At 39.6% G+C, this 64,478-nt stretch overlaps 1 protein-coding gene and 1 long non-coding RNA gene across 5 annotated transcripts; one reads left to right on the top strand and one right to left on the bottom strand.

The window, feature by feature from the left end:
• Positions 1 to 28,303: 28,303 nt before the first annotated feature.
• vegfab (vascular endothelial growth factor Ab) lies at positions 28,304 to 42,357 on the bottom strand. Of its 4 annotated transcripts, XM_068341721.1 has the most exons (8): positions 41,330 to 42,333; positions 39,230 to 39,272; positions 38,195 to 38,391; positions 37,662 to 37,738; positions 34,886 to 34,918; positions 32,290 to 32,364; positions 30,631 to 30,774; positions 28,304 to 29,980 (listed from the first exon to the last, which is right to left on the bottom strand). In XM_068341721.1, exons 1-8 carry the CDS (start codon positions 41,381 to 41,383, stop codon positions 29,959 to 29,961), a joined length of 645 nt encoding a protein of 214 aa, XP_068197822.1. In that variant the 5' UTR covers positions 41,384 to 42,333; the 3' UTR covers positions 28,304 to 29,958. The 4 variants fall into 4 exon arrangements, with proteins under 4 accessions (XP_068197822.1, XP_068197824.1, XP_068197823.1 ...); XM_068341723.1 differs by lacking the exon at positions 32,290 to 32,364 and having other exon boundaries at positions 41,330 to 42,322; XM_068341722.1 differs by lacking the exons at positions 28,304 to 29,980; positions 30,631 to 30,774 and adding an exon at positions 30,781 to 31,600 and having other exon boundaries at positions 41,330 to 42,357.
• Positions 42,358 to 42,665: 308 nt separating this feature from the next.
• LOC137612984 (uncharacterized) lies at positions 42,666 to 47,096 on the top strand. The gene is made up of 6 exons (XR_011038898.1): positions 42,666 to 42,896; positions 43,665 to 43,769; positions 45,206 to 45,295; positions 45,740 to 45,811; positions 46,279 to 46,319; positions 46,723 to 47,096. It is a non-coding gene; the product is annotated as an uncharacterized lncRNA (long non-coding RNA).
• Positions 47,097 to 64,478: the final 17,382 nt, after the last annotated feature.

Here is a 64,478-nt window from a genome sequence, read left to right as displayed (position 1 = left end):
ACACACACACACACACACTCACACACAAATTCCATCTAGGTCATTTCAGGCCAGATTTGGTGTGTGTGGGAAAAAACAAAAAACCTCGTCTCTTTGCCTTCCTTTCTTTCTACTTCGGTCATCTCAGATATCCACTGGCTAGCAGAATACATCTATCACTGCCAACGTTTCCGTCATTCGATAACATGACGTCGGAGAAAACTGTAGTATAATGGTGAAAAAGAGAAGCGTGAAAGATAATTTGAGAAAAGAAGGAAGGGTAATGTCAAAAATCTATTAGAGGCTGCAAATGAAAAGGCGGTGTGTGAGAGATGAGAGAGTGAGAATGACTGAGGGAGGGGGGGATGAGATGAGCAAGTGCGTTCCTGCCGATGCTCACGTACGCCCACAGCTGCAGAGAGGCACAGTTGCCACTCTTGTTTTTGTACCTCCGCCCCAAAACCAACAGTCGCACCCCTGATTCAAATCGAGTATTTACCCCCCTTTCATTCGGCCGGTGCCGTTGTTGTCACGCTTACTCCTCACACTTCTAAAATCCCACCCAAGCTGTGCATTAAACTGTCCTGGCAGCAGTAGGGTGGACAGGATATACACATAACTTCACGTATAGGTCAAGATATATGCAAGATCTAAAACGATGCCACAAACCCACTCAAAACCCCCCATGGTGCTGTCACAGTAAGCGTAACTGAGTCACTGTATCCGGGATTTTCATTCTTGTGTGTTAAATATCTGTAAGATTGTTAATGGAAAGAAATCCTGCATTCACAGACTCACAAGTACTGGGACTGTTCTCTATAAAAGTTCTGCCACTCTGACAATGCTGCCTGTCAACATGATTGGTTGCTGAGTGATGATGTCAGCATAGGGAGATCTCACATATTCTAATATGTGATCTAAAAGCACATTAGCCTATTGAGTGACATCCACTGGAGCCAGACGCTGCAGACACAGCAGTTACTGTTGTTAAGCTATCATTAGTTATTTATATTAGTAGGTTATTGGGTTAGTTACTCATACTCTGCTAAACTACTGTAAGCTAATTATGTGTTAACAGTTTACTAGGTTAGTTATTCATAATCTGCTGAACTACTGTAGACTAGGTACATATTAGCAGTTGACTAATTTGTCTGGTATTCCTGTTCTTTCTATACGCAGTGGCTGGTGTCACACTCACATGGGATTACAGGCATAATTACTAAGATTATACTGTTAAAAGAAATTTGAAAATTAAATTGGCTTTAGCTCAAAAAAATTTCTCCATCAAATTAAAATTTCCTCCTGCATAATAATTTCTATGTGATAAAAAAAAAAAAGGTTAGGGACTCTGTCACGTTCATGTGGCTACTGCCTCTTGGATTTGTAGGGCTGTTCTGATAACCACGCCACTTGTCATGTGACCCATAATGCCACATCACCCCTCCCTTGGCCACAATGGCTTACATTACACACTTTCCTCTTCTGTTGGACTCTGGAGTCACAAAGTTGCAGACTCACGGCGCACTCTCCCCTTTAATCCAAAAATACTGGGACAGTAAATTGATTTGGGTCAGGACACAGGATGCCTGTTAGAGGATGTTCTATCTTGTTCTGCCCTATAGGCTGTAACAGCAGAGGATGTCCTGCTGATGTATGTAGACACTGTTGTTTCAGCTGGGGTGAGGATGTGTGGCTGCATCTGTTGGTGCATCAGCAATGTGTGTAGCCAGGGCAGTATGGGTGGAAATATGTGTGCATGATGGCAAATAAAGTGTTATTTCTGAAAATGCAAAACTGTCTCATGAGTGATTAAAACTTGCGTGATGTCGGAAAAAATATTTTCATCATCTGGCAGTTTTAGACCTTCATTTCTATAACCACTAAAGATCATGTAAAAAACCTCTGTGGTTGTAATTTTTATGAATGAATGTCTGGATTTGTCCACCAGTCGCTGCTGTTGACTCAGTCTGGTTACTGTTTCCATGATGCCTCTGTGTACGAGGCAGGCTGCACGTTGCTGAGGCTTTGAGTTCACATGGCAAGACGCCAGGTTGTCAGCTGCCTACTTACTGGCAGCCTGTGTGGGTAAAAGTGAGAGACTGCAGCCAATAGTGCCTCTCTCTCTCTCTCTCTCTCTCTCTCTCTCTCTCTCTCTCTCTCTCTCTCTCTCTCTCTCTCTCTCTCTCTCCTTCACACGCATTGAGACAGACACTTAAACCATACTCTGTCATGGTCACATTGCTTCTCTCTAACTTTCTAATCACAATTCACCCACACTAAACTTGGTCTTACTTGCTCTTTGTGATTCCCAACCTTGGCTCCTGCACAGACAAAAACTACAGGGTACTTTGACCATGAACACCTCTCTGCCAGCATACAGTGCATCTGTGAGAGATAGACTGTGGTCACCCTATTTCCTAACTGTGTTCCTTTGTTCCAACATACAGTGTTCCCTGTCTGAGGTTTCTTTGCTAGATCCAGAAGCCATTCTGGGGCAGAAAGCAGAAACCTGTCTCCTCTCAGTGGCTGAAACAGACCACAGCCAACACAGCAGAAGCATCTGGCCCAAATTGGCTACCAAAGAAAGTTCTTTGGTGAGTGTGTTTTTCCAGTACATCTGTGTGTGTCAAGGGCCACACTGGTGGACTGGCTTGAGAAATTTCCAGCAGATATCTGATAAGCACCCACATGGTGAGTAACATAATCCCATTTGAGCAATGGCTGTTAATGCATCTATTTTTTTGTTAATCCCCCAAAAGTGACAGCCTGTCACGTCACAGTGTTGACTGACAACATTAATTGGCAAAAGCTTTCATGTTTGAGGGGTGACCAGTAAAAATAGAGTTGTGATCGGTCAACAATGCCTCTCACAACCTTCAGTCTTGTATGTGAATTCACATGTGCATAATTTTCTGTGCTATTTTTGTGTCTGTCACCATTTGGACTTTCTCTTTTTTCATCCTCTGTCTCTCAGCTTGTCTTTCACTGAGCTCATTCTCCTGCCTGTCTGTCAGTCTATCACTGGTTTGTATCTCTGTGTTAACCATGACCATGGCAGAGTGTTACATATAGTGCATTTTCCCAAGTACCACCTATATAGATATTATTTGGGAAAAGAAATAGAAAAAACAAAGCATAAATATCACAGTGAACGAGATAAATCTAGAACCGGTTACTGAATGTAAAGTACTAGGAGTAATCGTTGATGAGGTGCTGACCTGGAAGCCTCATGTAAGACAATTGCTAAATAAAATTGCCAAAAGTGTGTCCATACTATGGAAAACCCACAAACTTCTAAATCAGAAGGTGCTTTATAAAATTTATTGCGCATTATTCCTTTCGGAACTACATGCGCTGAGGTATGAGGAAACACATAAAATCAATTCTCCATAATGCCAATTAAAGAGTGCACACAAATCAATTATTCATTGAGATAAATGATTTCATAAGCTATTCGACTGTACAAATCCTGTATAAGGCAGCCATCAACTATTTACCACAAAATATTCCAGCATATTTCCAGTATAGTGAGTCCCGCTATTGATTGAGAGGAAACACAGCATTTTTACAGAAGAAAGCAAGAACTACATTAAAAACATTTGCTATTTCTTTTACTGCTGTCAAACTATGGAACAATTTGGACAAGGACATTAAGAGTCTGGGAACCCTATCTGCCTTTAAAAAAGCGTATGAAAAATCGACATTGCAAGGTTACAGAACAGATATTGTTGGTTAACACTTAAGATGGTTACTGTTTAATATGATCATATCATTGTTTACAGATAGACTGTCAGAACACTTGCTAGGTCAACTTCTTGTTTTGACCATCTTTAATATTGACAAGACTCGTATGTCTACTGAATAGACGGTTTGAAAAGGCAATGTGCCACAATGAATTGTTTGTCAAATTTAATGTATGAATGGGATGCAGAGTTATTGTAATGAGAGAGGTGTTTTCTTGATTCTGGGGACGGAAACTACACAAGCCAAATGGCTTCTACCCCTCAGCTCTTTTTTTTTTTCAGATGCTGTTGATATTGCAAATGTGATGAAGGTGGTGAATTCAATTGTAATAACATGTCTGAAAGAAATAGACGAAATAAATAAATGAATAAATAAATAAATACAAAAAGGTGAAATTACATCCATTTTGCTTACCACTTTGAATTTATTTATACTTATACATTATACAGTATTTATTTAAAAGCTCTACATATATTGTAGAGGCCGTGTCAGAACCAAAGCACAGCTCTAAATGAATTCATTTGATCAGAAATCTAATGGCAAAACCTGTTAAGGATACAATGTTGAATATCAGGTCTTACAGTGTAATCAGTCACCTTAATAGTACACAGCCTATAGGTGCATGTAAATGAATGTAACCCACCTTTGCTTGCAATTGTCATATATATGTACATTTATTGCCAATAAATTACTTTCATATCTTAAAACAATGACTATCAGATAAGCCAACTTTATTTTACTTTAATTAAATATTACGGGCAGCTCTCATTTTTATCTAAGTTATATTTAAGCGGCATATCTTTACTTGTTCTCAAGTGTGACTCCGGAGTGCTTTTTCTTCCATTGAGATTTAGAAGATGAAGCACAAACCCACTGATGCCAGAATGTTTCCCATTCCCTTGCAAGAATATTCATGTAATGACCCCTGAAAGCCACAACTTTGTGTCTATCATGTCAAATATGTCAAAAATGTAATTTTTTGACAAGGACTTGTTTGAGCATTGAAGTCCCCCAGCAGAAGAAGTCCCCCTGTAGGGGTATTTTCCAGCACCTGTCCCAAGGACTCCAGAAAGGGTGGATTCTCTGAGCTGTGCTTCGGTGCATACACGCAGACATTCAGAACCTATACCCCGACCTGAAGGTACAGGGAAGCAACCCTTTCTTCTGCCGGGGTAAATTCCAATACATAAACAGAGAGCCAGGAAGCTACGAGTAAGCTCACACCAGTCTTCTGCCACTCACCTGGTGCAACTCCATGTTCCAGGGCCCATACATATATGAACTTAAATAGACCGTGAGTGGAAAAAATATTAAAGTATGTTTCTTTTTCTTCTCTGTCAACTGCCCTATTTCAAATTTGAATCCAAACATGTCTGAAAACTGTCCATTCTGTTCCCGCAGAGAAACTGTTTTTCACTGCTTCCCAGACTGTCGGAGACTCGACAATCTGTTCCTGTTTTTGGAGAGTATCTTTCTCTCATTCGGTCATGTGTCTGACAGTCAGGTGTACATTATTGGTTTGAAATGTGGGAAGAATCAAAAAAAGGATTGGCAGATTATAAAACTTTTTTTCTGGGCCAAGCAAAGATGGCGATTTATCTCAGCAGGGGGAAATTGTCTGAAGGTTTGTCTGACTGCAGTGCAGAAGCCATTTAAAGAAGAATGTGTCAAGCAAGAATCAGAATTGATTTGAACTCTTTCAGAGCTATGAATGATTTAGACACTTCACGAACCTATGGTGTGTCAAAGCTGTCATTTGTTCCGTGTTGAGTGAGGAACTTGTGTTCACTCAGTGTTTGGTTTAATGTATGTATATTTTGCTTATGTTCCTACATTTCATATAATTTATTTTGAAATGTGAGTTCCTGTTTGCGTGAATCTCTTTTGGATTTTGGGTCAGCGTGACTATCTTGTATTTCGACTTTATGAATAAACGTTATTTTAAAAATCAATAAAATCTTCTTCATTCATATCATTTAAACATTGCTACAGTTTTAAATCAGACAACATAACCACTGGGTCAATATAAAATGGACTGCAGGCACTGAAGGCCTTTATCCATCTGGTTTATACACTGTCTTCATTACCCTCTATCATACATACTAGATTTTGTGCAAAAAATATCCTGATTATTCCTGTTTTGTTTTAATACATCCCAACTCAGTTTTCCAATTTACCAGAGTCCCTCTCTCTCTCTCTCTCTCTCTCTCTCTCTCTCTCTCTCTCTCTCTCTCTCTCTCTCACACACACACACACACACACACACACACACACACACACACACACACACACACACACACACACACACACACACACACACACACACACACACACACACACTCAAGGTCTTTCTTTCTCACTCTCTATCCACCTTTCTAATTGACCTACTTCCATCGAGGTAATTGTGTCTCCTTTATGTAAAAACTTTGTGGGCCAGTCATAGCTTTTGAAGGCTGTTTCATCAACCCACTTGGCCCCCTCCGGGTTTTTAAATCCATGTCATTTGGCTCGCTGTTGGCTCGAAAAGATCAAACAGCACATGTAGGGCCGACCTTCACCCTGGCGTCCTTGCCGCCTGTTGAGTATATCTCAGCAGGCATAGTGCGTCTAAACATTAACCCTTGAGACCAAGTTTTGTCTAATGGACCTGGTCGAGTGTGTATGTGTGCCGTGACTGTATGCATGGGATGTGTGCCTGTTACGTAAATCTGAATGAAGACATGAAGACATAGAAAGACAAAAACAGATGTGTGTTTAAGTTTTACAGTGAAGAGACATAACGACCTTACAACAAGAAACCCACAATCACTGCCATAATCTATCACTTGCAGCACCGATGGGAAGCAGAGTTCAGGGTGCAGAGTGCACCTGCTGTACTGGCACAGTCCGACCAGAGTCCTTCTGGGACCTTCGTGGGTGCGGGGTGCCTGCACCAGGAGGCCCACCTATGCTGTGGTGCTCAGATCCGCACTGGGAGCTCAGTGCCACCTGCAGCACAGGGTCTTTTTCACCAGACAGTGTGCTTCACAGTCTTGGAGACGACATGTGAGCAGCCGCCAAGTCAATTCACTGTGAGCACAGTTGATGCTTTGTGTGTGGCAAAGAAAAGATCTTCTTGTCAAAACTGTGACGCTGAAGTCCCTTGCTCTGTGACACAGTGCCAGGAGAGTTTTTTGGGTCATTTCATAGTTATGTGTGAACGTTGTCACGTACAGCATTGTAAATGAGTCATTGCTGCAGTACGTCAGACAGGTGCACACTCAGGCTCGCTTTATCTGCTGCCTCATTCTTAGTCAGTGAGTGGTATTTGCAAGAAAAAGTTAAAGTACACTATGGATAATGTGCCAGATTGTAATGATTTATGAATGCAGTTACACTCTGGTACAATGTTCAAATGCACTCTTCACTTGTGTGCTACCTCTGATCAAATCAATGATGTGTATGAGGCTGGGGGATGTGGGAATTTAGGCAGAAACATAAAAGTCCAATTACTCATTCACACTAATGCTTTATTAAATTATATATTTAGTTTTATCATTGATATACATTGCCATCCAAGGACATTTGCATTTGACCATGACCACTGGGGGGCAGTAAGGTATTGCCTGGCCTGATGGGGCATTTTGTGCCTAATAATGAGAACAGTAGTGCTATAGATTTGCTGACTCATGCTTTAGACCTTCATGAACTAATGGTGTTTGCAGTCACGTCACTTTTCGCTGACCTTGTCTCTGATTTTGAAATGCAGGAAACACTTTCCACATTAAAACCACTTACCCATAATTTAATTCTGCCTTTGGCCCCTTGCTGTATTGTTGCAAAACATGTAGTGATCAAACCTGCATGATCACATGTGAAATGATTGTTTTGTGGAATGTTAACCTTCTCCTGCAATCCGTCAGACTGTACATTAGGTCAAACATATGTAGGAAAAGGCCTCCAAAGACAGTGAAATTCCAAAGAAAAGTTGAAGACAACATGTGCATGCCATAGTCTTTATCCTGGGAGTCCATAACTCACCTGCTGTTGACCCTCTGGCCCGGTTGCATCACATGGATACCTTCCACTTTCACTGATTGTAGTGCAACCTAAACAGCTTTTCATGACGGAAATCTTTGATAAGCCCTAATCTCTCACCTTGATACGTTATGCCACTCAAGAGCCCATTATTTTCACCCCCTCTAGCACTTTGAAGTTCTGAAAGAGAGCCATTGTTTACTTCAGAGTGGGGTGGAGGGAAAAACATTGAACAATATGGAAATTTGTGACATGGGACTTTGGATTTTAGTATGCCAGAAAAAGGAATAATAGTTTGGAAATGTGTGACATGAATGGAAATATTGTTGTGGGTGGATTGATGATGGTTGTGTGTGTAGGAATTTTGAAATCGGGTCCTGAGAGAAAATGATGATGGATTTCATTTTTATCTGATGCTGAGTTTCCTGCTATTATTGTATGCTTGCTCTGTACTCATGAAAATATAGACACACATACATGTACACACACATTCTTACATAAGCATTCACATGTATAGTTTAACCCCAAATAGCCAAATACATCAAGAGCTTTGTTTTCAACACCTATGGAAAATATGACCACATTAGGCCCCAGGACTACCTTTGTAATTACCCAGTGTCAAATATTTGACTTTGCCATTACAACCATCTGTCTTTCACAGTCCACCTCACAAACACACACACACACACACACACACACATAGACATGCATGCACGCACGCACCTGTTTTTGTCGTGCAGGACAGCGGCAGATTTTGCAACATTTATAGATTTGAAAATGTAAGGAATAAAATTAAATCAATACATTGCTTGCACGGTTTACATACGTGTAATCTAATAAAGCCTTCACCCTGACATAATTGTGAAAGGTTTGGGAGCCCTCCCATGTGTAATTGCAGAGGCAATAATTCAGTTAATTTTGAGGAATACCGTGTACTCTACAGATGTATAAACACATACTGTACTACTCACTCAAAATAACTCATGTCCAATTGTACAGTGTTCATTGTAAACACACCCTAAATTCAGCATCTTGCAGCAAAACTGACCTGTAGTCATTGAGCAGAGGCAAGTGTGAGCCATGTGTGGACATGAGAGGACATGCCAAATTCAGTCTACAGAGACCTGAAGTGGAGAATCAGCATTTTAACTTATGCAGATGGCTTAAAAGAGAATAGGTTTTATTCCCTAACTTAATATTGATGACTAGCAGATGTATACTGTACATGTTCACATAAGGGTGGGGCGAAGAAGACATACAAACCGAATAGCAGACTATGACAAGACATTAGGCTATTTTGTTACTTATGTGCAGCTGTTCAAATAAACAGAAAATAAAAGGCTAAACAGATACTATAAAAAGTGTGATACAAAGCTTATAAGAAGTCAAAATGTCGGATGTCTGTTTAAAATACTGTCAGCTTTTATGCACAAAGTGTTTAGATAACAACAGTTCAAATGTTACTAGTGATCAAAGAACATTTTGAAACTTAGATTAAGAATTAATGAGTTAAAGCAGTGCTGTTTTCTTGCCATGTCCTCCAGTGTTTTCACTTTATATTCTGAATTCATCAGCTGTGCTGCTTTGATAGGTCCAGCCAGCAACACCATTTCATTTGGATTCGGCGTAAAATGCTTCCATGCTGATGGAGGATGAGGTTGTATAGAGGAGTCCTGTTTTAAACCATGGATGTGCTGTTTTGGATCAGTGGACTTGATCTTGAAGTGATGCCATAGTCACTACAGATGACTTCAGTTACAGGTTTCCACAGAGTTTCTTTTCCCCTGTTTATTGTAAATGCATTCATATTTAAAGTCTTACGTCTTAAATAACGATGTCACTTTTTGAACTCCAACAACTCATTTGCCAAGTTAAAGTAGATCAAATGAGCTGTTATCATGCTAGGTTACTTATAGAAGGACAACCAGACAGATATAATAAACTAAGATGACCAACAGACTCTGTGTCACAGCAAGAATGCACCGATAACAATGTTTGCCGAGTATTTATATTGAGTTTTATTCCTATTACTGATATAGGTAATCCAAACATTAACGATTTCAAATCACATGTCCGGTTTACGTGCCGTGTGGGCCAAAACTTTGAAGTGTGAACCTCTAATAGAGAGGTGCCAGTTCACCTCCTGAGCACTGCTGTGGTGCCCTTGAGCAAGTCCCCCTACAGTGTCTGAGATAAAGTGACGAGTTGCAGTCTCATGTTCAGCTGTCGTATGTTGAGAATACGTTGGAATCCTGACTTGGTTGTAGGCGTTTCGTGCTGTTAGCTTTCGTTAACTCCATGAACCCTCACTGAGTGGCTTCTTCAAGTGTTTAATCAGATTGATTACTGTGCTATTTTTCATAACATCTGTCAACAGTTTAGCAGAGAGTTTACTTTTGTCATCATGTCTTACATAAAAATATTTCTACAGTGCTAACATTACTGCTCCTCCTCTGCCCGCTCAACTAACAAAACTTAATGTTGCAATGCCATTATCTGTTATCAGAGGAATTTTAAGAGTACGCCTACATGCCCAACAATTGACTGATAGTCGCAGCTGGTATCAGCTTATCTCTAATTTATATCAATGACGATAAAAATCACTGCACATTTTTTGAGCAAACTTAGATTTTTCAATAAAAAAAAAAAAGCTCACACCACTTCAGAACAAAGATAAACACATACCTTCTATGTTCCCTTCCATAATCCTACAGTCAACAAACCTTCCCTGGCAACACTGCCCTGCCAATTTACAATTCCAAGTCACAATTACAGTACCTCTAATTACTGGGTTACCTCTGTGCACGCATGTGTGTCAGCATATGCGTGTGAGTGCGCATATCTGTCTCTGCCTGGCCATGCCAGTGTCTGCAGGACAGAGGATGTGGATGAGCGTAGGTGGAATATCTCTTCTCCCTAAGCTCTAAAATGCTGTTTAACCAGAATGTATCAAATTTGTGTATATGGTGCTTTATACAAACAAAGAGAGATGAACACACACTAGAGCGGAAGACAAAAACAATACAAGGTGAGGAAATGACAAATGAGGAAGGTTATAAGCTGTTATGTAGACTCTGTCACCCTCCCGCTAGGAAATAGTTTCTTGCTCTCACTCCATTTTCGCTCCCAGTGCTCAGAGTTATATTTGGCCGGCGTTGCCCTTTTCAGCCTTTCTTTATAACTGGCCTTTTTCTTCTGCCTTGCCAAGGGATGAGGAAAGAAACAAGAGCTGACTTATTGTTATATTCTGGTCCACAGCTTACAGTATGTGAAGCTGAATTTATAATGCAGAATTCAGCTAAATGCTAAATCCAACGTACTGATGTACTGTACTCACAGTGACAACACTGATATGCTGATGATTAGCATGTATTAGAATGTTAAATCAACAAGTTAGCATATTTTAATTGGCGGTAAAAGAAAGTAGAGCTAAAGCCATTCTGTATGTTATTTGTTCAACAATTGGAAATTTTGATGGTGCCACTAGGTGAAAATGTTATGTGACACGAACGGGTTCATCAAAATTAATGACAATACATTCACAACTGAAGACCATCACCCAAAGTCAGCCTCATGGTGGCGCAAGAGGAAAAGTCAGGGGATCGCTGAAGTCAATGGGTTTCATTAGCATCGGTTTCTGTTTCAAATATTATAGGAGTAGTTGATCGTAGTCCGTGCAAAAGCAGTTGAGATATTTCAAAGTGATGGGTCTGTCAACATTGTGAATTGATGATATTTCCAAGACCAGAGCCACATAGCGATTGTGGTGACATTTTTACAATCTAATTCAATGCACATTTTTATCATCAAAAATGCGGTAAACCCAAAATAAACTGTTGTGGACCCGTCATGGGGAGTCTGAAAATAGAGGGCAAAAGAAGGGCAGACAAATTCAGTTTTGGTCAATGAGTGCAAGTGGAGGGGGGTGGAGACATTACATAGTTAATCAATCGATAAAAAAAAGAACAGAATAGCAGACAATGACGCACTGAAGGGCAAAAAAAGAGTGAAGTTCTTGCAAGACTTGGGTTAAAGGATAAACAAATCTGATACGTCTCAGCCAAAAACGAATGCTTTTGTAATCTATTTGAGAATACCTTTGGCAAGGAAAAAATAAACACGAGTGCACCAGTATAATGGGGACAATTTCATGTCTTCGTCCTCTTACTATACTGCATATTCTTACTGTCGTCTCTCAGAGTTACTCTGAGTCATTCTTGGAGCCAAATCTATGAATTGTTTTCAAAGTGCCTTGTGAGCGACAAGAAAAATTTGAATGAAAATAAAGCATATGCAAGTGATAGAATTACTTGACAAACATGCTTTTAATTTGTCGCACATAAAGTCCCAGCAGCTATGCTGTACACACGCTTGTCACGTAAACATACTGTATATAATACACGCATATAAATTCCCAACAGCCTATGTGGCATGGATTAGACTCAGAGATGTGAAGCAATCATCGCTGCCAAGAAACGCCTGGCTTTCCCTGTGCTACTTTCCTCTGAAACCCGAGAAGCAACATTGACATTATCTATGTGCAGAAGTGTTGGAAAGGAGTGAAGGGGGTTGCTGAAAATCCAAAGCAGTAACAACTCTCCAACACAAGCCTAGGTGAACCTGTGTGCACCTGTTGGATTCCAGTTACTTGCTGCCTCAGGTCCTTCTCATGCTGTCAGAAATCCTGTGGAAACTGCCTCCTTGGGGGTCCGAGCTTCAACCTTTGCTTCATGGTGGGCTGATAAGCGACAAGCCACGACCTGTAGCTCACCCACCTTGGCCTCCAGAAAGCCCCTGGTTTGTAGTTGTGTGGTCAGTGTCCGCTAAGCGGCCAATTGGGAACACATGCCATTCCTGAGAACTCTGAAGGACTGGGGGATCTGGTGACAGCAGCTCTTGGCTTACAGATTGTCAGTGCTAAAATGAGATACATTTAGGAGCAGGCGGGTGGAGGAGGGGAAGGTGAAGCAGGAGAGTGGAGTTGAAGGGAGTCAATATGAGAAGAAAAGGAAAGACACTAGCATGCGATGTTGGTTTGTGATGACCATGTGCCAATGCATACATGTCAACCCCCCCCACCCCCCTTTCCTCATCCATGGGGGGGACGTCAGCAGGGTTCTTGCTTTATTCAGTACATTACACTGATAACTGTCCTGCTTTAGCTTTCTGGCACAGACAGAGTTAAGGTTAAGCCACTGGCTTCCATTTCCACTTGATTTAACATTGTTTATACAGTCTGTGTACACACTGCAGGAAGTGAAATCCCATAGGGCTCACCTGATCGTTGGCATGGTGGTTACATTCATGCTGCTGTACCTGTCATGCATTCTTGAATGCCTCATGAAAGTCATAGAGTTACACTTCACTCTATAAAACTAAAACAGAGCTTGTGTTTATTTTAAATAAATTGCTTTCTGTTGTATTGGAAAGAGAATATTCTCTTGAATGAATACTGCATGGAGTTTATACTAAAGGCATGGCTTTATAACTATTCCTCGAATTTGATAAATATTTAATTTAGTCTTGGAAACTTGCGTGAATGTGTGTATGCTCAGTGAGAGTGTGTGTGTTCCCTTATCTGACTGTCCTTGAGTTTGAGCCTACCAGACAAACCTGGGTAAGCCTGCAAATACACACTGGAGGAGCAGTCATGCGTTTCTAAAATAAGAGATCTGCAGTATTTTGCAGATTTGGCCTGTCTATGTCCAGGTAAAATCACATCCCTGAATAGATGCTTTACTGTGCAATCAGACTTTCACAATTAAGGGTTTGCAGACAGAAAGACAACCCTATGTTTTTAGATTTGGATATATTCAGGCACAAAAACAACTTGGATAAGGTCAGTGAAAGATCACGGTTTGAGCTAAAATGACCCAACAAACCTACAAGCGTCATCGCCATACTTATAATAGTAATTAAAGTTATCTTCAGCCAGAGGACAGATGTCAACAATGATGCAGAATGTTTTCCTGTACTCCACATCAAAATGTTGTGCTAGCAGCCTGAATCCTTAGATGTCTCATAGATTTGGTATTATGTGTTGTTGGTGATAAGAATATGTCATTGTGTGAATACCTGCCATTTTACAGGACAGATGCCCTCACATTAAAACTGGATACTAGTCTCTTGTAATTATGACTGTCAAGAGAATACAATCAGAGCAAAAACACCAGAACAAACAATGTGGTATGCAAAATTCTAACGGTACTCTATGTAGTCATTTAGATATTAAGTGATGGGATGTTTGACAGAATGACTTAGAAAAGTCTAGAATCAAAACAAATTCTGGATAAAAACTTTACTTGGTGAGTTTTCATGTGAGATTTCCTCTGATGATATTAAATATAGGTAGACCAGTGATTTTAAGAGCAGGGCAAGATAATTGTTTGGTGAGTGAGTGCACATGGTGGTGACATTACAAAATAATTGATAATGAACACAACAGAATAGTAGACCATGGTCCAAACAAGAGTAATAAAGGTTTGAGTGAAAATGTCGTGCTTAGAATAATGAGTTTCTTACGTTGAGGCGATACCCACATGATCGTTATAATGGTTAAATCACTCTGTTACTAGGCGAGACATGACCATTGGTCTGAAACATTTGGTGCTGACCATCCAGCTTCCCGAGTACGTGACTCTGGGGCAATGTGACATTACTTCTTTTTCTGCTCAGCAGTCATAATTACTAAGGCTCCTAGAAGGCTTTGTCACTTGAAGCGAAACATATGTTTTAGACATTTTCTGGAACAACTGACGCTTTCATTCTTCTTGAGAAGACAGTCTCAGCATTGTTCCTCATTTTTGTCATGCCACATAGACAGATACATTTAAAATCCCCAAACAGACTGTCACAGTGCTGCGACAACTGACAGTAAGAACATTGAGTTCAACATATAAAAGTTTTGAAATAAAATAGAGCCAAAGCTCTGCATATAGATAATGAGACGGAGAATTCCCTCCCTAAAACACAAATCAAGACTTTCATTGTAATAATAACTTTATAAATCAAGATCCTTCTAAAAAGTTATAATGTGCTTCCTATAACAAAACATAAAGTACTGTAACTTAAAAATCTGAATATAAAATTAATACAAGAAATACCCTTTGTTACAAAAGAGCCATATGATAAAAGTGAGGTTTGACAAGGAATTTAAAGGCAGATACCACTTTTGTCTAGATAAGATCTAGAGGCAGTTGTTCCACAGCTGAAAGGCTCGTATAGCAAAGGCTCAGTAACCTTTGGTCAAGAACTAGCAACCACTTTGAGGGACCTGCCAAAGGATCTCATACTGAGGTCAGCACATAAAGAGTAAGACGACTGGTGATATAAGAGGGGGTCAGACCCCTCTAGGCTTTAAAATCAAGTAGTAAAATCTTATCTAATCTAATCAGTAAAAATCATCAGCGATTAGAGAAATTTAACACTGAAGAATTTAAATCATCATACAATGAGTCGTAAAACTCAATTGAACTATGGAATATGTTTCCACAGACCTTTATCAATGTTCTCTTTGAAATATTGTAGTCAATAAAAGTACATTGAAACTGGAAATTCAAAAATATTTGCAAAGTATTTCTGTGGACGATAAAGGAAGAGTTAGAGAATAAATAAAAATGACAGCAGGCAGAAAACATGAGATCCATGGATGGGTGAAGGCACTGCAACTTTTTTTAAAATGATGAATAAATCCACACAATTCAATTAAATTTAATTAAAAAAAAATTTTTTTTCCCATGGTGCAATTAAAGGCACATAAAGCAGGATTGGTGCACAAAAATTAAATGCAGAGTGCAAAGAGCAAAAACCAGACTTAATACGCAGAAAGCCAACACCAACATATAAATAAACTAGAACCAAGGCAGTCACAGACTGCAGCATCGTGCGACAGCCCTGAATTCAAAATTTTACCCTGACCTACTTCATTAGGTCAAAGATCAAAGTTAGTGCTCTGACCTACTGTCATTGATCAAAGCAGTAGCTCTGATCTATGCTCTTACTCATACTGGTCTTCTCCCTCGTCTTTCTGTGACCTTGACCTAGTTTTCTCAAGGTCAAGGTCATCATCGCATTTTCATCCCCTTTGCCGCTCGAGTAATGTGTTTTTTGTGTCATCTTTCTATCTACAACGGTTGCAAAGATATTTGAGGGACTAACGGATGGACGAACGAACGAATACACAAACACTGACAAGTACAATACATCACCACTTTGAAGCGGAGTGTAACAACACTAACACTAAATAAATAGTGAATTGGAGATTCTAGATTGATCACAGGTGTAAGTGAAGGTGAGAATGGATCTACCGTCTTTCAATATGGGATACATTGTTAATGAGAATTGCTTCTCAGTTGACTTCCCTGGTTAAATAAATGAAATAAACATATGGTACTTGTTTCTCATCAGCTGACAGGTGTTGAACACAGATCCAGTTCACTACTTAAATTATGGGTTTTAAACATTTGACATGCGACGGGTTTCATGCTTCACATGCCAGTGACGTAACTTTGAGCAAGTTCCACTGTGATGCAACCTCCTGCATATGTTGACATGGTGATGCAGCACAGCAGCTTCACTTTCTCCATCAGGTTATCAAATGCAGTGGCATCATTTGGAGGCATCAGTTTAGCATTTAGCTTGACGAACTTGAACTGGTTGGACGTTAGTTTTCCTGAAGGGATTTTGCAGTAGCGCTCAACCCATTTATGTCAAAATGCTAAAATATGGCCCAGTAAGAAGATTACACCTAATCTTCTTAGATTATTACTCTATAGAGGAAGTATACCAAATGATCACAACATGGGAGCTAATGCGCCAATGTGTGAAACTGTAAATATAAATTGTACATTTTTTTTGTGATTTTCTGTATGGTTTAATTTGATTTCTATTTGAATCGGAAACAGAAATTGAAGCATAGAAAATTTTTTAAAAGAAAAACGAAGTCCACTTTTTATGGTATGCAATGTTATAAATCTCATAATGATTTGGATTGAATAAACAACAAATACCCCTTTAAATAGTAGATCAAAATGTGTAAATGTTACTTCAGAAAGAAGTTCCATTGTACTATGGGCACATACTGTAAATCGGAGACAAAACACCAGCATACATGTGATTATCTGAAGCTAATAAGAAGGTGCAGAGGATGTTGCTTCTTTTTTAATAATTTCAATCATATTCTAATTTGCTAACCCAGTGGACACAGAAGAGGAGGCATCCATGCCTTACTATGTTTATGTCACCGATGGACTTCTCTGTTGAGTTTTGAATGAATGAATGAATGAATGAATGAATGAATGAATGAATGAATGAATGAATGAATGAATGAATGAATGAATGAATGAATGAATGAATGACTTGGTCTCAGGACCAGGGAAGTATTTGGAGAATGACTTCATCCAATGACAAACTACTGAAGAATGAAGAAGACGTATTTAAGTAGTTTTAAGACCATGCACAAACCCAACGCTTCACCCTCCCATGAGGAGATTAATCTAAAAGGAGGACAGGAAACATAACAAATAAACATATTAACAAACCGGAAAAAAATGGAGAAATGTGCTTCAGTGACCTGAACCATACACTGACCGAGCCCGCCACTAAATAAACACCAGTAAGACTTATTACACTGACTACACATTAGCCTCCGCTAAACTAGTATGAACAGATGATGGTACCGCTACCGCAACATCAAGATAAACACAGTTAATGGAAATAAAGAAATTAACTTGACCTGTCAGGCTATAAATGAAATATACATGTAAACAAAAGAAATAACAGGAAGTTCACAGATGGACAACAACTCAAAGGAAAACAGTCCTGAACCAGATTTGGTCTTTTGGGAAAGTTATGTTTAATTTGTTTAATTTGAGGTTACAAGGCAGTGTGACTTAGAAAGAGGCTGATTTCACAGAGAACATGCAGAGAATCTCTCAACTTTCAGTGACCCTCAGATGGCTAATCTCACAGAACCACCTATAGTACAGCTCCTGGCCTCTGAACACCAACAGCCAAAGCTAACTATCATTCAGCTGGTAATAAAACAATGACGCACGGTAGAGTGCCGTGGCTTCTACACCTTAGGGTGACTCATATTTTTAAAAGCATCTGATTGCTGCTTGTATTCATCGGTATGAAGTGCACTCCCTGATTGTCATATTCCATATATCCGTGTGTCTGTACTTGTTCAGAACAGAGACACAAACCTTGTTTTCACTGTGCTCTGTGCACTTCAAAATAAATTGTAGACGAAACACCTGCAAATATGTGATTATTTGAAAAAAAAAAAAACTAAGAAGGCGGACATTTCTTCCTTCTTAATATTTTCAGTCATATCTTAATTTGCTAATCCAGGTGACCACAACCTTTTGATTTACGGACTGTACAGCTCCATTTGATGAGCTCCTCACCGTTTTACTTGTGGAAAATTTTATTATTTTTAATTGATTTTGAAGTAAATTTTGTTTAACTCTATTAATTCTAGAGTGAATATCGTCAAATCTTTTTTAGATTTAGAAAATCAGTTTCTGTCTGACCTACATCACTTGAACGTTTCAAGTTCACACTTGAAAAGCTCATTTCACATAACACACAGATTTCTTTTCACTTTTTTTACATTAAGTGCAGCCATTGTGATGGACTGCTGGGCCACTGTTATGGAGAGCAGTAGGCCCTGTGATTAACAAACAATGTCCACCGTTTATCCATCGTGCTAAGTTAAATACTTCTCTTAAAATAGTTTTTACATATATGTTACTGCTATGTTAGGGTTACATATAGAATCCATGTCATCAGGTAATTTAGCTAATTCAAATATTCATAAATACACAGAACTCAGCTCAATCAATTCTTTATCTTATCTGGAGGTGAGGTTCTGTACTTCTGCAACTGAAGACAAACCAAACCGTGAGCCACATTCCAGCACAGTCAGTGAACTATCAGTGAGATAGTACTGAGAGCATGGAGAGGGATGGACGTTTGGTTCATTATGGGAAAAGGAGACTCTGCACAGCATGTTTGTTGTCTTGTGTAGCCGATGCCAGTAAAATGTTCTGGTCAAAGTTTGTTGTCATTTGGAGGAGAAAGAATAATCCCTGTGTCGACCCTTAGGGAGTAAGTTTGGGAAGTGAGGCCTGTGAGGAAGGAGATGGAAATGAAAGAGGTTCATATGTGGAAAAGACTGCAAATTAAAAGCAACTTAGATTTAATGACTGCAGAAAAAGCTCGACCCTTGTGACACAGCAGAATCACCACCTTGTATCACAAGAAAACACTGCTAAACACAACCGACATGCTAGGAAATGCAACCTCTTTAAGGAGTTACCTCTAAAATAGATGGCACCGTTATTAGGGAGAAGGCACTCTCAAGGAAAGATAAGAGATACACATCACGTCATATATCATTTCTATGTTTTCATAAAGCACCTCGAGAAGGAGTCGACACGTAGGTCAAATGTTATGGAGGGTAGAGATGTTAGAGTTATAGTGTCTGTGGTCCAAAGAGGAAAATGTTTACATTGTGGAGAAGCCTGCAGTATACCACAGGGATGTATTTATACAGTGCTGTTATGTACATTTACCCATTTAAAACAAAGTCAGGCAAACTGTTATTTATAGTACACTCATCGTCAAACATTTTCATAAATGGACGACGTTCTTAAAACCTTGCTTGTTTATAAAATAGTTATAATATGTAAAGTGATCAGCAGTAACTATAATTAAACCAGAACATCGTAGAATAACATGACGTTCTATTTATTCTTCTATTCAGGAAGAAGATGAGCAGTAGAATATTTTACTTGTTCATTCAAGATAATTGACTTGAACATGACATTTGCAGTCATAAGGAAATTGAACAACTTAATTATCACAAAAGAAGTTTTGGAATATGACATTTTATGATATCAGTTTGATCACTGGTCTTTTGCAGCTTAATAAATGAACAACCTTTAACACCATCCCTGGAACCTCAAAACATAGATTGTCTTTTGATGAATGACAGAATTGATCAGAGTTCATAAAATCCTAAAATGTCACGCTCTTTCAATTTAGAGTCCCAGCCTGTTTCCTGAGGCATTCGTAAATGATCAGGAGTTCATAATCCTGCCAGATTTGAACACTGATTCCTTGCAGATTCTCTAACAAGGCCAGGCCTGCCTAATACAAGAAGACAACATACATCCCAATCCCACCTCACATCATTTCCACTCACTGATTCATCAGGTATACCATATAAGTAATTACTCTAATGCTTTTAAATTAAATTTAGCTGAAATGTGGCATGACAACTGCAATATAACTCTCTAATGAGATTGAATTAGTCACTGTCAATGTGAAAATACATTTTTGTTTAAATACCACAGCGTTTCGCTTTGCTCTTCTGTTGTCAAATCTTAAAGGGATTCTTTGAAAATGTATATCTTTATAATTTAGGACGCATCCTGATTCAGGAAGTCATTCATTCATTCATTCATCTTCCAACCCGCTTAATCCGCTAACACAGGTCGCGGGGTAGCCAGTGCCTATCCTGGCAGTCTCAGGGCGTGAGGCGGGGGACACTCCGGGCACGACGCCAGTGTACCACGGCAGGAAGTCATTGAATTTCAAAAAATATTACTGTAAAACCACAACATTAGAGTTTTTTAATGGATTAAAAAAAGCAAGTTATCTTTCCAAATCTGAAGCACTCAAAATTTGTTGAGTTGAATTTTTTTTTTTTTTAGTATTTGTTGATATTTTTTCTTATTGCATATCTAATATAATGTTATATAAACCCATTGACAAAACAATTTAAAATGAACATTTAAATGTTTATATGTATATTATTCTATTTGGTGAATTCAGAGATACACCTGCTCATATTGTGTGTTGAAGTTTAAAGGTAGATTTACTGTTGGTCGCTTGACAATTGTCGCACTTGTATGAAATTCCAGAATACTCTGGCAGAGGACTTCTATATGCTAAATATGGAACCCCTTTTCTACATCTATACAGACTAAAGTTTGAATCACACTGTAAAAATGTTTTGAAATATTAAGCGTATCTACTGATCCTGGACAGGCTGATGGTGATGGACAGTCTGACCGACGAGGTTAGACAGGAATCTCCATGGACTATGATGTTTGCAGGTGACATTGTGATCTGCAGTGAGAGCAGGGAACAGGTGGAGGAGAAGCTAGAGAGGTGGAGGTTTGTCCTGGAAAGGAGAGGAATGAAGGTTAGCCACAGTAAGACAGAGTACATGTGTGTGAATGAGAGGGACCCAAGTGGAACAGTGAGGTTACAGGGAGAAGACATCAAGAAGGTGGAGGATTTTAAGTACTTAGGCTCAACAGTGGAGCAGTGGAAAGTGTGGAAAAGAGGTGAAGAAGCGTGTATAGGCAGGATGGAACGGGTGGAGGAAAGTGTCAGGTGTGAAGTGTGATGAAAGAGTTTCAGCTAAAATGAAAGGAAAGGTGTTAAAAACTGTGGTGAGACCAGCGATGTTGTTTGGTCTAGAGACAGTGTCACTGAGGAAAAGACAGGAGACAGAGCTGGAGGTAGCAGAGATGAAGATGCTGAGGTTCTCTCTGGGAGTGACCAGGAAGGATAGGATCAGGAATGAGTCCATCAGAGGGACAGCACATGTTAGAGGTTTTGGAGATAAAGTCAGAGAGGCCAGACTGAGATGGTTTGGACATGTCCAGAGGAGAGATAGTGAATATATTGGTAGAAGGATGCTGAGTTTTGAACTGCCAGGCAGGAGGCCTAGAGGAAGACCAAAGAGGAGGTTTATGGATGTCATGAGGGAAGACATGAAGGTAGTTGGTGTGAGAGAAGAGGATGCAAAGGACAGGGTTAGATGGAGGCAATTGATTCACCGTGGCGACCCCTGAAGGGAAAAGCCGGAAGGAAAAGAAGAAGAAGCGTATCTACTGTTTCTGTCTAATTGATAAACTCTCTCAATAGACTCAAACACCCTAAAATCTTCTTGATGGGCTGACATGAAAACTATTTTGATTCAGTGAAAGTGTTGGATGTCAGTCGGATTATGACTCCGTTTGATGCTTCTGGTAGGTGGATGCTTCACTGAACAGAGGTGCTGAATGCAGGTCAGAATTAGGACAGATTGAAACCTATTCAATCGCAACATTTGAAGCAGCACAGAATCACGATTGAATTGTGACAAGGTCTGACATAACAACCTTAGTCAGCCACACAGCATTTTCAAAATAAGATACGTATTTTTCTGTTGCGCAACACTCATCGGTTGTCAAGCACTCTACTGTAAATCAGGCTTAAGTCTTGAATGCACGTGTTCTTGAACCAAAAACAGACTGATAAACTGAGAAGTTGTTGTCCAACTGGTCAGTAATCTCTACAATTAACAAGCAGAGAACTTACATACACAAATACACAAACACAGGTCCAGAAGGCTCCCCGTTCCCCTGAATGGTAATACTGTGCTAATGAGTGTAATCTGGACTACACCCATGTGACGGGTGAATGGGTGCAGCCAGGCTGGCAAAATGACAGTGGACCAGCTGACTGGGTACAAAAATAAAAGTTGGACAGATGTTTAGGAGATATTTTACATTTATGCCAAACTGCTGTGGAGTAATTACTTCTGAAACAAGTTCAGTTTTTTCTCTTTCTTTTTATTGGTAAAAAGTATAAATTCAGCCTCTTCCAGGTTCCCTCTCTTTTTCATTCAAATACACACAGATGAATGGCTACAGCAGTGATTCCCCATCAGCTCTCCCTTCCTCCACTCCATCTGATTGTTATCCTCTTTTCTTCTCCCCCCTCTGCTCAATTAGTGTCTTTTCCACCCAGCTCCACTGATCCCTCTTTAAACTGATTTCAGTCTTACTCCCATTCCCTCCCTCCTTTCCTCTTTGGTTTCCTGCCTCATGACTCATGGAGGATATTATTTAGTGTTACAATCAGTCAGAAACCTAGGTAAATATAGATCTGGTTCAAAGACATGCTACGTGTGAGTGAACACATATATCCCGACACTGCAAATGCCAATCAGGGAGTGGTTTTTGCAGAGTCGTCAATTCTCGGTCTGAGTTCATTTACCTGCCAGAGAGCACGTCGCCTACTTCAGGTCTTAAAGCTGGAAGGACCTTTAATCCCATCTCAATTGTTCTGCATTTTTTCTTCAATCCCTCTACTCTGAGTGTTTATAAATCTGACCTCATCCCCTGTAAGCTGGCATCTTAAAACTTCATTATATTTACCATTCAGAGAAGAGATTGCATCAGTTCTTCACATGGCCACCAATTTGAAGATTAGATTAGCAAAAATATCTGTAAATGTTGCACTATAGTAACACACAGCAAAAAGTTCTATTATCCCTATGGAGGGCAAAGCCATGATGTGGCAGAGGAAGCAACATGATCACTTACAAAGGGTGGTGAGAAAAGTTAAAAATGACTTAATTAAAAACACTTGTAAAGCCACGTGATCGTGTATTGTTTGATTCTGTTGCGGAATTAAGCAGGTTTTATGCTCTTTGCTTGCACAGAAACACATGCGTTGTCCTCTGGATACACTTAAGTTCATATCCCTGCCATGAATGACGTCAGGGGGGAAAATAGGTTCTATCTGTCTGTACATCACATTTTGCTTCCATAGCATTTATTGAAAACTGATTTTTTTTTTTACACACACCAGCAAATTAGTGCAAGACAATGTCACTGAGGAAAAGACAGGAGACAGAGCTGGAGGTAGCAGAGATGAAGATGCTGAGGTTCTCTTTAGGAGTGACCAGGAAGGATAGGATCAGGAATGAGTACATCAGAGGGACAGCACATGTTAGAGGTTTTGGAGATAAAGTCAGAGAGGCCAGACTGAGATGGTTTGGACATGTCCAGAGGAGAGATAGTGAATATATTGGTAGAAGGATGCTGAGTTTTGAACTGCCAGGCAGGAGGCCTAGAGGAAGACCAAAGAGGAGGTTTATGGATGTAATGAGGGAGGACATGAAGGTAGTTGGTGTGAGAGAAGAGGATGCAAAGGACAGGGCTAGATGGAGGCAATTGATTCGCCGTGGCGACCCCTGAAGGGAAAAACCGAAAGGAGAAGATGAAGAGGAAGAAGAATAATTTATGGTCCTTCTCCATTTGGAATTTGGCACTCTTATCTAACATTTAAAAATTATGTAATTAACATGAATTGCGTGAATTGAATTACAAATTGCATATCTTTTCCACAATTGAGCTACTGTATACAGAGAACTGAACAAATAAAAGAAAATATAAAATAAACAAAAAGATTTATGTGTTTGTTTTAAATGAGCATTTATATTGGAAATTAGTAACTTGAGTGGCTGCTGAGTGGATCCGTATTTTTATCTTGTAGTTCTAAAGGTGTGTCACACCTACTAAACATTGACTTGTTTGCATCACTGCATCATTGGTCAACAGCAGAAGACTGCAGATTTCATTCGCCTTTCTCCAATTTCAGATAAGGTCACATGGTCCTATTGATTCTTAATCACCCTATTCCCTTAATAACCTACAATCCAATGTCCAAATGTCAGTCATAGATGATAAGATTCTGAGACTGTAATTGAATTTACAGTAGTAGTAGGCGTAACATCCCAATGTAATAAAATGTAATAAAAAATTATAACTAGCAAAGTAATAATCTGAGTACCAATCATGTAACCAATTAACTAATAAAATTATGTTGCTATGGGGTTCACTCTATTTTTGCAGAAACAAATAATGTAATCATTCCTAGGATCATTCTAATATAACATGTCATCCTCTCCTCACGAGAGTAATGTCTATAATTATCAGATTAAGACAATTGAGACGATGACCGATGCTCAGAGTCATTGTGAAAATGAAGCTGATACACTTACAACTGCATCCACAAGTCTTTAATGTACAGTGTCTGGGGGGATAAGAACACAAGATTTTATCCATGTGTCAAGAACTGTGTAACATAATTTAAAAAAAACCAAACAGTACATTTGTACATTTGTACTTAAATTTGTAAGAAAACAAAACTGTTAATTCAGAGGATTTTTGAAATCAGTAATTGACAGAATCATATTTGTACACTTATCAATATGTCACATTATCAATATGTATTGCCCTCATTCATGCACATTACATATCTATTAAAACAAATGTAAACAACGTAAACAGTCCAAACTAATGTTATATCAGTTTAGCTATAGGGCTGGGTTGGCAGTTAGCTTGCTCACTGGTTTTTGCGTTCCTAGTAAATCACAGATTTGATGGTTTATAACATTCCTCTAGGTGTTTTAACCAGTGTATGGGGCCCCACAATTTACAAGGATTATGTGGTGTGCTTTATATTTAGGTATGCAGATAAGGAGCATGAGTCAGGGAGAGCAGAGCAGAGAATTAATACCGTGTAGGAGCTAATCCAGGGGGAAGCAGCAAGCGATGGGGATAAGTGAGAACGAGTTTCAAAACAAACGTCGCCAAAGATCGAAAAACCGCCACTTAATCTACATTCATAAGGATTAGATTTGGTCTGGAGGCCTAGAGATCAGCTACCGCTGTGGTGTCACTGAGCAAGTCAAAAATGTTGTGCTTTAGAGGTTAAAACTGCTCTATGTTTCCTCAATAAACCACAGGTAGGCAAGAGATTTGATAAACTGGTAAGGCTAACAAAAGCAGAGGACACGTTTTTTTTAACCCAGTGTCCAGTGTGACACTCCAGCACCATGTACAGAATAGTTTCTTTACCATTAAAGTAGAGATTGTGATAAAAATTGTCTTGTGAAGCAGCTGACCCGTTTCCCAAAATTTGAATTGTGCCCCGGGGACTTTAACTATGGGTAAGTCCCAAAAAATCACTGGGTTCCTCAAAACATTCTTGTGATAAGAAATAGCCAACAGGAGTGCTAGCCTATTCCTGTAGTCGATCTAGTCAATTTAAATTGTGCTCATTCTAATGAGGCGTGCGCATTGCTTCTCACAGCAGGTGGCGATGGCCTCAGTCACCTTATAAGTTAGCCTAGCTTAATGTTTACCTTACAAACGGCCGACCATTGCAAGAGATGTCATTCAGGACATTTGCATAATGATTTACAAATGCAAATAGAGTAGTAGAGATGCAGTGTTGATTCTGCTACTGTTGAGTTGAAGAATAACGATACAGGAAGGCTGCATAGTTCAACAGTTTTGATCTAATTTGACTGGAATCACCATATTGTTGAGTTAACACAATAAACTCTCTCTTTTCAAAATAGTGTGCCTTTAGTTTGTTTCAAAATCAATCCTGTTGTCTCGAAACTATTTTTTATACAAATATATAATCGCTATCTGGATTATGTTCACCAACAGAATAAAACAAAGTGACAAACTTCTACTTGAACTCCATAAATGTGAGTTATGCTCCTATAAGTAATTTTTTTTTAATGTGCTATGTGTACTGTTAGGTTTCCTATGATCATTTATACACATATTTGATTACTTAATATGAGCTTAATGTAAGTAATATTTTTGTGCTCTTTTTTGTTTTTCAATGCTGATGGATTAGTTTCACATGAGATCATTGATACTGATGATATATAATGACTTATAATGTGTGTTTTCAACATTGTAACTACAGTATATAGCATTATAACTATATACTTTATCTACAGTATATATGTACATACATATACTGTATAACTGTAAACAATAACTATATAATCTTACAGTAGCTCCTCCCTGCCTTAATATCTCAATCACAGATCTCATCATTCATCACATTTGCGCCACCTGTTCCTACGCTACCTTTTCAGTGTCGGTTTTCACTCTGCCTCATTTGTGTGATTTGCCATCAGGCCATAGTCTCCTCTTACTACTCACTGTACTCTCTTTGCTCAAGGGTTTTTGTGGTAGCGCTTTATCGCAGGTACCTGGCATCTGGGCATCAATGATTAGCTAATGTTAATAGTGTGTTCGTGTGTATTTGTGCTTGCTCTGTGGGAAACTGTCTCTCAGCAGGTAGTGGTGAAATGCTGGAATGGAAATTCATTGATTTGGACAGAAACTACACAGAAATTGCATCATACTGAACTGGAAGCCCAACCTTATAAAACAATGAAAGCCCTCTTCAATGCCAAAGCTGCCTACTAGTCACCCCTAATAGATAAAAAGGACAAGGTTCCTATTTTTTTCCCAGCATCATCGCCAAGCTGAAGGAGTCATAGGTCTATTGAGCCACATGACAGTAACCCTCTAAAGTACTGACTGATTAATTTCAGGTTCATGTCTTGTCTGCTTGTCTTTTTATTTTAGTGCTACATTTGACTCAGACCAGTCGGATGTGACTGGACATACTCATATAAAATATTTAATTTTCATTAAAAGGATTACATTAAACCAGTTTAATCTGTATTTACCAGCTCGATCTCAATGTGTGCATATTAACTATGGACCCTCCACACACAACAGCTAATTCTGGAGTACCTCAAGATTCTGTGCTTGTGCGTCCTGGTTATTATTGAGGATGGTTGTAGTCATGTATTTTGTTGTTAATGTAGTCTCTCCAACCCAACCAATCTTGTTATTTTTTCTCATTCTCAGGAATTGTGGTCTGTCGTGATTCTGTGGTGGATAGGTCGTCTGCTTGTCAGATGGTCAGTGGTTCGATGGCCATCCAAAAGAATGCCCTCATCTCAGTCGATAAGCTGACAGTTTTTCCATTTTGTACTGTTCTATATGCTCTAATTATATAAATTACCTGTTTTGTCTTTGAAATTGAACAGAAAATCAAGTCTTTTGAAACTGAATTTATATTGATCAAGTTGTCCTGGTAACATAGCGAGGAGAACGCAGGATATCGATGAAATTATATCTTTATTCTTTTTGCGTTTTACTTGTTCAAAAAAACTCTAAAACCCTGCAGGGTGCTTATTAATGTAAGCCAGCATGTGACATGAACCATGACCCATGTGATGATTCATGTTGAGTAATGACAGGGAGTTTTATATAATGTTGACGTGCTGCAAAGAAAGTTTGGCAGATAGCTAAACTGCTGTTATCACTATATTACTTATAATTCTGATGGAAAGCTTCACATAGCACACAAATGCAATCCTTATAAATGTCTAGATGTGTGTAGTATTAGCATAATATGGTTTTCTGTCAGGGTTTAGCACCTGGGTTAGGGTTGGAAACGTCACCGCAAAGACCTACGTGACCAAAGTGCTTCTGCTTAGGATAATTCTACTTTTTGGTTCCCCTATTCAATCTGGACAGATTATTTTGTTATGTAACCCTTTGGCAGAGGGAAAATGTTTTCTTCACCTTACAAGACCTCCTTGGGGATCACAGTGGTTTCCCTCAGCGCTCCTGAAGGCTCGTCTACAGATGACAGATGAAATTATTACACACTGCTTCAAAGTGTCATTTTATTCATAGGGATGAATATTTGTCTGTCCGGCATGGAAAGCGTGAGTCGCATTTCTCTGATATACTTCCTTTCGGATTACATTCTGCAGGGATTCTTACTAGATGTGTGATCATCGACTTGCCACCCAAAAATATGTCAAATTCATGTTGCCTGATGAAATCTCTTGAAAACACAGCATTCACAACACAGCAAACTTTTCCTTATTTTATAAAAAAAAACATAATTTTAAAATAAATATGCTTTGCTGTTTCACATAGACACATAAGACATGTTAATAGTGACAAGGAAACAATGAGAACTAATAATGAGGAATCTAAGACTGATGGCAGAATGACTGTTATTTCCAATTTAAAATGGTGGTGGCATCGTGGTAGTGTATGCTGAGCTGCTAGCAGTAGTTTATTCGGGTTTGCATCTTGCAGAAAGGACAAAACACAGGTCTGCTACTTAAATACTTAAATACAACTTACTAACACCTACACACAGATGTCCACTTAGGCAAATGCACATGAACACACTCATACACACATGTACACAATAACACAGTTACACGCATGTTAAATTCAACAAAGCACCCACACCTTTAGATATCAGGGGATGAAATAATCCAGAGGAGAGGTCATCAGCACACTAGTACAAATGATCCATACTGGGAATGTTAATTATTTTTGACTGATTTTTTTCTTTTTGTGTTGTAGAAAAGCACAAAGAGTCTTCATGATGAGAGTAGCCATCAGTGACCTTACATTGGGGGGGAGAAAGGACAGCTACGGGTACATAACACTGCATATATAAATAGAGCAAATTAAATATGGGTAGAGACTGAATACTGAAAAATACTCTATAACATTATAAATTATCTAGAATGGACTATGGCCTAAAGGCATATTTACAGGTTCAGATAATAAGATATGTAATCAATAAATTCTGTATTAAGGTTTAACAACTAACAAAAAAAAAACTACTTTAACAATCCCCTCTCCTGAAAAAGGAAACAAAAATAATTTAAAAAGCACTCGAAAGATTTATCAGTACAATGTGAGGCACAGTTTTTCAAATGGAATCAAACTACAGTATAGGATGCGTTCAGTGGTTTTCATGTAGGGTATAGCAAAAAAATCCAATGCTACAGTATGTTGATAACCAGTATCCCTTTAAAAATGTATGGCACTCCAGAGTCCCTTCACTTGCAAGCTGATCACAAAGTTCATATTGTGTGAGTCCATGCCAGTCCTGCAATGTCCTCATGGGAAAGGAAGCAACATCATGATGTTACAGACTGAAGAGTTCCATCAGCTGTTCCAGCTGATCTGCTATTTTACTCCAAAAGCAAAAGACGGCATTGAGGATAATCCATCCGTTGTATTTGAAACGAGTGCGCTCCCTGTCCTCTTCTCCCTCGCTCACTGTTTTAGCAGTTAAATATACTTTAGATTGAGAGGTTTTGCAATTTATGATTGACACACAACCACAGTAGACTCACATCCAGTGAAGTAATTGCATACAATGAATTGACCACAAGACTACGTCTGCATCAGAAGCCTGTTAGAAATGCAAAACCACATGGCAGCTATTGGTTTTCTTGTCAAATGATGGATTTAGTTATTTGTTTCCTTAGCAGCATAACAATTCTGTACTCTGTATTTCTTTTATCATGGTCTATATACACACACAGATATACAGTGGGCGGAAACATGAGTTCATTCTTTCTTTTTGTTCTCTCTCAGTCCACGGGGAATGCTTTCCACAGAATAGACGATTTTACAGTTCAAAGGTCAAAGTGCTGTGCTGTGAAATATCTCTAGAATATTCCTTCATCTGGTACATCTGGTGCTCACACCTCTCTCATCTTCTTGGCTTCTCACATCTAAACAAGAGGAAGAGAATAAATAGTCATTAGTCCATGGAGCTTTCCTACCAATAGAAAATTAAGCTGTGGACAGGCGTGTTTGGGTTTATAAGCATCTATTTGGAAGTGTCATCGTGTCCAGATGTCCAATATGTACTTTCCTTTTAGCTCCATTTTGGTCGTCATGGAAATATCTGGCTCTTTAGCCATTAAATGTTCCACTATGTTGATCAAATAGTCTTACTTAAGCCCCATTTCCACTGCATAGTACCAGGTCTACTTGGCTCACCATTTTTGCATTTCTAATGGCAGGAAAGTACCTGGTAGTCCTTTTTTGGTATGTGTTACGTGTAGTTCAAAGCAAGTTGAGCAGCTGCTAAAAGGTCACATGAAACGTCACATGAATCCATGTTGAGTCGAGTTGAGCCGGTACTGTGCAGTGGAAATGCGGTAGCACGTTTGGTAGCATGCAGAGCTTGTATATGAAAGACAGATGAGAGTAAACCCAGAAGACATTATTTCCATTTTAATATGAAAGTATTTATCAGAGAAAATTTTTGTAAAAGGATATTTTTGGGGTAAAGCGATGTCCTACTTGAAATTTATTTGAACACAATTTGTTGTGGAAGCAGTGGCTCCACTTTGACTGGCTTATAGACAGGACTTACTTGCAGGTCCTCTCGTTGAGCTCGAGCTGACGTTCTTTACAGGATTCATCTGTGTATTTGCAGGAGCACCGACACGTTGCTGGATCCTGCATGAACAAACGTTTTCTTCTCTCTGTGCAGTGATCGCAACATGGCTCACAAACACTGGACATAGACAGAGGTGGAGAGGAAGAAGGAGAGAGGCAGTTATCAGAGTGTACAATTGCCACTCATATGAAAGGCCATCCTTAGCTCAGCCCTTTCAAATGCTCCAGGTTGTTCTTCCAAGCCTCAGCCCGAAAAGCGCTACTGCATGTGGCAGCTGGGTCATGTTGCACACAGGTTCCCACTGAGCAGGCAAACATCCAAGCAGTAAAATTACCCTTCCCACACCCTCCAAACCCTCCCTTATTGATTGGTCTGCTCACAAATGCCTTGTTTGTGTTAGACATGCAAAGTCTGGCTTGATTCATGCAACGCACAAATGACACATATCCACTTTGATGGGCCGTTCATTGACAGAACATCTCTGACACTCAAAATGACGCTTGATAAAAAAAGGGTCAAGGGTCAGCTTTTTGCACCGTTAGGAAATATTTCATTTATTGAGAGAAAGATGAAGACTGTATTTCCCACAGATTTACATTAGATTCAGCAGAGATGATGAAAGTGGTTGAAAAGACATTTCTTAGCAAGGAGAAGAAAATGGACAAACGAAAGCTCATGATGTCCATATTCAAATTACAAATGAACACAAGGACATGTATTCGTTCACATTATCAGCAGAAACATGACATAATCTTCTATTATTTTTAGATTAAATACCATTGCTTTTGTATAGTTTCAGAGACAAAAGAAGGCAAAGAAAGACACAAAACAAGACTTGCCCCCGACCAAAAAACAAAACAAAACAAAAACAAGGAAATAGATATCCATCACTTGAATCTTTACATTGCATAAAGTACCAGCATTATGCACAGGACAGTAAAACCTGTTGGTAAAGATGAAAAGAGCAGACTGAGTATGAGACACAGCAAAGCAGCACAGACTCAACACTGAACACAGGACTATGATTACAATCCTGGTGATCCTACCACAGATACCAGGACAGGACGAGTCAGTCTGCCAAGCCATGCTGGTGGAGCTGTGATCTGTTTCAGTACAAGGTTTCAAGTTACAGCTAAGAGCTGATGTCTTTATATTCCAGCATCTTTAAACATGCCCATTATCAGTCACAAAACTTGGGGGCACCTTGTACCTCATGTTTCTACCATTTTTCATAGTTTGCTGCTGTAACTCATCCCAACTACGGATGTGATCTCATCCACAGAGAGACTTCCTTGCCAACATGGCTGGTTCACTTCGGTGGAGATGAATTATGGTTAATTTTTATGTGAGGTGAGGTATAACTAGTGACTCTGCTATACTTCCCTGACTATCCCTGTTATATTTGGCTAAAGTGTCGTTAGCAAAACACTTTTGCAAATAATGTAGCATAGATATAGCACTGATGAGACAAAGTTAGGACAATACACGGAAGCAACATGCTAACTGATGTGGCGAATGGGCAAATCATATGGTGCAAATTAAAAAGGGCAAATGAGCTCCTCCCAAATGAGTTTAATTATGAGAAGTGCAACACTCAGGTGCAAGTAGGTGGAGAAGGCAGAGCTGACATACGCATCATGAATTGTTTTGTCACGGTTTTTCTTTCGTTTTCTCTTTTGGCCTTTAGCATTGCCTTTCCGGGATTTTCTGCAAGAGAAAAAGGAAAACAACGCAGAAAGAGATGCCTGAGAGACATTAACTGATGCGTTTAGGCAGTGACTGATGATCGCTAAAAATAACAGAACAGAGTGATAGCAGTCTTTTTATTGTTTATAGAGTTTATAGAGTCAATACTCATTTATTCAAATTGATTACACTTTTGGTAGTGATTATTTGTTGTATTATGAGAAAGTTTCAGGCAGTGTTCACATGAGGATGTGTAATAAGTCTATAACGCTTTTCCAATCAGAGTTGATGTAGATTGAACATTTGTGTGCCCACCTCAGTTTTTTATTTTATTTTAAACAGAACCATGACTTGGACTCATACAGACCAGTGATTAATCGTGGAAGGTTTGGTAAGGCCTGATGTTCTGCAATGTCCCAATATCCCAGTGTGTGGACAATGAAGTTGAAACTTTCTGCATTTTTCATCATATCTGGGTCAACTCTTTATGGCTGATTCAACTTGTTTCAGATCACAGCACAATGAGAACTATTTGGAACAAACACACCTGGAGTTTCACAGGTGCAAGAATCTGTAGACACATTTTAGTGTGTATTTGCTCCACACAATTTTGCTCCAAAAAATGGGATACTCACAGAATAAGAAATACGTCTCTAGACACTGTCCTATACAGTACGTCTATTTTTTATTGTTGTAAAGCAGAAATTAACATTAATATGTATGTGATAAATCAGAGGGTCTTAGCATTTGTGACTTCGGTATTCCATATGCATATTTGATCTATACTTTCGTCACATTCAGTATTCCCTTTGATGAACTTCAGGCACACATGTATATGTACAAAAGAATATTTTGTTTAATTATTTTGCATTTTTAATTGTTTGAAGATCTCACAAAAACCCAATGTCTTATAAAAACGATGAAAAATACGCATTAAATCAAATATTGACACAAACTGTCCTTCTCCAGTATTTTTCTCCATTGTTAGAACTTATATCAAATTTGTTGTGTGGGCTTGATGTAAAACTATCACTGGAAATATTAGATTTAAGTCCAGGAAAGTGAAGGAAAAATAGAGAAACTACAGCAACAGTTCTATGAGGCTGTACTTTCACTTGGAGGAGCTACGAACCAAATGCTAATGTCAGCACTAAGCATAGCATACGCTTACAATGACCAACCAAACATGTGGATGTTTCACAGCTTGGTCACCTCTGTCATCAAGCTTGCTGGCATGTTAACATAAGCAAATTAGCCATAAATACAAATTACAGCAAAGGTTGATGAGAATGTTAGCTTTTGCAGATTATTTTTCTACAAGGCAGCAAACTGTTTTCCTAATGAAAGCGTTGTGTGAAAGTTGAGGACATGTGTTCTTACAATTAATCCTCTGCTGACCATGAGTATGTTTACCAACCGCCATGACAATCGTTCCAACGGCTGAGGTCACAAATGTGCAGCGTCAGATCCAGCTGGGATTGGATGACGCATTCAAAGCCATTCAAGGGTAATATCCAGAAAACAGGATGAAGCTGATGCGTTGTGACAGTGAGATCCATTTTAGTAATGCAGACATTATGTCAAGATTCACTGGGAGTTGTGAAACTTGAAGACTCAGTTGACAGCTTGGTTTCACAACCTCAGCAGAAGGACTAATCGTCACGAAGCAACCAATCACTACAAAGAGGTCAGCGGCCAACATTAAAACTAACATGAAAGAATGTCAGCTTCAGGAGTTGAATGACCCCGAGATCATCGCTTTGTAGGAGTACGACACCAAACACAGGCTAATAAACACTTAAAGCAAGGTTAAAGAGGAGGTCTGAAAACCGTTATCTATATTACAGACGACCTGACATAAAACAAAAATACAACCAACAATCCTGCAATAGAATGATATTGATGGCAGTTCACAGAGGGAGGATTAAAGAGTTTAAATGACCCACAGAACACTGACTTCTGATGCAAAGGAAGGATAGCGCACTTAAGCAAGAACCGTAAAAACAGAAGTTTAACAGGTCTTTAAGAACACCGTTATCTAGATCAGCACAACCAGTAACAAGAGTAAATGGAGTTATAAGTGTGATGAACACAGCTAAGAAGAAGGAAGAGGAATGCAAAGATGAGATAGAGAAGGGGGAAAGGTGTAAAGGACATGAGTAGGGAGGGCAACGGCTTCATCAAGTGTCACTCATTCCTCTGGGGGGGATTATGATAGTATTCCCCACGTATATCACCAGACAGCTACATACTAATCTTTTGTGCTCGTGTGACTACAGGGTTTTTCGTGAAAACAATATTGTCAGGGAGTGCTTTGTGTATCTTTGACTGTGGTACAAAATGTCAAGACTGAGGAAACGAAGGAAGAGAATGAACGACAAATCAGTGGAGCTGGACAGTGCATGTCAGGGAGCCTGAGAGAGATACGAAAGACTGAGAGTGAATATGTTTGCAAAGCTAAACAGGAAAAAGCTCAAATTTCAAGTCCTCATTGTTTCCCCTGAAAAACTCCATCTCCATGCAGAAAGTGTGCTGTACTCACTTTTCTTTCTGTTCTTTCACGTCTTTCTTTTTCCTGAAAAGTAGGAACAAAACAACATGGCATTAGATCACAGCATGCTGTTTCCTGGTAAACAGACACCTATCAAGATCTCTAGAGGCCAGAGGCTCATTATCAGCATGTGTGGGCTCTCGTCAATCTTCACAAATCGTCTTACGTCATCGTTCTTTTACCAGAAACTGTGATAAAACTGGCTTTCACTTTCAAACGCTTGGTTTCACAAATGAAACAGATTTGTTGGGAAATAACGCAACCCACATGCCACAATAGACAGGCACACACAGGGGTGTGTACACCGATGGTTACGCTCAAACACGGCTACAATAGCGGGCAGTCAGGTTTGTTTTATTTCCCTTCATGTAACAAGTAATGCTGATAACAGAGTGTGAAGCAATGAAGTTGCTGCCGGCAGTTATCCAAGAGCATTAGGAAATTGCATTTCATTTGAAAAGGTCACAGACAAACCCCCGCTATTCCATTGAAAAGACTGGTACAAAAACTCTGCATTCATATGCTGGATGGAGCATGGAGGGTGGTGTGTATGTCTGCGTATACATCTATCTGAGGATGCATAAAACTCATGGGCACTCAAACTTCACAAAACATAATAAATTCAATCCACAAAATAAATAAAGAGCAGCTTTAACAGGAGGTTTCACTTAGGTGTCAATCGTAAAAGTACCATACAAGGAGACTGACCCTGAGGGGATGACAAAGTAGATTACCGTTACTGTGATATTTTTAGATGCTAATATATTTTCACTGTTGGTCGTTTCATTCACCACTTCTCCCTGGATTCACTTAACCTTAATATTCATGAGGTATTCATGGAGAAAGACGCCGCATGCGGTGAAGCTTCTCTGTTTGTAATTATATCTAATAGATATCAGCCTGACTGTCAAAGTTGTCCTGCAGCTATGTCAAAGCTGGACCACGTTACTGCAAGTTGCTGTATTAAAATGAAATAGAAAATGTACTAGTGGCACAACTTTAAAGGTGCATCTGCGTGGAATTTAGGGTTTAGGAATAGAAATTGAAATTAAATGTTGTATGTCTACAAGCACAATAAACTGAATGTAAGATTTGTTGTTTTCTTAATGATCATTAGTTTTTCCTGACTAGAAACATCAAAAATCATGGTGTCATGTTGATTTTTAAATGGAGCTCTAAGTAGAAACAGAGTAGAAACACAGAAAAATCCAGTATTCTATAGAAACTTTGAAATTTTATAAGCCTACCCTAAAGGTTTATGGCTCACATCCACATTGTTTGACAATGACACACAGCCAGTGGTTAGTTTAATTAGATTTTTTTTTAAACTAATCTCTATATGGTTCATCAAGTTAACTCTCTTCTTTAAGATGAATTTGGTTGGTTTTTCTTTAGGCAGACATAGGAATTTCATGCAAACACGAAACAGAAAGGTCCCTGGTCGGGATTCGAGCCCGGAACATTCTTGCTGTGAGGCGACAGGCCTAATCGCTGCTCCACCAATCTTCCTACCAAAGTTTCTACCAAAAAATCCCCGCTTTCAGAACAAAGCATCAGAATGCATCTACTGTATACATGCACAGGCAGGACAGACTATGGAAATCAAATTGGAAACATGTTTTTTAATTACGTTAAATTGGGTGGAATTAACTTTAAATCGAGGCCACTTCACTGTAGAATTAATTAGATAAGATAAGTAGGACTTAAATAAATGAAGATATATTAAAACAAGCCAGATTTAAACATGTTACATCTAGAAGAGGTCAGAATTATTCTTCCCCTTGCGGACAGTGTGGTGCAGCATTAATGAGATGAGTAAGACAAGTATTTCAGATATGACAGCTGAGGAGAAAGAGAAATGACAACAACGCTTGGTCTTCAGCCAGCAGTCCTCTCCCCTCTCTTGCCTCTGTTTTCTTTCTACATTTCCCATAAATTTGGGAGGATGATGCATGCCCCTCCACGATGATGTGCCACGGTTTAATAAGTCACGTCACTCAGCTCAAACCTCAGCACTGATCTGATTCCAACAAAACATCACAGAGCAAAATCTCTAAATTCTAAAGATTCCAACAGAAGTGCAAGACCAATGAAATCTGACATATTTGTAAATGATGGGCCAGAATAATGAAAAGAAAAGATGATACGAAGATGAAATGCTTACTTTCGCTTTTTTTTTTTTTTTTTTTTTTGGGAACCATTCAATTACATCGCTGCAGCCAACCTCAAAAACCCCAGTAAGGAACACGGCACTAATGTGATCCACATGTAGTTGCGACACTTTTCTTGGACTTTAAAAGAGGCTTTATCTGATTATATTAGCTGCCTATCAAAACAGAAGACAGGATAAAAAACAACATGTGAGCCATAAATCTAGAACTCGGTCTGCCGCTAGAAGGAGTCACATCATGTGAAGAAAGGCAGCAATGAGGTGCCAGGATGTGGATCAATAATTAAAGCAATCACCACCGTATTTCACAGAATGACCTCTAAATACCACAGAAGGAAAAATAAGAGGATTAGGTAACACTATACACAATGAAATGTATCCCATTTATTGGAGCTGTTATTACAGAACAGAGAAAAACTAAACTAAACTACTGAGATGTGCTTAAATGGACTCAAGTTATTTTTGAGAACATCGAAGTAAAAGAAGCAATAAGATAGAAAACATTAACTTAACACCTCTGCTCTGTTACACAAATTCACAGTGGTTAGTATTTCATTCACATTTGGTACGTTGCAGTGTGCATGCAGGGGTTCTTACCTACACTCACATGCGCTGTGTTCCGTAAAACTCATATAAACATCACCTCCGTGTATTCTGGTTTTTACTCTTTTAATCTGAAAAAAAAAGAGACATAAACACAATTTTGAATTAAACATACATTTGATTTCAGCAATTCCCTTAATCATAGGAGTAAAGTAGAACAACAAAAGGATGACAAAGAGGAAGAGGATTATTGTACATGAATATTACATATATTTTCTTCCTTCCTTCCTTCACTGTGAAAACAAACAAAACCTAAATTTCTAAACTTTCAATGATCCAGAGGACATACTGAATAAGGCCGGGGTGATTTAGAAAAAAAAAAAAGTAGTCAGGGTTTTATTTTTGCCCCCAAATCCCAAAAGGCCACATTGCACCAACTGAATGGGCTCTTAGGTATCTCAATTAGAGGAGCATTTGTGATGCCCTTTTTTTTTTTCTTCACACATTTGGGCAAAAGTAAACTATTAAAGTATTTCATTGAACATGCATAAGACAGACATAAGACAGACATGAACAACGCTGCTGACCTCCATTGTAACGTTGTAGGTTGATGTGGGTACGCACTCAAGCATCTCATCGTTGCAGCAGCCAGCGCAGCGCGTCAACACCACGCAGGACGGGATGAATATGTGCTCCACCTCCTCAGGATACTCCTGCAGAATCTCCACCAGCATTTCCCGAGGCTTACACAAACTTTTGTTGAACACCTCCAATAAAGGGATCACTGGGACAAGAATCACAGGGCACAGGGATATGAAGATTCAGCACTGATAAAACCACTTGAATGAAACTATAATAACTATAATATAATGAATACTTATTCTTAGTCTCTTTTTGCTTATTTAAGCAAAACGAGACTGAGCCACTTGAACACACATTCATCTAATTCCCCATCAGGAGCAATATCCACTCTATTTTGTCCCTATCGGGTAATTGCTGTACATTAACATCACTCCACTTTTATTGCTCCACTTCTGGCCCACTATGATTCAGATCACCTACAGCTTCACAATAACAGCTCTTTTTTCACTTTCAGCTCACTCGTCCTGTCTCACAGTGCTGCTGGGATTGCTGCTCTTGTGGAGGATTTCACCACAGAGACAGACAACCACCAAAATTTCACTGAAACAACGCTGATCAGGAAGCCAAACCAAATATACAAGGCCTGACTGATATCATGAAGTTCAGTTTCTTGATAATCCAAATTATTGGGCAATGGAGGGATTGTGAAAAATGACATTGTGGGCCAAGAGGGTGAAATTCCATTCTACAAAATGAGTCAGGTCACCATAACATTTCCTTGTCTTAATTTCAAACAAGAATGTTAGAGACACAGAAATGCTAAGATTTTATGGGTGATTTTTTTTTTCTTTATTTGTTTAAAAGGCGAATCTGGGGCAACAAATCTGGACAGGGTCAAACTGTGCAGTTGTCCACCAGGAGGCGATAAGTTCCTTTCAATGCCGAGGTGGACCTCAAAGCAGCACTTCTCTATTTGGCTGTGCGCCAGCAAGGGAGCCCAGTGTGGACTGTATTCCCACGGTGCCCCGCGGGACTCCTACCTTCATGTGGACTTCTCTCTGTTTCCTTCGGTATGTGAGCACTCTGTAAGCAGAAAAAAGCAACTGTTAGCTACAGTAGGTTGTGCAAGATCCAAAGAAAAAGAAAAAACACTGCCAACGGCTTTAACTTATCCTCAGTTGCGCAAAATATGTATTTGGATGTGGAAATTTCTGTTGAAAACTGGCCAAATATGAAAACCACATTATGTATCTAAACTTGTGTTAACTTATACTCGGTATAGAGGGCAAGTAAGAGTCAAACGTTCACACTGCCTCATATAAACACAAGAAATAACTTAACATAGTTTTAAAACGTTGTTCTTCTCCTAAGACACATCTGTGAGGATGTTCGTGAACATATCTACAGGCAAAAACTGTTCAGCCAAGTTGTCAGACTTTTCCCCCATCATTTTAATTACAAGTCCCTTAACCTGTATAATAATAATAATAATAATAATAATAATAATAATAATAATAATAATAATAATAATAATAATTAGTATTATTATACTTATGTAACCTGTTGTGTAGAAGGATAAATATTTAACATGAGGCATGGAACCTTATTCTGCCCATCTCCTTACAAGATAAAACATTAACTGTGAATTACTTTGTAGGTTTGTACTAAATCGTGAACGTGTCCGTATTGACACAGGGCGACACGGATTAATAACAGTGGCCCTTCAAACCGGTTCAAATCCTAGCCTGCTTCTTTCCCCTTGCAGGGGGGGTAGCTGGCTGTCACCGCACCAGTTTGACCACAAAAGGAACTGGCAATTTTCCATTTGTGCGCGCATTACGCACGGCTCATTTTCGTTCATCAACGCGCACATAGGAGAAAACTGGCTCCCCCCCTCCCTCTCCCTCTCTCTCTCTCTCTCTCTCTCCCTCCCTCCCTCTCTCTCTCTCTCTCTCTCTCTCACTTCTCTCTCTCTCTCTCTCTCTCTCTCTCTCTCTCTCTCTCTCTCTCTCTCACTTTCTCATATAAAAGCGCGCGAACATCACGCAATGTCTGGCCAATATTGCGTGAGACCTAAACCTCGTATTGTATCACCGGCTTGTTCTCTGTGAAAAAGTTTTTTCCAGTCCCTGATAAAAAAGTGAAAAAGGGCCTGGTCGAGTCGGTCCCGCAGTCTCCACCCACTTCTTGTGGCGTGAGACCCTCCAAAACACTGTATTATTAATGGATGGGTGTCAAGCTGCGAACACCGGCCTCTAAACCGAGTGATGATAGGCCGGCTGGTTCTTCACACTTGAGCCAGCTTTCTGATGCTATTCAGTGTTGATTGGGTGGATTTAGCTGTCATTAAATCTGACACTTAGTTATATAAACACTTTGCTGGTCTCTTCAAAGAGAATATTTGTTGAAATGAGCCTAAGGTGCTCCAGGGGGAACTGTGTCGCAACACAAAACATCATTGCTGCCTGGAGATGGAAAATTCTTATTAGAAATAACCCAATCATGCTCCTGGCAAATACGCAGCCTCCTACTGAAGAGATATGTTGTATTTTTTCACCTTGAAACCTTTGCTCAAAAAGCCTCCCTGGGCACAGTGTGCTTGATTAATGATTATATGAAAAGCGATTTACAGTGCAATGTCAAACAGTCATTAAAAGTCTCTGGTGAACCTGATTAGTCTGTGAAGTAACGCTTGTTTTGAAGTTGAATTTAAGTTTCCATGTGAGAATCAGCGTTTCGTCTCAGAAGCAGATTAATCGAGAGTCCAAGTGGCAATAGCGAACCTAATTCAGAATGGATCCACTGAGTTTTTTAAAGCGTAATAACGTGTCCAATGTGGTTTTACAGCAAGCCAGCAATCACCCAGCAACAAACACCACAGCATTATTGACAAATAATCACTGTCACGACACAAAAAGCGCACAACCCGTGAGCGTGACGCTTAGATTTATATAGTTTAGGCTTTGCGTAATAGCTGCTTGAACCTCCTCAGAGCCATTAAACGTTCCAGTTTGTTTAAACATGAGCAATGACCTCGCTAAAGTAAAGGCAAGGGCGAAGCGACACATGAATGATCTGCTACGTTTTTAAATATAGAAGTCGACTGATTTTATTTTCTGGTTTTGCTCTCTTCAACTCACCTTGACAACTGACAGCGTCAAAAATAATAGTGTCAAACTGTCAATAATGTTCATGGTGTTGGAAATCCAATCCAAAGACGTTTTAAAATCCAAGAGGCCAATGTGGCAATTTGTTCTCAAACAGCAACAAGTACAACAGCACAACTGGACCGGCTACAACTTCTCTAAATAAATATGTGGGTTTAATGACAAATCCATGTTGGTCCCAGGGTCGGAGCATACAGTCCTTGGCGCAAAACTTCTTCCTTATCAACTGTTACCAATGATTTTCAGTATATCCAGAAACACAAGAATCCAAGACGCATGACATCTCACATTGTTCCGTAGCAAACCTTTATTTTCTTGCGAGGGGATAGCATTCCACATTACAGAAATAATCCCATGCTTGTTACGCCAGCCGTCTCCAAGTGTCTGTCCATTTGAATCTTGTTCCCTACTCCTGTGTGCAACTTGAACCCAATGACCAGGTTGACGTTTTTGGTGAGAAAAAAAAAAGAGTGAGAGATACTCGTGCCACCAAACTTTGAGTGTGTTCTGTGGCTTTTTTTTTTAATTCCCCCCTGTCACTGCGCACTCAGCGGCTCAGCTCTCCTGTTAGGACAGGACTCATCCAACCTCCCTCGTTTCTCCAAACTGTAGCGCTGTGGTGGGGCGACTAGCCTCCTAACACCAGCGGTCCGGGGACGTGGATGATTGGTGGATCATTAAAATAGAGTAGGTGTGTCCTGTATGGCCTGATATATACAACACTGCGCGCAAAAGTTTCACCCATTGAACGTCGGCTCATGTGACCACAGACGAGCCGGTCTATTTATATTTGTCATTTGAGAAAAAAAAAAAAAAATGAGGGCATCCCGATGTTATGGTAGTGATATTTTATACTTGAGTCGCCGGTAGAGAGATCATTCTGTTGCAATGCGTTTAATCCATTTCATCACCCCCACATGTCGCGTACCGACTTTATATTCTGGGCTGCTTTAAAATCTCTAAAAAAAAAAAAAAAAAAAAAAAAAACCCACTCACGTAACAGCTCATATAGCAGCTGCACACTTACATTGTCATATTTTTTTTATTCTTAGACCTCGAATTAATTAGTTTATTCTTCATGAGGAAATAAGAGGCAATATGACCTTGGATGCTCCTCTCGCGTGATTTGTAATTAGAAATCCCACTGCGATAAAAGCTGTAAAACATCCATAAAGCTCTTAATGTAATTCAAGGGGAAAGTAACACTTTCTAATTTCCGATTGCTATGACGACTTAGTGGTATATGTTGCAACTCGGAGCTCCAGGGGAGTCTGCGTTCCTGGACACGTAACGCGTACGTAAGTGTCTGATGTGTAAGTTTCCGTGCGCCGGGAGACGTCGCAGTCTAGGTGCGTGAGTTGTCACTGCATCTCGCTGGGCAGTGCGGGTCAGCACGCATACACTCATGGAAAGAAGGATTATGCGCATCGTGACTTCCTCCCCGTCATCTTCCTGACGCAGGATGGGGTTTCTGTGTTACGTCCTGGTTACGCTCTTTCTTTCTTTTTTTTTTTTAACAGGCAACAGCTGGGAAATAAAGGTGAGGAAGCGAAGATGAGTCCACGAAGAGCAAAGGAGGAGGACTGTCTGTAGCGTGTGTGTATATATACAGTGTATATATATATATATATATATATATATATATATATATATATATATATACACAGTATATAAATAAATAAATATATATATATATATATATATATATATATATATATATATATATATATATACACACAGTATATAAATATATACTGTATATATATGTGCGTGCGTGCGTGGTTGTGTGTGTGTGTGTGGTATCTCCAGCATTGACTTAATGAGCACATGTACGTCCACACGTCAGTAGAGGTGAGCTAAATTAATGCCTTAGTAAAAAAAAGACACACGGTCGACCATAAATTAACAATAATGAAGTTGTAGCAAAAATGTTCCTACAAATCGCCAAAAGTAAAATCCAAACATTATAAAGAGCACATTTAAATCCAGTATACGTTTAGTCCACAGCCATACATTTATTTTGCAAGTGAATCATACATATTGTATTTTAAAACTGAAAGATCAGAAGAAACTAGTAAAAATATCTGATGAATAAATCATGACAAAACCTAAGGTATCATCTAAGTACAATAAAACCTCGCTGTGTTTTTTGTATTTTAAACTTTAATCATTGTAGCAAAAATTGAAGAAAAAAAAACTCCAAGGATTTATCTCAGATATTGTCTCAGATACACAGCATGTAATGTAAGATTTCTCTGTTTGACAACCATGTGATTTTTCTGATATATTTGGACTGTGCTTGTGACAGCTCCACAGTGGTAATGCCCTCTGCTGGACCCGCAGGCTACTACAGGATTACCACCAGTGTTGTGTCTGCCTCCAGCAAACCGACAGACTGAGAGACATCAAGGAAGTGAGTTGATAAGTATGTAATGACATAACTTGGCAGCTATGCTCCTGACATATAAAGGCTTGCTTGCTACAACTCATACCTGTCTGTGATTAAAAATGGAAAGAGCAGGTGAAAAAAACCCAACAATGGGGCTTAACAACAGAGAGATTTGAGGCATGATGGAGCAAGAAAGAAGAGAGGCACAGTGATAGTCAGGGAGAAAGAGAGCTTTCAGGACAAGAAGGATTCATCTGTCATGTAACCGGAGCCCAACGGAGAGGAGTTCCTCTGGTTGGTACCATCCGCAGGTTAATTGAAGAATAACACTTGGGGTCATTAGCAGTGTCAACTAGCTCCTGTTTCTGCTGACTCAGTGTGTGTGTTTGTGTGTGTGTGTGTGTGTGTGTGTGTGTGTGTGTGTGTGTGTTTCAGCTAGGAAAAGGTGCAGCTGATACAGTTCATGAGTGTGCGAATCCCAGTTTGTGCTGACTACATGCAGATACATGCATAAACACACACACGCACGCACGCACGCACGCACGCACGCACACACACACACACACACTTTAATAATGTAGTCCTTTTCTAACAGTACAACAAACAACCTCCCCTACATCGATCTGAGGAGTGACGCACTCCTCTAGTCATCACGTACAAGGAAGTCGGGGTAGTTCAAGTTTGTGGGGGTGAAATGGGTGAAATATTACAACACATATTTCTGAGCAGTTTTGAAAAAAATGCAGAAGGGAAATTAATACACTATATCTTTAAGATGAGTTTTCAAAGCTGACCTTCATTACAAAATTCATTGTGGTTTCCTGTGTAACAATATCAGTCCAGTTTATGGCCTTAATGTGAACTGGTAGCACCAGTGAATTCATGCAGCTCTTACATTGAAAAATGAAGTATTGACATCAATGCTGAGCAGACATAATTATAAAGCTGCACGTAGACATGAGCTAATGTGAATTCACACTAAGTGACTCAGATTCTGACTAACTTGTAAGACTGTGTCAAAATGGCACGTCAGCATCCAGATTCTTTGTGTCCGTGTGCCGTTACTGCCCAGACATGGATGACAAGCTCATCACAGCTGGATGCGTACGTCAGATGAAGGTTCGCAGGGTGAAGAAAGGTGTCCCACCCCAGTGCACGACTGCAATCAGTTGCCAAACTGTAGTGAGTTAGATTTTTACACACAAATGACACCAGTAAAATCAAGTTCACACAAGTAAAGTAGAGGAAGGTGAACAATTTGTTTCACTTCTAGTATGAACACGGCATTAGAAAAGGAAAGAGTGAAACCTGATATCCACTAGACAAAACTTACACAGACAACATGTGACGTGTGCACACTGTCATGTAAGGAGTTTGGATACCATGTGGAAATGACTGACGCCAAACTGAAACTAAATGTAAAAAGAGATAATCCAGCCATCCAACCCTTTGTCTTGCAGAGGAGAGAATCGTTATCGTCTTGTCTCTTATCCGCTTTGCGGGTCACAGGTCTGCTGGAGGACCCTATCCCATTTGGCTACAAGTGAAAGGTGGGTTACACCCTGAGTGAGACGCCAGCTCATCGTGGGGCCACATGAAAGATAAGCTACCATGCACACTCACACTGTTACCTGCGGACAATTTGATGTGACCAGTTACCCTAGCCTGCATGTTTCTGGAGGTGGGAGGAAGCCGGAGAACCATGAGAAAACCTGTTCAAACACGGGGATAAGAGATACTCGCTGTGCCACCGTGCCACCCAGAAATTATCCCATAATGTAAAAATTAAAAAACTCAACTGGAAAAAAATGTGTGCAAGGATGTGGATATAACTCAATTAGTTGATTAGAATGGACCACAACCTCCTAACAAAAAGACACAAAAGTTGAAATGTCCAATCACGTCATTTAAATATCACAATTTATATAAATCTGTAAAACAAATGGTCAAATGAAGAATCCCATTATGAGATGCACACTTCTGGGTCCCCACAGAGATTGTGTGAAATCTCACCGGATTCTCTGGAGACGTTTTTGACAAGATGCTTGCAGACCTTATGGAAAAAGGTAACCCTATATACATCCTTTGATGGTGGTATAATAATCGTATATTCGCAAATTTATTGTTTTATTTTAGTTACAATTAGATGGCGCCTTATTTTGAGTACATTTTAATGGTGAAATCTGAGCCTCAAAAACTTCAGAAGTAGCTCCATGTCTTTGGCTTAATAGTGTTTTAACAACTGATGAAGAATTTTTTTCTTTCAGCAAAATGTGTGTTTGTGTGTGTGTGTGTGTGTGTGTGTGTGTGTGTGTGTGTGTGTGTGTGTGTGTGTGTGTGTGTGTGTGTGTGTGTGTAACCATGTGAGCATGGATGAAAGTCACATTGTTTTACTGTACAATATAACAGACACATTCCATTTCCAAATGCCTAATGGCTGACTGCCACGTTCTTTTATCACCTGGCACACAATTACAAATTTCTCTCTCTGTTCCTTTTCCTCCTTTCTTCTTTGTTCACTCCTTTTTGCAAGACTTCACTTCTTGCCATGTGTTCATGGGAGCTGAGCTGCTGGTAAGTGTATGGAAGGGAGTGATTGGCACAGCAATGTGCTTCTGACTGAGTTATCTGTGTTGGCCTCTTCACCAATCTTATATAAATTGTAAGGAATTAACCTTCACTGCATGCCCTGATAGTGTATTCTGATAACATTCACTGCTTAACACCATGTGACTGCGGTGCATACATATTTGCACACTTAAACATAGCAGCAAGCCCAAAGCATTAATAAGATGTATTGATGTGACCTGAGTCATGCGGATTGTTTTGGGCCACACAGGACCCATTATGTAAATGCATAACGAGCCTCTCATGGTACACTTTAAATTAAAATGCGTAATTCACTTGAAAATGATTAGATTGTGACTCCTTGAAGAATCTTTGCATCTTATTAAATTTGCAGTTCTTTCTGTCTCAGTTAACATTTGCTACATGTCATCCACTATAAAGCCAAAGACATTCCCTACAGAAAACAGCCGCTTGGACTCAATTCAGCACAGACGGCCTCGCTCACTCCTGATAGCAGCAGTATAAATCAACAGCCAATCAGCGCTGCGACCGGTGACCCTGCCCAGCTGTGGGGAGCGTGCCGCACAGAGGCAGCACACGTCCACCCAACCTCTATTACCCTCCTTCATCCTGCTCTCTTATAAGGATGAGCAGATAAGCAGAAGCTTTAGATGAAGAATGGGCGAAAGTTCAAGTACTTCAACAAGCCAGAATGTTTCCCCTTTTCTTCTGCGACATGTTCTTCTTTTTCATTAGAGAGAGAGTGTATTCCACCACCCCCACCCCCACCCCCATTTACTGTTGTGTCTCTCACTTCTCTCCAGTCTATCTCTGGTCACTTCCAGAATGTGACTTGGTTTTTGCGTAGCCTACTCTCAGTCAACCAGTTCAAAGAGTTCATAAGCCTATTTGGTCAACGAAGAAGAAAAATGAAAGGAAAGAGCGAGGAGAGAGGAGAATATATTGCGCTTTAACCCGGCCAAAGGCTAGACCTGTCAACATTGATCATATTCCAATATGTAGGGACTAACAGTGAAGGACCACATGTTCAGGAAGTCACACAGCAGAAACAAGCAAATGTGGGAGTTACTGGAACTGAAAACGACCAACGCAGTATGGGTTCAGGTCAGCCTTCATGAAAATGTTTACTTCAAATGTTTTATTTATCTGTTCGGCTTCATGACTTGTGTTTTTCTCATTTGAAGCACTATTCTGTTGAATGCTTTTGCATATTTTTACAGTTTTCCTGTTCACCGAGACAAAAACGAACTTAAATAATTTGCCTTCAATGACTCATCGGCTACTTTTTAGCAACACGTTAAAACTGAACATGTTATAACTCCCTTTTTTGTGTCAAGAGCCTCCCGACTTTATTATGCGTACCATCTAGTAGCTACCCTGTCTGCTATTTGTTAGTTGGTTTATTGGAGTTCTTTGCACAAAACAGCTGCCTGAAAATCCTATTTGGAGCTGGAGAATGAATCAAAGAATTTCCAACCAAAGAAACACACTGGAAGAAGCGGCAATGCTTTGAAATGCCAAGAGGCTTTCCAAGTTGGGGTGAAATCATGTCACATAAAGCAAAGGCCTTTTTTTTTTGCCTATAAATTGTAAATAGAAACATATTAGCAGCTTTAACAATGAGGGACAAATCATTCTGGGGTCGAAGACAATGTGCACCAGATGTGTGTGCAAACACGACTTCACTAACGTTACTTAAAAAACTTGCAACTCTCATGCATTTCACTGAAAAGTCAACAATATTTGAAGTTATGAAAAAAGGCATGAAATACGCATCATGTGCTGTGATAGAGGAGCACAGCTGTGTCCTACCAGAGTTAAGGAGGTTTGTTGGTGACCCTGTGGCTGCGAAGGAGGGATTGGTCATGACTGCTGGACGAACACAGGATGCAAACCCAGGCCTCCATTTGTTGACCTAAACAAAGCTAATCTCACGCTTTAATCTCATTCTGTGAATAGCAGATTTAAAATTCCTCTTTGGGAATACAAAGCCAAACCTTATCCAATCCTAAATGTCAAGCTGTTTAATGAATGGTATTTGTTGTGGACCTTTCAGCTTTTATGTCTTGAGAGAACGTCGCCCAGGTGTGTTTGGGAACTCACGGCTGAAGCCACTTTTCTTACACATCACGCCGTCTTATCTGTGTGTCTTTCATTGTGCGCCTGTCACAACCCACCCCGGCCAGTTGATGACCACACAGGAATCCGCACAAGCACAAACACAAACGCAACCAACTACTTACTAAATGCACCACTCTCACAAACGCTGACCTATGACCCCAGGTTTTGACCTTAGATTCACACGCGCTAAGATGAATGCCAGCTGATTTAACAATCCAAATAAGCCTGGAGCACTTCAACATTAGTCAGATCAAATACGCACACTGGATACTTCCTGCCAGAATTGTCTCCATGAAAAGTCTGAACAGCGCTGGAACCACTGTGGATTAGCAAGGACACAGTGTCTGGTAAAAGCAGTTGCTTTGGATCTTTTTCGTGATACTGATGAGGGATGGCAGTGTCCGTTTGTCCGTCAGTCAAGTCAGTCCATACTGGAATTTTCCTACTGTCACTGGTGGTGTTAAGTCTAAAACAGCCACATTAAATGCAGTTTATTTCAGCTGAACCAGCCTATAACCACGGCTATCGCTACAAGTTATAGACCTTTATTTCACTGCTGTTACAATTACAGATATAATATGGCCCGACGTGTGAGCGAATGCTCTTGGCTTTATTCAAGCAGTTAGTTCCACTGCCCGGTTTCCTCTGAGCTCTTTTTGAAAATATTATAATTTTTAATGAAGCTCATCTTTTAAAGATGACCTCATTTTGCTTCTGTAACTCTTACATCTTGCTGGCACATTGAGAATATTCCAGGGCCTGTACTCAGTGAAGTCACCACACAGGTATTTATTCCTCTGACATCAAAAGAGCCATGCCCATAACATGCAACAAGGTCCACAATTGCATCATAAATCTCTCGATTTCTAAACCGACTCTGTAAACTTAACCATGTTAGGATGCCGCACCTAAAGCACATTGAAACACTTATTAGATTGATCACCAATCATGGCATAATGTGATTTGTGGCACTGTGTCATGTTTACACTTCATTTTGCTATAAATTCAATAGATGTGTTTTTACATGGCCTTGTGAGCTGAGAGGTCATCAAACGCATGGAAAGTAACCTGCAAGGTAAAGGCAGGTAGAACATAGGGCCACCCCTGAGAAAGCTGTTCACCACATTCCTGAGAACAAGTGTGAGATTAAAATACACACACATACAATGCAAGAACACACACACACACACACACACACACACACACACACACACACACACACACACACACATGGATGTAAATGGGCACCAGTGCAAATCCATAGTCCAAAGGGCAAAGCTGAATGCAATATGAGCTGCAGAGGAACACATAAAGCAGAATTCCATTTTTCATACATATAATGTGTCAACATACAGAGTTGTACGTATTAGACATGATGAATGATACACCACTTTTCCCTCCCGGCCAGAGGTTCCTTCAATGAAAGACACCCAGTTGGGTGTTTTGCGGCAGAGAAACCTACTATTAGCCATAAAAAGATCATCACTCTTATCTGTCAGTCACGTGTTCACTGCCAACATGTGATGGTTTAGGAAATGACAAAATGAGATTAGAGGAACATTTGTGACTTCTTTGATGTGGTTGTAAAGTTTTTAAGTAAAGGAGTCACTCTGTGGATGGAAAGCGCTAACGCGCGCACGCACGCACAAACCACACTCACAGACACACACACAGACCTACACACACACACACACACACACACACACACACACACACACACACACACACGAGCATACACATACACACAATGCCTCCTCAGTAAGAATGAACAAAAAAAAAGTAGTTTCCTACTTTTAAGTATTTTTAAAAAGTTAAAATGGATGTTATTGTACAAAAGGAAACTGTGCCGGAGTACAGTTTATGCAACATGCAACTGTTCTAACACATCAGCAAACATAAAAGGCAGAGATCAAGAATAGCTGTAAAATAAAATAGTGTACAGGTGTTATCTGAATCAACTGTGAATGTTAGTCTAAAATCTTCCAAAAACCAAAAGCTGCCAAAGAATTCGCTGTTGCTACACGCCCTAATCAATCACACAGTTGGAAAAAGAACAATAAAAGGTACTTCCCGCTCCATACAAACTGGAATGTTTTGTCTGAATTCTTTTTTCTACTGTGAAGACATAAATAGACCATTCATTCATTCATTCATTTTCTCTAACCGCGTCATCTGCTTTTGCAGGTCACGGGTAGCTGGAGTCTATCCCAGCTGGCATAGGGCGTGAGGCGGGGGAAACTCCGGGCGCGACGCGAGTGCACCGCGGTAAATAGACCAGACTGTGATAATTTTTTCTGGAAACACATTTCAAGCAAGTTTTGTTAGAGAAAACTAAAATACTTCCAAAGGTTTGCAATATTCAGTAAGTAATATTAGTTCTCCAGGCAGTTGTGGGTTGAGTGTGGAGGACTGCTGTTTCTGGAGAAGCATGTGTTAAAATATGATGACTGGCTAAATTTGCAGTTATTTCGCAGAAACACTGACACACTTGGTTTGCACAGGAATTGATTGCATTTGAAATAATTCTTGTAGTCACGACTTTACAAATTCCTGGGGAGTTGAATTCGTCAACACCATGTGGTTCTATCATGATGGTGTGACAAGGGCAGCCTCAAAAGATTCCGTTAGTGATTCATAAATAAAAATTGTACAAATAAGGATTGTAAATGTTCACCTTAAAAAGTCAACGTTAGTTTTTTTAGAATGTAATTATATTTCTTCTCTCGCCTCCCTCTGTGACTTTTCCATGAGCGCCAACACATTCCAAGCCCCCACCCCCCACTCTCTCCAAGGATGGTGTCCATTTTACAACAACAGCTTTGGTTTCTTTAAATCTTCTTAATTGTTGAAAATGGTGTGACTGGTTCGTGACTGCATTCCCTTCCATCATGTGAGTACTGTATAATCAACAGTATGAAAAATGGATCCTCTTAAGACACATTAGAAATACTTTGTAGTTTAATCTAATTTAAAATTGATTTAATTGACTAAAATGTGATGATTTCCCCAGAGTGGAGTGACTAATAAAGACAATGTAGTGACTAATTGCTGGAAAGAACAAAATCCTTACATAACATAACATTTAAAAACAAAATGTAGGTGAAAGTTTAAACCATACGTATCAAACTCAAACATTATGATGTATTGGATTTACTGCTTTATGTGTTCATTGATGAACAAAAATAAAGGTGTCATTATTTTCCCGTGGTAAGTGCTTCAACCATTTGAATGAGCTACTTCATCTTTGGTCCAAAGTTAAACTTGTGTACATAGTAAAGCTACTGCCTTAGAATGTCACCACGTGTGTTCAGCTAGCTGTAGCAGAAACTAAAGAACACTGACAATCAACTCTGCAGCTTGTTGTCAGATCACATTTGGATTCTGGACTCATTATTATTGAAATGATAATAACGCTGGGATTCACGCTGCTATTCCTGACAGCAAAAGCAGCTGTTGCTCACGGGTATCTGGGGCTGTCTGCCAGTGTATGTCTGTGTGTGGCATCTATTTGAATCACATTGAGATAGGGTGTTATTATTTTTCACTGGCATCCCATCACCAAATCTAATGCGCTGTCTGCCATTCCAAATTCTCAGAAAATGTGATTTCTCGAAATTGAGTCCAGTGCTTATATGATAATGTAGGAATGATGTTGAAAACAATGCTGGAAATGAAAGTGCCCAATGGAGGGAAGCCACTGTGATTGGACTTTTTTTTTTATCATAACATGTGGTGCCTTCAGCTGCCTTTTATTTGGTAGCAAAATCCCCGGATGGCAAAGTGAACAGGTCTTAATCCTTAAGACCGTTAATATTCCAAAAGGTAGAACCAAAACCCACGGTGAGGAGTCTCTTCATCCCTAAGGGCCACGACTCTGAACAGCCTCAAGAACTGAGGGCAGCAGAGTGTTGTCCTACAGGCAAGACCTACTTCTTTAGTGTTGCTTAGTGTAGATATCTATTTACTTGTCTATTTACTTGTTTACTGTCTTAGTACAGCTTTTATAGAACCTTACTTACTTATATCTATTTTTTTGTTGTTGTTGATGGGTGAGTGATTTCTGTTTAATTGTATTATGTGAAGCCCTTTGTCTTTGCATGAAAAGTGCTGCACAAATGATATATATATATATATAAAAGTTATTGATTTTAATTCTCAATCGATTGACTGATTGATTGACTTCTTTTCACCCGAATGGCATCCTGTATGACAACACACACCAACAAAGACCAGTTTTTAAACTTACGCAACACTTATAACTGAAATATGTTACGTAACTTGGGTGATTTATTACAGTTCAAATCTTTTTCCAAATCTTATGAAGCCACGTTTGCGCCTGAACCTACAGGAACTGTCTCACACTGTTCATCATGTTCATGTTTCACACGATTGTGATCCAAAGTGGGTGACAGTAAACGACACATCAGAAACTTACGTGATGCCTGACATTGGGGTGCTATTTGTATGGCATCTATTTGAATCACATTGAGATAGGGTGTTATTATTTTTCACTAGCATCCCATTACCAAATCTAATGTGCTGTATTTAATCATTATATTTCAGCATATCGATTCCGCACAATATCCATTTAATCATCATACCGATGAACTGACGATGTCTTTTCTGTCTTGTTTTTGAGTTCACTGAGAAGATTGTGGCCATACAACTGTCTATTTCCCAGCAATATTACGTGAAAACTGCTGAGTGGATTTCCGTGAAGCTTGGTGGGAGCATGGGTCTTGATCCAAAACAAACTCCATTAATTTTGGTGCAAATCCAGACAAAAAGCTGGATCCAGGGTTTTAAAAACGTCATTCTTAACGTTGTGAGATAAGGGTTTTTTTCTTGTTTCCTGGGGAATGCTGATTTGATCTTGAAAAATGAAATTTGGCATTGGCATGTTGGTATTTGAGAGTTTTTGGAATTTGGCACAGAGCCAAATACAAATCTAGATTAACCAGATTTAAACATGTTTTTATTTGGGAGTATAAAATTATGGTGATAGGCTTTGTTTTTGATTGGATAAGACTTGATTAAAGTAACAGAGACTTTTGGGGCTTGGCAGAGACAACACTATACTGAGTGCTGGATGTCGGATGTTGAAGACCTCGTGAGCTGCGCAGAATCAAGGATGCACTCTTGAGTGCATGTTTTGGCACTCTTTGTGTCAGAGGTCAGGATCACCCAGAGAAGAGTGCTGCTGGAGCTGGAAAGAATAGCTGAAGGCCACTTCAACTCAGCAAATGCCCGCTGAGAAAGGAAACTAAAGAAACACGATCACCACTCACACTCACACCTCGTCTGGTGCCAGGGACACACTGGGTGAAATATTGTGTTGTTTTTGGTTTTCTGTAGGAGAGAGGGGGTCAAAGCGAACAGTTAATGTTCCACAGTATGTTTGGATTTTTGAGATCTGTGCATTATTTGATGAAATAATTTTTATTCACCTTGACAGCTTAGAAAACCCACTCCTTTGAGCATTCTTATTTAGGGTTAAGTCCCTTAACTTTATTCCAGAGAAATGATGTGATTTATATTCATGATTATGACTTTTGTGGCTTTGTGGCTTTCGCACAAGTGCCAGCAACCTAACACAAAAAATCTTTAGAGAACTTCCTGGGAAATAGGGAAACGCGTGTTTGCATGTGTGTGTGTGTGTGTGTGTGTATGTGTGTGTGTGTATGTGTGTGTGTGCATGTGTGTGTGTGGTTAAACAAGTACATATTAAGATATTTGTGGACATACTTGTTTGCAAGGAATTGAACCAAGTACACAGCAGTGTATGCGTAATATCAGACTTGTTTAATTTGATTGGCAAACCTCCATGAAAATTAAATTCTCCATGAAGCTTAATGGACCTAAATAACTTGACCTGACTTAACCCTCATCCTAGTTTGATAAGGCAGATGTTAACGTAAAGGAAATGAAATTCAGAGAGACTGACTGCATACAGAATGCACGAATGGAATCAGAAGAACTTTGCAATGTGTGTATGTATGTGTGTGTGTGTGTGTGTGTGTGTGTGTGTGTGTGTGTGTGTGTGCTTGCGTGCGTGCGTGCGTATGTGTGTGTGTGTGTGTGTGTGTGTATGTGTGTGTCCTCTTTCAGGAGGCTAAATTGCCTTGGCTTTGTTAGCACTGCTTGTTTCTCTGTGACTGAATCCACAGACTGGTAGTGAAACTCAACACTCACTCAGGGAGAAAATCCCTTCCCAAAACTCAGGCTTGATATCTTTACGAGGTGTAGTGTCACACTAGGTGGGCCCACACACTGGGGAATCTGCAAAACCTGACACTGAACACGTCAAATGAGCCTACACCACTTAAAATTTACTCAAAGATATTAAGAATTGTTTTTCTAGAGGAGGATGCCCTGGTTTCAACATGGTAAAAAGTAAATCAAAGGGGAGGAAGAAGAGATGTGGAGAGAAAGTGGAGTGGATCGGACAAAGTTGAGGCAACGTTATTTATGGCAGCGGGGTGAGAGATCAAGTTTGGGTTATGAGGAGACTGACCTTTGGTGTTGACAAGAATCATGGTGTAAAGCTGGATTTTTCCAATGACTAAGAGTTGCAATATTTTTTTAAAGAAAAAGTTGTACATATTTTTCTCTGATTTTTTTTTGCCTTCTTTGATTATCTGTTAAACGGACTGATGATGTCGAATGTGGGTTTTTCCATCGTTGCAACATAAACTCATTGAAACAGTTTGTCTAGAGCATATGATTAAAATGTGTGAGATATTTATATATAGAGAAGTTAAATTATTTTGTGAATATTTTCATTTGACAAAATAAAAACCGCTTGTCTTCAATTACAGTACTGTGATAAGGTTGAGACATGAATATACTTAAAAAAGATAGGACTTAATCTTGTTTTAAAACATGATCTGTAAGATTCACTTTATAGTGAAGTAAAATGTGTCCTTGTAGTCAAAAAATATTAATGACATTTTGATAATTTCATAAATTGCTGTCATACTGTGATGAACAGTAGCAACACATGAACATGACTAGATGTCTTGTAACATCAATTTGTTCCATTCTCCTTTGTTAAAATATCCGTTTTACATTTTTACGCGTCTCGTTTTCCTCATCTTAAATCTCTTGCACTCCATCCATCTCATTTACCACCCTCCCTTCATCACCTCTGACTTTTCACCATCTGTACAACTGATATCGTTGCTGTCTATCAGTCACACGCCTTGTCTACACGCTGTTTCTTTTTTTTTTTTTTTTATGTCGCCCTTTTAAATCAAAGATTGCACTCAATTTTGTTCATCTGGCTGCCAGACATTAAACGATATGTGAACTCATGTTCTACTTTACCCTCTCTGTCCTCTCACTCCCCGAGGCTGAAGGCTGTAAATCTGGGCGAACAGCTAACTGTCTTATCTGTTGTGTATATTGGCTGTCTCTGGTTTGCCCAGACACAGTTTTAATGAGGACACAGACACTCTTGCTTGCTCTGTGTGGTCTGCTCATAGAATTAATGATATAACACTGCACTCTATAAATCTCTGGAGACCTTAGCTTTGGTGCTCGGGAGATAGATTTAAGTCGATGCTAACTGACATGTTCTAACATCATGACGCAAAAGTCAAATTAAACTGCAGACACAAGTGAGCGAGAACTCATTACAAAACTGTGAAGAGGGAAAATCAGTTACATTAGAGCAAAACCTCACTTTCTTCACATGTATCAAGCTGGTGGACCCGCGTTATGTAACGTGCTCTGAAGGCTGACTTGGATGATTTAGATCCTTTTGACAAAGAGCTTGAGGCTCACAATAACAGGTTTGAGGCACTTGGTGCAAATAAGGAGAAAAATGAAGTATTGATTCCTACCATATTCAGATTAACACGAGTCTAATTATGTATTATTAAATAGTTATTACTGATGTTATGATACTTCAGAAGGTTTTGTTGTGTTTTCTATGATTGGATGAAGTTTCTGGAATCCATTTGTAAGACTGATGTGTTGAACTATTGTGCCCCATTTGGCAGTGATTAATAACTTAGCAACACATGTGCAATGACTTTTATTGGCAATAATTATGATATAAAATCCAGGAACTACATGATGTTACCAATCAGTGAGTTTCAATTTGTTTTCCATGTTACAGAAGAAAAATGACGGTTATAAGAGGAGCTCCTTTGTTGGATATGTACATACAGTACATAAAGTACATACAGTACATACAGTACATTCACACTGTGCTTGAAATAAGCTACGAGTTTGCATGTGAAGGGTTCACAAATTTAGGCCCTGGACATTCACATGGGAGTCCATGTAAACGTTTGCAGATGTGAGCAGATGAGAAACGGACCATTGCATTCATGCAGAAAAAGACACCATGACTCAGAGTAAAGCAGCCAAATTGTCTGTGATGAGTAAGCAAGGAGCGTTATTCTCTGCTGCTGCGAATAGTGTGACCAGATTTAACAAAAATAAAAATAAAAATTGACAATATGGATAAGAGCAAGACAGAAATTACATTATTAACATCCATAATGTTTCTACCTGAACCTTAACCGCTGCTGAATTTACGTCCAGGAATCATCTGGATTTAATACAGCTTTAATGAGGTGAGGACGACAAGCTAACATGAAGTTAGCTGTCATTGGCCTGTAAATAGTCCCCACTGCATGTTTGCATGCAATCGTTTACAATCGCTGTCTACTACTTGCGTTAAATACAAAAGATGAAATGCCTATTGGAAAAGAATATCATGACTCAAGTAAGAATAAAATAATTCGTGACGCACACCAGCACCTGTTATAGGACTTCCAGCATCACCTTACTGCCCGGAGCCCTCCATTAAGAGATAGTGTCTCTGACACATGTCATTACTTAGTTACAGGAAACCACAAGTTCAAATTACCTTTTGAAGTAACTGCCATGAATGATAACTCAGTGTGTCCCTGTGTGTGTGCAGCACCATCATCTGTTAGCATTATTAGAACATGGCCTGGAAACACCTGCAACACACATATGGCGATCATGTGCTATGAGGCAATTAAACTCTTATTTATTGCCTATTGAATTCATTCATTGGTTTGGGTGATGGGAAAATGTATAGTGAGTGCCTACAGGAAGGAATCAATGTGTTTTATTTGAGTTCCAGGCTCCGCGTAGGCAGTAAAATGCTTCATGGTCAAACCTCATCAGTGTTTGGAATAATAAAACATTTATACACTCTTGTACAGGCCTTTCTTTCCATTTAGTTCATACTAATTCCTTAAGGGAATAAGCCTGGATTGTTGAAGTTTTAGATATAAACCAATGACCTTCTTTAGCCTTGGCTTCCCTCTACACTTCTCCAATTGAAGTTAGAATTCACCCTAGCGTGGAAGTAGCTGATGCTTAATGTCGAAGGCTAATACTTCAGCTTCTTTGAAGATGACCCAAATTCTACACATGGCTGAGGACACAGCAGGAGAAAGGACTATTTTCTGACCCCGCGCTACGCTGACCTGCAGATGACCCCTCCTGAAGTTAGAAAGAGATCCCTTCAGTGAACAACCAAACAGGGACTAACAAGTCCCTTTTTGCCTCGCAAAAGGTGGTCCGTGAACAAACACGGTGGCAGACAAAAGCTGAACACATGGTTCGGGTTTGACATGTTTTCTAATTAAGTGCCAGGGCCAGAAAACATCATCTGAACTTGATTTGGGGATTCTCACTGATATCCCCATCCACCAAGCATCTGGGTTAGCAAAACATCCTCTGGCTCAGTGATTTCTACCTACAAGATTTCAAAACGTTCCCCGGATGGCCGTAATTAGATCATCCTGTGTGGAACGATGTGGGCAGAATCAGCGGTCGCTTTAGCCTCCGACCTCGAATGTTTCAGGTGTTGGTAGTTTAGGAAATACTCAAATATGACCAATAGGCAGCCTGGCCATCTTGATGGATACCTGTTTTCCTTCTCCTCAGGGAGTTTGACTCACAGGGATGTTAACTTTACCACCAAACACACACATAAAAAAAACGTAATTTTTTTTCGATCATGATAAATGACTGAGGAAGGCCACTAGCGCTCCTCTGAGTGTGACCACACAAGTACGTGAAACGCCAGGCTGAATTTTCAGGCCATCATTTCATTTAAAATATAGAGTTCAGTCAACTACACAGAGATCAACCCTGTTGTGTTTGTCAGTAAAGAAACAATTCCTGTTGATTTATTCACCTGAAATATACCTGACAGGTTTCTCAGCTGACACTGCAAACGTCTGAAGTCACTTCTCAAATCTCTTCAGTCTAAACACAGATAATGTGTAGAAGATAGATTGTCTTGAAACAATGATAAAATACAATGCTGTAAAAAGCAAGGTCAGACAGTGGCGGTATGGAGGCTTAACGTCACAACAATCCAGTGATATATTCCCTCTATTTGATATCTGTAATGGAATGACCATAATTTTACTGAAACACTAAACTAACACTGCACAGTGAACGAAACATCTCTGGACTGAATTAGGTCATTTATATACATGCAAAATTAATTCAGTTTTTCTTTTTCTTCATTTTCATTTTCATTTTCATTTGAGTTCCAAACAAACTTTTCTTACAAAAAACAGATTTTAGCAAGAAATGCCCGAAGAAAAAAGCACTTCATTTACACAATGCAAGGGAGGAGAAGAGGAAGTATAGAGAAGTAAAAGTATGAAAAACTGTCAGGCATAAACTTGTGGTGTGTGTGTGTATGTGTGTGTGTGTGTGTGTGTGTGTGTGTGTGTGTGTGTGTGTGTGTGTGTGTGTGTGTGTGTGTGTGTGTGTGTGTGTGTGTGTGTGTGTGTGTGTGTGTGTGTGTGTGTGTGTGTGTGTGTGGTTTTGCTTGCCTGCACCTCTAAACAGGCTTGCTGGGGCCAGGTAGGGATGTGAGGAAACGCTGTAGACACACAAAAGGCTGCACTTTTTGTCACCCGGTGGAAGACCGCATGCTGAAACTCGTACATGATGTGTGGGGACGACAGGCCTGACAACACTGGGAGCATATGGTCCGAGTGTGTGTGTGCAGATGTGTCTGCGTCTGTCTTTGGTGTGTGGTTCTTGCATGCAGAGGGCATTGTGGGCCTCCAGAGACAGATTTCTCTGTTTGATTAGTTTTCTCTCTCAGGCTTTTCCTCCCCTCCTCCAGCAGCTCAGAGCAGAATACATTTAGAAGTACAGTCCATTTGTTACTGTCTCGTTTCTGGTTTATGTTTCCAATTCATCAGCTTGTAATCAGTGCTAGATATTTCAACTTTTAGTCATTTTTCCTAATTTCTTCAATATAAACGTCAGAGGTATCTGAAAACAAATAGCTGCTTTCAGGCTCAGAGACAATCCAGATAAGCAGAAATATAAGTTCGTAAGATAACATGCTGATTGATGGGCTGAGTACCTGCAGCCTTTCTCATTTACCCTCAAATATTGTCTGGACCAGCTGGAGTCATGCTTTTTAGTCCTCATGTTTTCTGTGATGGATGATCTACCGTAGCTGATTTTTTTATCCTGTACACAAATAAATGGAAGCAAAAAATCCTCTTCTGGAGGGAGGAAAACCTTTCACTATGTTGATTTTGAACTCATGCCACTTTCAATAATACAAAGGCATTGGGCACCCCAAAAAAAGTCAAGCAGGAAGTGTCAGGGAACACATGGACATCTCTCTGGCTCTTTCTGGTTCTTAGCCATCTTGCTGGTTTTGCAGAAAGTCAATATTGACTTTAAGTCATGAAGCAAAGGCCTTAGATCTAATGCAATTTACTACAAACAGTAAAACTCGGAGATGTAAGGTGGGGTGCCCCCATGCAAAAACAGACATATGAAGACGTATGGAAGATTATTTTGATTCTCAGTTATGCTGTGACAAAAGCTGTTAAATGGAAAAGGCATGAGGAAACGGTAGAGGAAGGGAGATGAGAAGGAGGAGGAGAGGGTTCGGCGAGGCCGGTAAGGCAACACAGAGAGGCCTGGGCGAGGTGTTAGAGGCCAGTAGGTGAGCGTGTTTAGCAGGGGGCAGACAAAAGGAAGGGCTAAAAGCTTGAGAGTGGTGCTGGAGGAAAAGGGCAATGAAGGGGAAGAAAGAGGCAAGCAGGAGGGGTGAGAGGAGTTTCAGGGTGGCAGTGAAGACCACTGAAGCTCTGCAGGAGTTTGGGAACCAGTGAACCTTACTCTACCCCCCTATTCCTTCTCTTCTCATCCCCCTCTCCATCAATGTGAGGAAAGCCTCCTGGCGTGTCGGCGATGCATTTCCCATGAGCTTTAACATGCTGCCCATTAACCCCTCTCTGTAACGTCTGCTATGCGCTGTTATTACAGAGTGTGCTGTGGAATCTGTATGAAACACAAAATAATATTTTGCAGAACACAGAATAACATTTTAAGGGTAAGCGAGGATGATTAAGATAAAAGGAACATGGAGCGGTGACAGTGGGGAGGATTAGGGTTTCAGGGTGATGACACACTGGTTGTCGGTTTTGGCCACGGCCGTCATCAATCATGCCACCATTTTGGTCCAGAGAAACTCATCTAATGGATGGTTTGCTGCTCAAATTTGCAAAAATATTTATAGTCAGGGGTTGGAAGGATTACTTTAAAAATGTATCCTGATATATTTATAAATTTATATATTTATAAATTGTCCCTTAAAAATTCAGTAACCTAATCCAATTAACTTTTTAAAAAAATAAAATGTCATTTAATAAGTTTCTGTGATTTGTAGATTACCATAAAACCGTCTGACTGTCTCACCGAATGACTGACAGATAGAACATAGCAAAATTTAAAATGCTGCTCCTTGGAAGGATACGGCGGTCATGGTATTCACTGCTCCAATCAATGACTGCTTTTCAAGGTAGCTCAGACTTTAGTAGTCTACTGTACCTGTGGTTCTTCATTTCTTCATATATTCTGGATCCATGCTGGATATCGGGAGGCATTCAAAACATGGAGCTAATGTTTGTGCAGATCAGTAGGTTGCTGGCGAGACGTGTCCTTGACGTGTCATTTTCATCTGGCGTGGGAACTGGTAGAACTTTTTTATTATTGTTTACTGTAAAGTTCACCAATTATAAACCTGCCTAATAATCCCCTGTCTGAGTAAACATGTTTGTTATCTGACTCCATCCTGTAACTATGACTAACCAAATACAGCTACTATTTTTTCTTTTTCTAATTTCGTAACACTCTTACATGTATTCCATTACTCCTCATGCCTGTTCATATTTCCCGTGGGATGAATTGGCTCATTGGACCGGCCCCATTTCCAAACATAAAATATTGTAAAATTCTTTCAGACTTTTTGTTTCCTTTTTTTGACAATGTTTTTGAAATATGACCTCTCTAGATTATCCACATGGTAACTACTAGAGTAAGGAGAGATTTACAGCAAAGTGAGGGTCCTGACAGGCAACTTTCCACTTGGTTAAAGAAAATATTTTCCCAGGAGATATTTTTTTTAGCCTTTTTTTCATGTACGGCTGTTGGAACAGACACATGGCTTTTAAATCATTCATGGGATACGCAGACAGCATAGCATCTGTATGCAGGCTCTGCGGCACTCAATCGGCTGCGGGATGAGCTGCTCGTAATGTACTTCCTGTGTAGACGTCGTGTTGTGGGTTGCATGACACTACACCTGTCAGCGATGACATAAGAGCATGTAAATCTCAATCCACTGCTCACGAAAAAGTTAAATATTTGGCTTCTATTAGGGAGGGAGTAGTTCATGTGTTGGAGGGAAGGATTTCAAACACAGCCTCTTCACAGAAGACATGTTCATGTGTAGGGAGAGAAAGAAGAAACAAAGAAATTCATTTGGTTTCCTCAATTTAAGACGGGCTTAATATTACTATCATCTTAGAATAACACGCACATCATTACTGATGTTATTAACACCTGCCCTTCAATACAATGTGTATCTAAAAGATCAAACTTTTTTCATGAAAAAAAATCCCTCATTTCTTTTCCTGCGGAGTAACATTTCATTCATGTTTTAAATTATATGTAAGAAAAGTAAATAACAGTAAATAACACACAGGTATGTGGCAAATCTGATGAATAAACCTTAAAAGCAAAATCCACTTAGATGCACCCACATCCTGACATTTGTTGAAATAAAAAAGGTCTTGTATTAACTGATAAGAAGGCACAGCTCCATCCTTAGCTTGAATCACTGCTGTTGCCTCAGTATGCGTGTACCAGGAGCGTCTGGATGAACACGATCTGGATGAACACGAACTGGGTATGATGCAAAATACCTCAACATCAGTCACACCCTGACACTCAGACTAACAACTCTGATCTAATCCTGCAGAATATCAAACAGAATGGGAAGAGTTTGGGAAGAGATGAAGGGAGTGACCACAGAAGAGACAAACAGATGAGGCAGGGAGGTCGGGAAATGGGCAGGGAGGGGGTTCAAAGTGGAGATGGGGGGAAAGAAAGGGAGGGTCTGGGAGAGAGTTAGGAGAGCTCATGTGTAAAATTAAGAGAATAAAACCCTTTGTAATCTGCTCCTTACCCGATGGCCAGTCACTAGTTAGTCTTTCCTCACTGGATCTCTTCAATCAGCTAAAGCTCTATAAGCCTTTTCAGATTTAACCAGGGCTTCCCCTTGTCTTAAAGGTCATTTTATTGGCAAACTGCACTAGGCATGCCAACATCACATGAAATTCCATCTTAATAATGTGTCACATAAACATCTGGTATGATTTAATTCTGCATCAACCTCTTTCGCCATCATTTCTTAAGAGCTGTGAGCACTGTACGCTTAGGAGGCCAATGTGGAGTGTGTTTTGTCTGAGTGGCCCCCAAAGCCAGAAGCTGGCCTGCCTCATCAGCCTCCTCTTGTCCTGTTGCCCATGACGACACATCCCACCTGGAGCGAGGCCAGCAAACCATTAAGGAGATCAAAGCTGGGTAAAATGAATGAAGCCCACTCTCTTTTTCTGCCTCATTCACGTGTTTACACCTGACAGGCTTGTTTTCTCTCTAGTTGCACTTCATCTCTCTCTATCGTCTAAATAGTCCGCCGGAAATTTGTCTGACTTGTCTTTTTTATCTTTGCAACAGAAGGTCAATGGAGAGGAGTAGTCCATGTTAAGATCAGAAGTGTATGAGTCAAGAAAATACTTTGGGCTTACGCATATTGGTTAAGAATTGTTATAAGAACCAACGCTTTCAGAGATGGAAAAAAAACATTTTCTTTCCTATCTAAGTCCAGTTACTCTTGTCACTAGTTTACTTGCAGGTCAGTATTTCAATTAATATCCACAAACATGTTTGCTGTCCTATTTATCAATGCTTGGCGAGGATAACCATACTCAATAATTATGCTATATGAAGTTTTGAATATGAAGCTTGAATAAGGGAGCACTAAGGAAGTGATTGACACAGACAGTTGGAGGGGAATGACAGACTGGTAACACAAACATTTTTGCGTTCCTCCCAAGCTCCATTTGCTGTGCTTTAACAGTAGTGAAACCACGAGGTTCTCTTGGATCCTTTTGTCTTTTTCTTCCAATCCAAGTGGAAACAGGGAGTCACCTGACAATAGGCCAAATTTGCAGCAAACGTCTCCTCCAGGAGTGACTCCATTATTGTAAGATTAGTGTAAAGTCAAATAAATTAGAAGAGACTTGTAATTCTAGCTTGTGCTTTCGTACGCCAGCAGGATCAGACTTGTGTGAATTATACTGCCTTTTTCTCCCAATGAACTAGCAAATTAATATAACTGAACAGAAAATACATGTGTAAATTTTATTCTCTGGGACAGCTGACACTTGCCTCACGCTTCCTGAAATATTATCCAGGAGTAAATGTAGGCATGCATATATTACGCATAGGCTATGAATATGACTGCATATTTCTCCAAAGATTTACACCAGTTGAAGCTATTAAATCAGACATAAGGTGAGCAACTCGATCCATAAATATTAATGTAGGCTTTGGCAACATGTCACTGATGATTTAGCAATCATGATATATGTAATAGACAGGGTATTAAAAGTTTCTTTTTTCCTCTGGAGAGTTTGA

This window comes from Antennarius striatus, chromosome 19 (assembly GCF_040054535.1).
Source record: "Antennarius striatus isolate MH-2024 chromosome 19, ASM4005453v1, whole genome shotgun sequence".
NCBI classification, from domain to species: Eukaryota; Metazoa; Chordata; class Actinopteri; order Lophiiformes; family Antennariidae; genus Antennarius; species Antennarius striatus.
The sequence above is the reverse complement of the archived record's forward strand: the minus strand, read 5'-3'. Positions and strand labels throughout refer to the sequence as shown.

Coding starts and splice junctions, on each gene's coding strand:
- vegfab (XM_068341721.1), bottom strand. CDS start 41,383: ATGAACATTATTGACAGTTTGACACTATTATTTTTGACGCTGTCAGTT. Junction 34,919..37,661: donor CACAGCGCATGTGAGTGTAG/GTAAGAACCCCT, acceptor CCTACTTTTCAG/GAAAAAGAAAGACGTGAAAG. Junction 29,981..30,630: donor CTCAACGAGAGGACCTGCAA/GTAAGTCCTGTC, acceptor CCTCTTGTTTAG/ATGTGAGAAGCCAAGAAGAT.